Here is a 72,089-nt window from a genome sequence, read left to right as displayed (position 1 = left end):
GGCAGAACTAAGGGGCATATTACCAAGGGGCTTATCGCCGCTTTAGCGGGAATCTTTCCCGCTAAAGCAGCAATGATTTTATTGCCCTATTACCTAGCTGTCGCTAACACCAGTTAGCGGCAGCTAGTAGGAGATAGCGATCATCTTGGGGCCCACTTTGCATGTCAGCGATATTTATCGCTAATGACATGCAAAGTGGGAGTGCCAAGATGTTAGCGACTGGAAACAGTCGCTAACATCGCTATCTCCTATTACCTACTTTTGGAAATATTTGCGCTAAGCGCGAATACCTCCAAAAGCTAACGCCTGCCCAGAGCAGTTCTTAGCCATGTTATCCAATGGTACGTGGATAACATGGCTAAGAGCATTAGCACGGTAATGCATGAATATCGCTGACTTTTCAGCGATATTAATGCATTTCGGCCGATTTTTATCGCTTTTGAGATAAACCTTGATAATAGCAAGGTTTATCTGCGATAAAAATCGGCGGAGATCGGCGATAATAATATTGCCGCTAAGCCAACATTGCGATAATTATCGCTAGTTGTTGGTAATATGCCCCTAAGTCATTATTCAACAATGGGAGACATTCATGCACACAGCTCGCACTTAAGATAGTAAATCCTTTTGGAGAGTTGTAACTAATATGCGATCCTTTGATCTGAAATCAACCAGGACTAGAAGTCACATAATGGTGAGGCATGGGTGACCCACTTTATGCAAATTTATCTTGATTCCAATCATGACCCAAAATATCTGACATGAAGTTAGGCCTGTATCTGTGATGATCTCTCTTCAGGAAATTACCTTGGCCATTCAGCAGAGATTGGGGGGAAAGCACCTGGTCACCACGGCATTCCAATAGATCAAATGAAATGTAATGTGAATTTATGGACCCCCTCTGTTGACCAACGTTTTTAACAGTTTGGCCCCATTTTACTGTCCCCAGGTATGGGATAAGCTCAGTCATTGTGCCAATTTTTAGAAAAGGGGATTGTTCAAAGCCACATTGTTATCACCCTGTCTCATAAATTGATATCCCTGCAAAAATTATTGGAAGGGTTCTTTATAATAGGATATGACAGTGAGCTTACTCATTGCAGCGTTCCCGAATCCAGCCGAGAATTGTTGGGACAATCTCATTTCCATTCCGGATTTAAGGACTTCGATCTGATCCAGTCCAGGTGACTCAACTGTACTTGAACTCTAGGACTGTCGTGCTTGTTACATCCGTCTTGAGAAAGACCCGCTGCGACCTCATTTATCTTGGCTACGCGAAGGGTCGAAACGTCGACATTTCTTCTAATTGGCCCCAATACTCCAGAAACCCAATAGGATTGACAAAGCAACAAATGGGATTCTGTAAAATTGTATTAATGGATGGCCTCTTTTGAAAGTTGAATCTGTATATATGTGTATAAACTGTCTATATTGGAAATCATTTTTGTACATATTGTATGTGTCTCATAAGCACTATTCACTATTGTCACATGTTGCACTTTTTTACTATGATATTGACAGTCACCAATGAATTATTTTGAACGCATCTTGAAAAATATAAAAATACAAATAGTTCTATACAGGCTTTTTCTTTTCATTTATTGCCAGAACCTGTTGTGAATTCCTGTCAGAGGGAGGTGGTAATATCAAACACAGATAGAATCTACAAATTAGTTGTTTCGCTACCCGACAGAACCACTATTCTTACATACAGCCGATATTCTGTATTAGGAAGGGACGCCGTAAACAAGCCCCCTTCGTAATACAGAATCAGTATATATTCTCAAATCCAAACTATGATTCGGTAGCATGTTACCGAATTGCAATTAAGAAGTGATACATACCAAAATGCATTTTTCCAGTCTCAAACAGCCCGATTCTGCTTGATACACCTGGCCCAAAGAGATTAATGCTCATGTTATGTCCCTAAGACCAATATTCCACCTGAGGCTGAGGTACAAGAATCTTACCACCTATCATGCCACTTTGTGGTTATTAACGGGATGTTTCAGGTACGTGCCGTCTTATGAGGTTCTGAAGTGTATAGTTCTAATACGGTGCTTTCAAGGTCTCACAAGAGCTGAGGTCTTGATGCACACAGTTTACTATTTAATCCGTGCCTAAGCCTTTGCTTGTTGCTTTTTATTCAGCATGCTCATCATCAGGCAACATCTCTAGTTTTTAACACAGTGGAACGAAAATGAAGGGAAGAAAAACATTCAGTAAGAAAAAGGAATGCGGTCTGTACCTAAACACCTTTACAGAACCACATACGTGATAAAAATGAGACACACTGGGTAAGGTTGAGGTCAAATGAAAAAAACAATACACTTTCTCTCCAGGCAACTCCACTGACATGCCTCGACAATAAATATAACATAATATAAGGGAAGAAAAAGCAGACAATCCAAATAAAGGAACAAACACAAATTCTAATAGAAACACATGAATTCACAACATCTGAACAAAAATGTATACATCTTTAAATAAGAGGAGGAACAGTATACCATACCAAATGTTAACATTTCCATCCCTTCTCCTCTGCAAGTAGAAAATGATCACACAGGCTTACCTGTATCATCATAGGTAGTAGGTAATAGTTTTCTTTGTAAGGTACTTAGCAAGGATGGAGAAACGTTTTTAGCATTCTTAGCTATCCAGGTGAGTCTCATATTAGTACATTCTTTCCTTCTCAGTACTGTTATTTTAGACACATCTTGTATAAAGAAAAGCTATCTGTGGCTCACCTACTTTATTATTGTCCTATAGTCAATGATTTCTGGAAAGCCATTTGGTCAAAATGTTTAATGATTTTTTCATGTAATATTCCATTATCTATTCAAAATATATTTCAGGGTACTTTATCTGCTGATTTTGACCATCTGCTTTCAAAACCTGTTTTACTTGAACACTGTTTAGCTTACAAGAGAATCCAATGGAGAAAGGGAGATACAAATTTACAGAGGCACAAAGGAAGAGAGAAAACCCAATAGGTCTAATTGATCAACAGATGATGTTAGAATAAAATAGGAGTGGAGACTCAAGTGGAGGTTAGAGTAGGGCAGAGAAAATGTTAGCTATAAAAAAGACAAAAAAGGAGGAAAAGTAGTAGTGGGATAGAAAAAATGCAACCGAAGCCAGTGAAAAGAACAAAAAGGAGAGCAAGACTGATTATTGCAATGTGTGTGAGAGAGGAGTGTGAATGTTGAACTAAGCGATGGAAATAAGGTAGGAGCTTTGGGATGACTCCAGCCAGTGAGGTGGACAGGCCTATACTATGTTGATCATACATAAGATGTAGCAATAATGGCAGGAACCCTTCCCTGAGACGGATCCTACAACATTACATAACCTTGGAGAAGGCTCTGTTGTCTGTGCCTGCGCAAACTGCAACCTGAGGAGTAGGTTGGAAAGCTTGGATGCCTACATTTGCAAAAGTGCCCTAATCTAAGGGGTTTGCTCTCTGCTAAACATTCTCAGATCTTTACTTTCTGCTGCATAGCTCTGCTGTGAGATGCCTGAGACTGCTAGAACTGATATCAAAGCCTTAGTAATATTAGTAATCTGAGCAGTGGAAAAGTTAAAAAGTTGTTCGCTATCTGGCACCCAATTCAGTACACACCAAGCTTCCTGAGGCAGGATGCAGAACAGTGGTGGTTTCTTCGCCAAGGCAGAGGAGCGCCATTCCACTACTTTCAGCAGTGGAAATAAAGCAAAAATAGAATGATAATAACTTGTTGCTTCTATCATTTTATTTGTTCCTGCAGCAGCGCTGTTGTGTGGTGGAGGTGCTCTGCTCTCAGAGCAGGGTGGGAGGGAGGAGGGCTGGGCCCTCTCTGAGGGCACAAAGACTGATTGCCGGTCCTTTCGTGTGGGCCAAATAGTCTTACATACTTTGGGGTCGATTCCGATCCTGGAAAAAGCGCTCCGATTAGCCATACGGAGCGTTTTCCTGTACGAATCGTACCCTGCAATGTCCCCCGTACGTACGACGAAGTACGATTTGTACCAGGAGCTGGACTCCGTAAGAATCATACAGAGACTGTACAAATGAAATCCCCGTACGAGTCACACTCGGAACCCGCTGTACGTGACTTCTGTACGGTTCGTGGCTGGTTCATATGACCCCACAAGTGCGATTTGTGTCGAGTACGCACCGTACGACCCTTTTTCTACGGGAGCTGAAAACAGTCGTAAAAGGAGAGTTCGCCCCGAAACAGGTGCGGTACGGCCCCCCGTGTATGGCGCGTACCCCCCATGATCGCAGGGGTACGGCACGTACCCCTGCGATCATGGGGGGTACGTGCCATATACCCAGCGTACATGGGGTACGCACCTTACGATAAACAACGTTTGCCTGCCTGCCCCCCGTCATCCTTTTTGTCTGACCCTTCTTTTTTGTCTGACTCCTAGGTTTAACTTTCCATGACCGGACACTTGGATTATACTTGTTCCAGTGCCGCGGCTCCTTATGATGCTAGGTTATTGTACCCATGCAGTCTTCTTGAATTAGAGGACTTCACAGATGAATTGAGTACTGTATCTCTTGCCTCAACCACATAAACTGCTAAGCGCTGTTACTCTCAGCTTGTTGCTTATACCACGTATATTTTTAAAGCTCTTTGTGTGCAGTATATCGATCTGATACTGTTTATTTGTATATGGACGATTCTTTTCCGTATTGTGGGATAACTGTGACGATCCATTGATGAATGACCACTGAAAGAGGGTCAATCTAGCGCCTACATTCAGCATAGGCGCTGCCGAGGACTTTGAACAATATCGTGCTACAGAGACCAGATGCACAATATATATCTTTTTGCGTCCCAAAACAGCCCGGTGCATGCGCGAGGGTAGTGCTTCCTGAAATTCAGCTCCGAGCACTCCTGCGCATGCGCTCTGGAATCAGTGTCCGTCTTGTGAGATTTGACTTCCCCTCGCTCGCTTCCTGTCAACGCAGGCGAGCTTTCTCTTACCTTGAGCCACACTGAGATATTTTTAACACGTGAGCAAATGGTCACTATGGATGCCGTTATTGGCTGGACCAGTCCGGTGATCCCGATATTTAAACGCAATAGGTGGACCCGTCGGTGCCTCCACTTCCGCTCGTTTTTGAGCGATGGGTACCGACGGATAGGTGAGTTTAGAGAGATTGTAATGGCTGTCTCCTGGGAGTCATCATGTGTGTGGGCAATGCTGGCAGTTATAAGTTTTCACAATATCTGTGGTAATGTTTTTTGACTGGGGTCTTTCCCGGTTGGCTGCTTTCCTTCCCTTCTACCTATTACGGCATCTGCAGTACTATTCAGGACAATACCTTTAAACTTGGGTCTTTTTTTTCCGTTTGGCAGTATTCCTCTGCTGCTACATTTCACAGCACTTTGTAGTGCTATTCATAACATCAGTTACGGGTTAACACATGGCCGCTACTGGCATTGTTACTACCTCAGTTCCTCTTCCCAGGGGGATTGATCCACCTTAAAACAATCTGGGCTGGCTCAGTGGCGGGGGTAATCTATGGCAGGACAATTAGGATTCCATCACACGTCCATTGGGTTATTTGTGTATAGCCATTGGGCTGCACACAGATGAATTGTGCTCTAACTGTGCCCCTTTTTTCTACACATTAGAGTGGGGCCTCAATTTCCCGAGCGGTCGCCGGGCGAGGTGAGGCTTTCATCCACACAAAGCTGGGTGAGTATCACTAGATGGAAATGCCTCTTTGTGATGAAGCTAATATGCTTATTTGTTATGCGGAGCGTAAATTGTTCCCGCAGGTGTGTTCTGTTTTGATGGTGTCTGTGGGGTTATGTGGACACTTGTGTTTAAATGAATAAATGGTATTTTTTGTTTTCTTGACAGGCAGAAGATTCTTTCCCTGTCTTCAGTGGACATTGGGGTTCCAAGCCCTGGGGAGAAACTTGTCTTCCTCAAGTACATTTCACGATATCGATGTAACAAATGTTCTTCTATATCTGTATACCTTTCACACTGTGTTGCAGTAGCCTATCATCCTTAAGGTACTGATGAAAGCTGGAGTAATACTCCATCTAGCTGAAACTAGTTGACCACTCTGCACAATGCCATAACGTAGTCTCATTTACCTACTACTAGGCGTGTTCTTAATCTTGACACCTACACTAATTTCTATAAGCATCTCCTTTAGTCTAGGTAGTTAATTTTAGCAAGCACTTTTTCTTTAGCACTGCACTTTCTTTACCCTTTTTTGAACTATACTTTGAGCATAACTGTGGCTAAATGTGCCGCTTTCTATTTTCGCACCGTCATTCCATGGTATGGGTGCGACTGCCTAGTCCCATATGATGATATGCCACCACAAGGGTGGTCTGATGGGAATCTTTTAGCCCACTGAGACTCAATACACTTTTTTACACATGTGTCCGTTTGATCCGCGTTCACCCCTCAGGACAGCACACCACTTTCGGACCTGGTCTTCTCTTTCTGTGTTGTTTATCTTGAGTATAGGGGCATGAGTTGACAGGTCGTTAAATTATTTCCCCTTTTGACCCTCTGCACATTTGTTTTTTCAGTACGCACCTTACCCCATGCACGCACGGTGTACGGTGTGTACCCCTTGTATGCTGGGTGTACAGCTCTTACCCCTCATGATCGCAGGGGTACGCGCCGTAACCCTGCGATCTTGGGGGTACGCGTCCTACGGTGTGTATGTGTTTGTGCGCTTTTCCGTACAAATCGCCCTTACCTGACTTGGACCATACGAATCGGGTCCTGATCAATGTTCCCTCTAATTTATTTCCTCTGTGTGCAGCACTGGAGGGTCTCCGTGCGCTGCAACCATGGCTATGTGCGCCAGGAACCAAACCGCGCGTGTCTGCGGCACCAAATGGCACTCAAAACGTTTACTTTAAAAAGTGAAAAGATGATGCATTTTCACACATACAGAGCCACAATAAGGGTCTTAAGGGCAGTTTGCAAATTTATTGTATTGCCTGTATTTTCATTGTGTCTCTGACTGCTGTTGTCTGTCTTCCCCGCTGCCTGTACGTGGTCCATGCCCTGTTTTCTATCCTCTGTTCCCCTCTCTATCCCCATGCTCTCTCTGCACGGTCTTTCCTTCTGTACTCCTCGCTGCCCGTGTCTCTGCCCAGTTTTCCCTTCTGTTTCCCTCGCTGCACCCGGGCCTCTCTGCCCGTTCTGCCTTCTGTTCTTAGCTGCCCCTATATTTCTGTATTATGCCTCTATGTCATTAGTTTTTTGTGCCTGTCTGCCCTCTGTGCCACTCGTTTTTTTGCCCTTCTGCCCTCTGTTCCACTCGTTTTTCTGTGCCTTTCTGTCCTCTGTCCCACTCGTTTTTTGTGCTTTTATGCTCTGTCCCACTCGTTTTTTGTGCCTTTCTGCCCTCTGTCCCAGTCTTTCTGCCCTCTGTCCCAATCGTTTTTTGTGCCTTTATGTCCTCTGTCCCATTCATTTTTGTGACTTTCTGCCCTCTGTCCCACTCGTTTTTTGTGCTCATCTGTCCTCTGTCTGTGTCCCACTCGTTTTTTATGCCTTTATGTCCTCTGTCTGTGTCCCACTCGTTTTCTTGGGCCTTTCTGTATTCTGTCTGTGTGCTGCAGCTATGCGGCCGCGATTCCCAGTTCCTGTGCGGCTCATGCCGCGGCCGCCGGACGTCAGGAGCTAGATAGACTTTCATTTCTGTGCTTGTAGGGATTTAGATTTAGAGTGTTTCAAAGGTCGCGTGCAGATGACATATTAAGAGCAGATATGGGTGCATTATTATCCAGGCTTCCTTAGACGAAACTGAAGGCCGTTGTACAACAATTGCTGCTCAAGTCGACTCACACAGTAAGTTGCCTCAGTGAGGTATCAGCTTTCTTCAAAGTGTACTTCCATTTTTTATTAAAAGTAATACTTTCAGTGCCACCAGAGAACTTAATTCAGCACAGCTCTCGTGCTCGGTATCTGTAACTCTGTGACAGCACCTTCTGAAAACAAATGTGTGCAGGTGGGGTCCTTCTGTTCTGGGCAGTGTTCAGGCTCTGCATTCACATTATGTTATCCAATTATTTCATTTTCCGTGGTCACCTAAAAGCGATCTTGGAAGTTCTGTACTTCGGTTTCATGTTACACCTGGTAGTGATGAAATCCGTACTGAAGTGTGCACGTGCCCTGCTCTCCACATGCGGCCTAAGCAGAATATTGCTAGTAAGACCTGAACGTTTCTGTTTTTTTTAAAAGACAAAACAAAAACCTCTTTTTGAAAAGCAGTAAGTTAACATTCATCTTAGAAAGGGGCAGTAGGTTAGTAACTTTGCAATTCAGAGACTATGCAGCAGCTTGAAAGTCTTTCCAAGGCTTATTAGTGTTTTAAAGGGTGTCATTTCTGATATGGCGCTTTTTCCATGGGCTTATGTGTTTGGTTTTATTTCAGGGGGAAAGATTCACTATCACTGAGAAATGCAGTCTGTCTCCGGTTTGAAGACCTTTTTAGAGTTTCTTGTTGCCCAAGTGGGTGTAATTTCTGATATTTATCGGTTTCCCTAATCTTCATTAGTTGATTTTGCCTGCGAGTCAGTGTCACTTATAGTCTTCGAAATGTCACTCATAATTTCACTCTGCCTGTGTCCCACTTGTGCCGTTATGCCCTCTTGCCTCCTGTTCCGCTCGTTCCCCAGCGCCTGTGGCCTTTTGTTTAAATATTGTTGATAATCAGAGCCCCTTCACGGGCTCCGATTAACAGCAATACTTAAACAAAATGCCACAGTCTGCCCCGCGCTTTACTAACAAAAGCGTAGATTCTTTCCAAACACAGCGCGAGCACACGCTGTGTTTGGAAAGGTTCTACGCTTTTGTTAGTAAAGCGCGGGGCAGACTGTGGCATTTTGTTTAAGTATTGCTGTTAATCGGAGCCCGTGAAAGGGCTCCGATTAACAGCAATATTTAAACAAAAGGCCACAGTTTGCCCCACTCCCACACACCCGCAAGCGTCATAATCCCCATCAACCCCCCGCCTCCTTAACTGCATTCCTCACGCCCGCTCCACCGCAACCACCGAAAAAGTGCTCATGTTTGCGCCGCTCGCGTTTGAAAAGCAGCGAGCGGCGCGACCCTCTAGCGACGTTCTCTGTGCGCGCTCCACGCTAGGTGGTGCGCGCTGACTTGGGGGGAGGTGCGCGCGCGTGCGCGCGGCTTAGAGGGAACGGTGGTCCTGATACCCCGTTCTGGATCGTACTCATCGGGTCATACGGCGTGTGTACGAGTCGTACGGAGACGGCTCCGGATGCGAATCGTACGGACAGTAATTTTACCAGATCGGAATCGGGCCCGTTGTATGTTTGACACGTATGCTACATTACAGCCTGGGTGGAGAACATGCCCAGGATCCCATTCCATGGCTGGGTGTCGAACCAATTGACCAATTGCAACATTGTCATTGGTCTGGGGAGCCTGGATGTGCTTCCTGTTGGCTGGGAGAGATGCGGTAAGAAGACAGAAGAGAGACATGGCCATGACTGAGGAGAGATGCAGCTAGAAGGTACGTTATTTTTCCATCTTTTTTTATGCCCCTCTCACCCACCCCACCAGCCCTGATGCATGCCACCCACCACTGATGCAGAATATATTGCCGGCTGAAGTATACCTCTGCTCACCTGCATGTAAGTTCTGTGTAAAACCAGAGATGTCTTTTCTTACTTAGATCTGATCCTGTAATTTCCCTTCAAACAGAGGGACAGCTCAACTTCTGAGACCTGAACCTTGTAAACCTCTAAAGCCTAGGAAACTGCTATGTTATACCTGCATCTCTAAGGTCTGTGCAGGCTTATGTATAGCTCTGTGGCAAAAGTCTTGAATTAGTCAAATATGTATAACCTTTGGGATATCTTTGCTCTCTAAAGTCTGTATTATCTCTCTAAACCCAAGGTATATCTTTCTTCCTGAGACGAACAGCCTCTAAAATCTAGGTACCACCAGGAATAGTAGACTTCTCTGACACCTGAACCTATATAATCTCTGTAAACCAAAAGACAGTTTGCCTTGTGAGGCTGCAGCTTAGTTGATCTCTGCAGCAACAGTCCGCAAAACAGGTGCAGTCCGAATCAAAGCTCTGCTGTCTGAGGCTTGACCTTACAAGATCCAACAAGATAAGCCTTTTGCATTCTATGTGGTAAGCTCTCATTTTTGTCTTTATCTTTCAGCACTGAGAAAGCATTAGAGGTCCAATCAGCAGAAATATTCTTTCATTCATTCAACTTGCTTCACACCCCTGCTGTCGGAGGACAGAGCCTTTAAAATCTCTGTAAGCCTGAAAATTAGTCCCTCTACCTGATATCTGGGCTTATGCATCTCTATAGCCCTAGGCTTAGCAGAGATCCATAAGGCTCTGGAGTTATCCTGTCCACCTTATTATAAGTGCATTAAGGATATAATGCACTTTTAATTTGGTGGACAGGATCTCGGTCACATTTGTGATGGAGTAAATGCCTGTCAAACTCTAAATCAGACCCAAAGTTCTCAGTATTTTCATGCAGCAAGTTGCTGTCTAAGGCTTTCACACAGTGAGATTTTTGGAACAAGTGTGAGTGTGTTCTAAGATCTGTATATGTTTATCGGTAGTTCTGAGATGATATTTCAGGTACGTTTACTTTGAATGATGGATGAAAATTAAAAAGTTTCCCCTTTTTTATTTTTTTACTTTCATAACCTGGATATCTGGTATCTGTTCTCTGCGTATCTGTCTTGCAGGTGGGAACTGAGAATAATCACACATAATCTTCCCTAAAATAAAAAGGTTTACACCTGCCATATATGAAGCTTTGGTTTGTCATCTGAAATAATTTTTTAAAAGATGGGTCCAATATTCCCAACGATCTATGATCTGTAAACTGATTTAGACACCAAATAATTTAACTGAACAAGGAAGCTCAAAGGCAAATTACATTAATGGCCAGGAGACTCCTATCTTTTTATGGGCAGGATCTGTACCCGAATGTAGAAACTCTGCAGTCATAAAGATACTACTTGTAAGTAACCTGTTGTGAATATGAAAAAGTAATAAACTTACATAAAAGTGTAGATTTCGTTTTGTGAACCAGGCCCATAGTGCACAAAATGCAAGAAGACCACAGATTGCACACCTGAACTAAAAGGAAAGATGTATTCAATTTCAGTTCCCAAATTCATTATAGGCCACATATAAGATAGAATGGGTTCCATTTGTCACATTGGTAGCTCAATGAAGATGGCAGGCTGAGTTAGAAAAAAGTCTTTCCCTCTCAGCCTACATGCATACACCAGTATTACCATGTGTCATGTGCAACCTGCTAAAAGCTGCAAATGCCCAAAACATTGAGAAGGCTTTACTTGTAAGTCTGAAAGATAGACAAATTGCGGGAATATAGAGAAATAACACATCAAAAATAGAAGTCTCCCTATTGAACATCACACTTCAAGTTTTACCTCTTTTTACACTTGCACGGTACAATCAGAAGTTCGAAAAGTATCTTATGATGTATGCATGACAGAAATTACCAGTCTTGTACTAGCTCAAACAAGGCCAAAACCATGCTTGCCCAATAGAAGGCCATGCACTGTCTATAGTAGGAAGGCCATTAATTATAAAAATGAGTATGCTTCACTTCTTGCAAATGTAATATAATACAGTACATGCTTCATATTGCATTAATTTCTTCAAACCTGCCACATTGTTGTATGATGACCACAAGCGTAAATATTTGATAGATATATAGCATTCTATCTTCAATTGAGAATTTGGTACACGAATGGTGTATTAAATCCTGGGAAATTGGCGAGTTAAATATGCCTGAGAAAAATTGTTGGTTTAATTTCACATACATGCAGATGGTTTGCTACAGAATGCACCATTAGTTGAAACCGAAGCCTCATCTAAGGTAGATGTGAAACTGAACTCAGAGAAGCGTAACTGTAAAGGCAATGGGCAGTAGAAAATGTCTTAAGTCTCCATCTTTCATCCACAAATTAACAAATTACAACCATTCAAAGAAAATCAAAGTAGGGAATAGAGTTCAGAGTAAATATAACATACTGGAAGGACATTTGTTAATTAAATAGAAGATTGTTTTGAGTCACTATTTTCTGCCAGGCAAAATATATGCTTCCTAGATGGAATAGTATGCTTCTGTATTTATTTCACCGTTTTATATAGCGCTAAACACCATAAGGTATTTAAGCTCTGTATAGATAACATAAAGAGTGATGCTAAGGTCTTAAATCAAGCATTGAAACAAGGTCATACCTCGAGTAGGGAACAGTATGAACGAGAAGAATAAGTGATGAACAGCAGGAGGAATAAGAAGGAGGATAAAGGGCTATGGCAACTACAAAAGAGTGAGGGAGCCACATAGAGAAGATGGGAGAGAGCAATGAAGAGGCATGTAACAGTGAGGGGAAAAGAGCAGGTCAATGAGGACATGGGAGGAGAAAAGACAGTAGTTAGATTCAGGGAATGGAACACAAGGGTTAGGTAAGATTTGGAAAGAAGGAGAATTATTCTGGGCAAGGGAAGCAGCAGGCTCATAAGTGGATAAGGAGCCCGGGGGGATGAAGAAGTGAGGGGCAGAAAAAGAGATACAAGAAGAGAAAGCTTTCGAGGATAGGTGAGATCTCAAGGTAGAGAGAAAAGAGTATGGGGAAAGAAGAAGAAGGCAGAGGAAAAGAAGAGAACGGGGCTAGAGGAGACAGGGAGGCAGTAAAGGATTGACAGAGATGAGAAGTAAAGGCAGGAGGCAATAAGTAAGTAATTAGATAAACAAATAATATACACACAAAAAAACTGGATGTGGAGCAAAAAGAATGTTTTAACATAGATTTTGATGGCTAGAGGCATGTTTTCTTATACAGATTTTTGGAGAAGGATACCATATAAAGACTTAAGACCAGAGGGGCTAGAATGGAGGCTTGTTGGACTGTACAGTTAATGATAGCCAGTTCTGAGATATGGTCCCCCATCTTTACATTTTTATGAGTGGCGGAACTGAAAACAGTCAAACCACTTTGGGGCAATGCCCTTTATACCAAAGCTGTGTTCCAGCACAGAAATCATTTATTTGTGGTCGATTAACTTGAGTGGTGCTGTCGGAAATACCCAGTATAAGCCATAACACCCAATTTGCAGATTTTGTCCTTGGGAAATCCTTTTGGCTTTAAACAAGGTCAATGGACCTTTTCCACCGTGATGTGAATGGAGACAGAACAAAACATAAATTAAGCATATATCATCGACAATTCGAATTTTAAACATTCGGTCAATGATGAGAGGTTTTGGAAAGCTTCAACACCTTTACTTATCTTAAAAGATTAGTATTGTTTTTGTAGTTTTATTCAAATTAGTAAATTTACTGAAATCAATAAAGTAATTGATTAGTGGTAGCATAAATCAATACACATGTGTACGATAAAGGAAATTGTCACTTAACTAACTAAGCGACTTATCCTATTCTAAACAGAATCTATGAAGAGTTTCTTTCAGAAAAGAGCAAAGGAAGAATAAAATACAGCTTCTCATTAAGAGTTGTTCTGGAAACTCAGACTTGTCCTCCACAGTTGCAGCAACAGCCGCCAATAATAAGATGATCTTTGCAGTAGCACTTGTCCAAAAGAAAAGATTTTTAAGTATGGAAAGTAAGTCACCTTTAGCAGTAGCTGTTGGAAACTGAGCAAACACAATTCTCCAGGAGCAGAGTCGTAAGGAAAGGATGATGGGTCTATCAGCACATCATCCTTGCTTCTCCATAGCTTTGTCTAAACTAATTAGCTAGGAACATTCATTAACCCCTTAGCTGCGGCGGCTATTCCGCTGCAGCGCTAGGGGGAGGGGGGCCACGCGGCGCTCCCGTACTCGTGATGGAACCGCTCCATCACGAGCCTCGGGTGGGCTGTGCTTGCGGTGGAACGGTTCCGTCACAACCCCGCCCACTTAATAGAACGCACCGCGCAGGCGCGGCGATCGGGCCGTGACGGAACCGTTCCGTCACCAGCACAGCCCACCCGAGGCTCATGACGTAGCGGCTCCGTCACGAGCACGGAACGGGTTAATCTAAGGGGAGGAATATTGTAGCAAACATTATTATGCATTGATCCTTTAAATCCAATTATATCCTTTCATCTAATGGTGCGGTGCAGCTTTTGATGTCCCTTCCCTCGATTCCCACAGTAAGCGTTCATGCTGGTACATTAGTATAACAATGTTGCAAAGGTCGTTACATGGAGGAAAGTAGCAGTGACCCATGGAGGTAAGAGCGGTTGGGCAGTGGGGCAGGGTGGGGGGATTTCGACAGATGAGGACGAGGGAAAGTTAATTATTTATTTAATTTTCCCTCATGGTCGTCCACCAAACCCAGACCCACCATCTCACCGCTCTTACCTGCATGGGCCGCAGCAGGAGGAAAGTTCTCATGAGAACCTTTTTACTGAAGCTAAAGTATGCTCTGTGTGTTTCAGTATGAGGACAAAGGCCTGTTTAGAAAAGCGGAGGCAAACTAGCAATGAATTCTGATGAAAAATACATAAATGTCTAAATCATTATTAAAAATAGTAAACACAGCAAGTCTCATTGTATTCAGTAAATGATCTAATATGGAGTGAGGAAGCTGAGTGAATCACATGATAGGAATCAGCAAATTTCTAAGTGAGATGCTGGTGCTAGGCAAATGTTCTAAATACGTGTTTATCAAGTTATGAGCAAATGTCGATATGATAGGCTCTTGAGGCCTAAACTGAAGGTGCATGTTCTTAAGAACAATGGCTTGGTACAAATTATTTTTACAAATATGTTCTATATTCAAAATATTCTAATACATTTCCCCTACATTTTTTTTTAATTATTAATACCTCTTGTGGGTATTGGTTAGACATTAGAAAGATTTCTTTTGAATCATAATGTGAGCACATTTTCTGCGAGCCATTTCTAAGTGAGAGCTTTTCTGCAGCAGTTTTAAACAACACATTCTTAAGGTGCAGATTTAACATTGGTTTGTAAGTTGAATGTCAATTCTAAACTAATTTCTTCCACTGCTGTGAAGTTAACCAGAATGAGGAGGCAGGAGCCACCACCATTCAGCATCAGATAGAAGCATTGAAGATCAGTAATGAGGCTTTATCTTCCCCAAGACCCTTTCTGGATCCAGAAAGATGTTCAGCATTAATTTAGTCTGATAGCCACATTGTGATACATTCTTCTATGGTTTTGCCAAGCCAAGGAAGATTTTATATTGGGAGTTAGTTAGCTAGGAGCTCTTGGGTGATGTTAGGTGTTCCAGGAAAGGGTTTATTTGGTCACATTTTAGAGAGTCTGGTAAAGTACATTTACTAAAGGATGCATTCATGATTTTGCACTAAACTTCTACAAAGTAGAAATAAATTACATTGATGATGTTTGCAGGTATGTGATCATTGTAGTAGGAGATGTGTTTTAGACGGTGAGTAATAGAGGTGAATTCTTCATGACTGACAAACTTGAAAGGATCCTAAGTACTTGATGGCTGTATTCTTGCAATAATTCAATGCTAAAATTGGTGGCAAGTGTCCTGGGTGTAGTAATGCTATTGTGGGAGCCGGGGTAAATCGGATGTGGCCCTGCCTTTCACTGATACGACTCTGCTAGGATATCTTTTAGCATACAGGAGAAAGTTCAGGCTCGAGGCCCAATTGTCTGCCTTATTTGAAGGGGAGCTAAGTAAGATAGCATTCTTACTTTGGATGACTGCAAATGTGTTTTCATAAGTATGCTAGTCACCATCTCAATGAATAATCAGTTCTGGAAATCTGATATAGCACCAGAATCAATTAATATGGCTTAAGTTAAATAATCTTTATCTCATAAAAAGTGCATACGCTGTGAGAATCAACTCACCTAGAAAATGTGTGAGAACATAGACTAGTCTCTCTTGTTCCATTAGTTAGCCATACCACATGTTAGGAGAAGACAGAAACAAGGGCTTCTTAGGTGAGGGCAACATGGTAATGTATGATTGCTTATTATGGTTACTGTGATAAATGCAAATTGCATATTGTATTATAAAATTAACAAATTACATTTGATTAATTTTAATATTGTCAGGTGGAGGTAGCTGTTTTAATGTGAGGAAAAATAATATTTCAGTGATAGTTTGTTTAATGAATTTGCCAATCACGTAAAATATAATTTCATACTTTTTCTATGGCATTCATCAGAAAAAATCCACAGCAGCTGACCTTATATGAAAAATGTGTGCATTGGTGGCTGCAGCTTGTAGTCAATTTACATGGAGCATTATAGTGAGCAAGGCTCTGTTTGAGAGTCTCACATCGCAACAGATGTCATCAAAAGGTCAACAAATGAATGACATTGTGTGTTTTATAGACCCACTTTCCTATGCCCTGAATAACATTCCATTTAACCGAGGAAAGACCTATCTTGGTTGACTTCATAGGGTGCTTTCGACTCTAATTTACCTTTGAATAATTATATTTTTGGCATTATTCTCTCTTTCTTTGAAGTGTTTTATGTTGTGTTGTGTTTTATGATGTGTTTATTGTACCTCTATTTACTGTTACCTGGAACCAGTGCCTAATTTGTGGGAGGTTGCCAGTGGGTCCACCTGCAGGGTTGTAGTTTCAACGGTGGTGTTGACATGTAAAATCTCACCAATAAACTGTCAGTTTAGCCAGTTTCTGTTGGGTTTGGTTGTCAGCGCCTGAAGGACTGGGGTGCAGATCTGACACCAAAAGCACCACATAGAAGCCAGACACCGAAGTTACACACCATATGAATTACTCGTGGTGCTCAGTTCCAGATGTACTTTTCCAGCAAGTAAACTTGGGTCTTAATGGAGATAGAGTTTGTTAGAGCACTGAGTCCTTTTTCCAATTTTCCCTGCAACTGACCTTTTTAGGAGCCTGAGGAATAAAAAGCAGTTAACATCATCCACAAGTTCAATGTACAGTGTAACCACATTTGGCTACACACTCAGGGCCCAAAGTCAGTAAATGAGATTAAGTATGGGTTTAATACAAATTCAATGCCAGACTAATGTACACAAGTCTTAAGAATATAATGTAAAAGTACAAAATCACTACTGGCAGGTCAAATCATCCAACAAAGCTCAGCCTCAACTACATGAAACATACAATAATTCGGCGATAGCAATGCAGACACTACGGAATAACATTTGCTGATCAGTATAAAAATGTTGGCCCTCTTGCCTATTATGTATGAGGAAATCGAAATCTCCTAAACTAAGCCTGAAATAAAAGAACTGCTTGGGGAAAACCTAATCAAATCCAGTAAAGTAAGAAGGTGTCAGCATAATGAAACTTCTGTTAAAGTTCTCAAAAATAGCAGAAAGTCACACAACAGAGATACAGAGTCTAAAAGGAATCTGACTAAAACTGAGGTGTGATCACCAAGTAAGACCACAAAAGAACATTTGAAAATCCTATATCACGTGCCTCATTACTTTGCACCTTCACACAGTAAAACTTGGTCATTACACTTGAAACTCTTTCCTTCTAGTCCGCACATCAGAGCATCCTTGGATTCCTCCCGTTTCCCAATTCTTCACAGACAGTAGTCCTTCCTTTTATTTGTTATGGGTTTTTATCCCTGTCAAAAGTACACCTACTGAACGAGGTGCACTTGTTGATGGTTAAACATTAGGATTTTCAAACGCTTAAAGTCTTTGCTTAAGTTAATGTGGCAACAATTTCAGTACACATTTGAATACATATGCAGTAGCAATATAGATGCAGAGCACTATTTGAATGAATATATGATTATGTAAAAGTTAACATTATTCAAACCACAGAGATGTATATATATATATATATATGCTGAAATAATTTTATAATCATTTCTACCAGTTGATGTATTAGAAAATATACCCTTAATAGTATGTTTTTCCTTTTCATGACCATGTGATGCGTGATGTCACTGTTATGGGTGAGCACCATTGTGGTTACATATGTAAAAAAGCAACAAAAACTTTATTGACTTGCAGCGTGAACAAGGGCTCGATAGCCTGAAACGCGTAGCTGTTGTTCTCTGTGCCAAATAAAATTACTGCACCTGATCCTGTGGTCCGTATCCTTTCTCGCTGGCGTTGCAGGATTGCTTGCTGGAGGTGTTATGGAGTTTTTTTGAATATTGCAGCGAAAGTTGGTTTGCTTCGCCATAAGGACCCCCTCGCTGAAAAGATGCCAGCCGCCATCAAACCTTTTTCATGTGTTCCATGGCGGAAAATTAAAACGGCTGCCCCCTGACTTATCGACATATCGCCGAAGCCGACGTGAAGGTAACGGACAGGAAGTAATTGAGATCCGGCACGGTCAACGCCGGGTCGTTGAACATAGTTGCACAGGAGAAAAAAATGTCAGCAGAAGCTATGAAAATGCACGAAGAAGCAGCCGAGGAAATGTTTAGCAGCTTGTTGGGTGCGGCTAGAAAGAACAAAATGCCAAGTGAAATCTCAAACCATGCAGGCACAATAAACATCAAAACGCTATTTGAAATTCTGTAAATAAATAAAAAAATAGAAATAACAAAATGGTGGGAGCACAAATCGTTAAGCAAATACGCCGAAGTAGGAAGAGTACCTTGGGGGTTACGGATTCTCCTAGCTCCTAGTTTTGACAAACCAAACCCTGCCATGCTGAAAGAGTGGGGTGAAAGCAACTTGTCAGCTTCAATGAACTTAGTACACATTTTAATCAAATATGCGGCCATAGACTGAGATAAAATTCTGGAGGAAATTGAGAGTCTAACAGATGAAATTAACAAAAAAGGAGCCAGTAACGAAATTAAAAGAATGTGTGACGCTATGAATGACATATTGCATAAACACGAGGAAAAGATAAAATTCAGAAAGGCACATAAATTTGCTCGAGATGAAGAAGACTATAACAACGGTCAAATATTTACTTTTGCTCGCAAATATAACGCAAAAAAAGACAAGAATACAGCAATAAAAAAAAAATCCAATGCACCACCAGAAAATGCTTCCACAAGCAGAACAACCAATACGATAAATGTGGAAAGTGAGGACAATGAGGACGAAACCAGTATTGACACAATCTCCCTAACAAGTGGATCAAGCTGTGAATCAGTCCTCTCGAACCAGTTTCCAACAACCAGATTAGATTTAGCAGAGGTACTTGATTTTTTAGTCGAAGAAAGACTCCAAATGTCACAACCAATGTTGACGAGGCAGCAAACAAAAAAAGAAGAAACAAAAGGCGAAAAGAAAGGAGATGCAGATGCAAACACAAATCAGCCAAAAAAGATGAAAAAAAGCAATTGGAGAAACAAATAGTAGAGGATAAAACGATAATTAACTTATCCACGATAACCTTGAGTAAAGCAGAAGAGCAATTATTATCACTTGGCCTCAATTATTGCCCTGTACAAAACTTAAATTATGCGATGATACGAATAGACGTGTTCTGCTTCATCCGCAAACTTAAAGAAATATTTTGCCTCAAAAGATGCCAAAGTCACAATGAAAACGGACAAAGACAATAGTAGGAAAACCATTCCGGCCCCTTTTCAATCTTCCGATGTGGAAATTGTTCTTACAATTCATGACTTGAAAGATACTACAGAACCATCAGATTCTGACATTGATCGAGCCACACAAGCTAGATTGAATAAGATTGATATTTTTCAGAAAGGAGCTGGACTGAGCCCCTTTAAATCAAAATCTAATTTTAAACCTATGATGCATAAAGACTGTATCGACGTATTTCACGAGTGCGTGACAAATGACATTAAGAAGTTGCATCGATCAACCAACAACAAATAGAGGAAGAAAAACTTACACATGACAAGAGAATACGATAAATTGATGAAAAAACTTGCAGAAAATCACAAAATTATTGTCAAAAATTCAGATAAAGGTGGGAACTTGGTCCTTTGGCCAAAAAAGACTACATATTGGAGGCTAACAGACAATTGAGTGACATTAATTGTTATGAAAAGACTAATCAAAAGGAATATGCCAAATCTATTGAAAAACTGCAACAAATGCTGGGTCAATGGCGCAGGGAAGGTTTAATCTCTTTGGAAGAGTATACATTCATGAACATTGAATTTCCTGTGCTACCTTCCCTGTACCTAATTCCTAAAGTACACAAGCTAACAAATCCTATTCCAGGCAGATCTATTATCTCTGCCATCAACAGCATGGGAGAACATGTGGGGCAATATATAGATTATTTACTAAAGGATTTTGTTAAGTTTGCCTAGCTATGTACGTGATGCGAGTGATTTCTTATGCAAAATCCAAAATTTAACGTGGAGTACGAACATGTTATTAATAACATTAGATGGAGAATCACTCTACACCAGTATCAATCACTCGCAAGGACTAGAAGCAATCAAGTATTACTTATCTAGCAGGAGTATTGAATACTACGAACATAACAAAATGATCATTCATTTAATTGACTGGTGCCTGAAAAACTATTTCTTTGCTTTTGGTTCTTATTTATTTAGACAAATAAAAGGAGTAGCAATGGGGTCCTGCTTCTCCCCCAGCCAAGCGTGCTTGACCGTTGGCTGGTGGGAGAAACAGGTCCTATTGACGGAACATAAGCATTGGGTAGATAGCCATGTCTGCTGTTACCTACGTTACATAGACGATATTTTTATTCTGTGGAGAGGTGAGGAGCAGCAAGTTCTTGAGTTTGTAGAAAACATTAACCAAAACTCCCTGAATCTACATTTTACATCCCACATCAATAAGAGCAAAATAGAATTTTTGGATGTAGAAATATATGTAGAAAATTAAACTATCAAATCAACTTTACATAGAAAATCCACCGCTGGGAATGCTACTTTGCATGCTTCCAGCATGCACCCAAGACATCTTATATCAGTATTCCCTATGGTGAGATTTTAAGACTGAAAAGAATTTGCAGCTCACCCCACGATTTTGATATATGCATGGAAGAAATGATCAAGCGCTTCAAGGCACGTGGCTACACTGATGCTATTTTACAAACAGCCATCCTAAAAGCAAAACTACGGTCTAGAGACAGCTTATTTAAAAAGACTGATGTGATTAATGTGGAACTAGAACCTAATAACGAGGGGGCATATTACCAAGCAATAGCGATAATTATCGCTATTGCTTCGTTAGCGTGAAAAATTTACCGCTGAGCTGCGGCGATTTTTACCGCAAATAAACCTTGGTATTACCAAGGTTTATCGCGAATGCGATAAAAATCGCCGCAATGCATAAATATCGCTGAAAAGTCCGCGATATTCATGCATTAGCGAGCTAATGCTCTTAGCCATGTTATCCACCTCCCATTGGATAACATGGCTAAGAATTGCTCAGGGCAGGTGTTAGCTTTTGGAGATATTCGCGCTTAGCGCGAATATCTCCAAAAGTTGGTAATAGGAGATAGCGATGTTAGCGACTGTTTTCAGTCGCTAACATCTTGGCACGCCCACTTTGCATGTCATTAGTGATAAATATCACTGACATGCAAAGTGGGGCCCAAGATGGTCGCTATCTCCTACTAGCTGTCGCTATCTGGTGTTAGCGACAGCTAGGTAATAGTGAGATAATTTTATCTCCGAATTCTTGGCTTTTAAAGCCAAAAAAGCGGAGATAAACCCCCTTGATATAGGCCCCGTGATTTCTGGAGTTACACCTAAAATAAGCAATGTTAACATATGCCCACGTCTCATCACAACTTTTAGTAGTGAAGATAGGAAATTAAGAGCCATCATTAACAAAAATTGGCCAATTGTCCTAATTGACACAACCCTTAATGGTAAACTCCCTGATACTCCCAACATCACTTTTAGTCGAGCCAGAAATATGCGGTCTACCTTGGATAAGGCAGCACCTGAAACAAAACAAAAATTGTCATGGCTGCAAACTAACAGAGGATTTGGGAAATGTACTAGTTGCCGTGCATGTAAATTTGGTCTCAATAAAAGCCACTATTCAACTCCTTTTGGCCTAAATGAAGTACCCATCAGAGGCAATTTCAATTGCAAAACTGAATTTGCGGTATATGTTCTCACGTGCACCTGTGGCTTAAAGTATGTGGGAAGCACAAAGCTACAAGTGCACGTGAGAATACTGCAACATTTAAGAGCTATACTTCATAACGATCAAGCCGACCCGGTGGCCCGCCACTTCAAAGACGTCCATTATAAGGATTTGGACTGTCTTAGATATTATGTGGTGGGAGCTATTCCCAAACGAAAAAGAGGAGGCAATCGTGAGCGCTTACTGCAACAACTGGAAACTAAAATGATTTTAGAACTTGATAGTATGTGGCCAAATGGATTGAATAATATTGAGGAAATGCACAGCTTTATATAATGTACGATTATCAAATTTACAGCTAGTCTACATATACATCTTATTGATTGCTTCACCCACTCGTGTTACATCATCAATTCTCAATAAATAGGTTCCCCAATATTGAAGAGTCACAACGGGTGGATATTGCAATATCTCACATCAATATGGTATTTTAAGCTGAATCAATACTCACATCAATTTATATTTATATCCATATCTACACTATCTTTGCACTATTTTGTGATATCTGTGATATTAGTTAATGTGTGTTTAGTATCAATTTGAACATTTTTGTGTATCTCTTGTCTTGCTATATGAAATATTTGTATACAATATCTTAATGAAATAATTGCTATGTATATATTTGTGTATATATATTTATATATTCCAACTGTTTTCATTTCTTATCTCCCTTTGGCCCAATTCCCTTTCTTTGTTTAAGCACTATTTTTTCTGTTTTGATGAATTTTAGAAGGTGATTTATATGATCTTAACAAACTCGTTACAGGGCTCTGTAATGAAATTTAGTTAGTAATAATGATACTCTTCTTAAATCAAACAGGCATTTACACTTTACATTCAACATGTCTTCTTTGTACTTAAAATTTTGCACAACTTTTTGCACTTTAAAATTCTTGCTGCTGTGCCAAATTTTGCATTTTAAAATGGTCACGTAGAATATAGAATACTCTAGTTACCCATGTATAGAATAATCATGGAGGGTAGGAATGATTTTCAGCAATTATATTTTGAGGACACTTGTCTTGTATCTAGACAGATTTAATGCAATTGTCTGACAAGGTTAATATTGGATTTATCCATGAATAGTAACTTTTTAACCTGAGTACATGTATGAGGTTTGCGCTTTGGCATTTATGCTGAAATAATTTTATAATCATTTTTACCAGTTGATGTATTAGAAAATATACCCTTATTAGTATGTTTTTCCTTTTCATGACCATGTGATGCGTGATGTCACTGTTATGGGCGAGCACCATTGTGATTACATATATAAAAAAAGCAACAAAAACGTTATTGACTTGCAGCGTGAACAAGGGCTTGTGTAGCCTGAAACGCGTAGCTGTTTTTCTCTGTGCCAAACAAAATCACTGCACCTGATCCTGTGGTCCGTCTCCTTTCTCGCTGGCGTTGCAGGATTGCTTGCTGGAGGTGTTGTGGAGTTTCTTTGAAAAAATATATATATATATATTTTTATATATATATATATATATGTTTATATATATATTATATATATCTATATATATATATTTCCATTGAAAACAGACTTTCATTTGTCAAAATCGGGACAGCAGTGAACTCACTCATTTATACCTAACATGTTTCAGCTAATCGCCTTGTTCACAGGTGAGTCTGTGTCTTTTCAATCCAAGTGGTCACCTGGTCGCTCAACAAGTTCCTACCGGTCCCAAAATGTACCACAATGATGGTGTCATGACGTGACATGGTGCAAAATTCATTTGTGCTTAATAGCGTTATTTTCAAAGCATAAATGTCAAGAATATTACTGCCATAGTGCCCTGGTGCACACTGTTAAAAGTATATGATTTGAAAACTGCATAGTTGCTGCCACGCTGTAATTATACTTGCTCAAACTGCGGAATCTTAGAAGCCTCTCTCTTCTCCCTTTCTCGCTCACAGTACCGTAATTCACCTTGGAAATCCACTGGCTGGCACACAGGCGAGCAGGTCATGCCCCCTCCGTAAAATGTTTCAGAAAAACTCAGTTTTTCTGGGGGCCCCCAACCCTGCAGGGCAGGCTCTTGTAACAGGAGCAGAGAATCCTGTAAGCATGGGTTTCACCAGAACAAACAGAGCCCAATTCCTACTTCCATTTAAAATGGACTTTTATTTGTCAAGCGTGACAGCAGTGAAATCACTCATTTATACCTAACACGTTTCAGCTAATCGCCTTGTTCACAGGCGAGTGTGTCTTTTCAATCCAAGCGGTCATGCTTACAGGATTCTCTGCTCCTGTTACAAGGCTCTTTTACGTTCAATCTGTGTAAACATCCCTAAAATAGGCATGTGGGCCCCACTCTTTTGGTTATGCCCCGATCAGCCTTCTTATGAAAGTTACCAATGGTTTGTAATAAAGGCGTCTAAATCTTGGATACCCTTCACTACAAGCACTTGAGATTCTGAAAGCTACTCAAACACTACCCCTTTAGATGAGGTCCATCATCATCTCCTTTTGGCCTCATCAGCATTACTCTAGCCACCAGAGGTGCATTTTCAAAATGAGGGACCAATGTAGTTGAAACGTATCTTCCCATATGTCTGTTCTGTTTGCCAGGATGTTCTTTCCTGTTATGCCCATTAGATGTCTCCTGTAGAATAATGGATTTAGCTTCTTTAAATATCAGGGTCTTGTGAATCTTGTGAAGACTATTACTGGCCTAACTGTTCGGAAAGGACTTCTAGGGCAGGGACCTGAGAACAGACTGAACACTTACTCCTTCCAGAAAGATTAAAAATGTCCAATCCCTAGGGTTTTTCCACATACATTTAACATCTGCTTTGAGTAGGTGATAAATGTATCCACGGGGAGATTGGTGCACTGTGGGTTGAGGAAAATGAGAAGGGGGGAGGGGGTAAGGCAGGGAAAGGGAAGATTTGTTTTCTAGCAGGTGGCCGTATTGTGTGCTCTTTCTGTTCGACGAGCATTGGTAATGCATTGGTTTCACCTATTGTAAATGAACAGCCTGTAGAGCTGCTTTCATCAATCATATCCGGGAGAGGGAAGGAGCTCCCTAGCAGTTAGTATGGGAGGGGAGAGGATGTGGAGAAGCGACCAGAGGTGCTGAATCGAGAGCTGGGAATCCCGTTTTGTGTCTGGCAGTGCCACACAACATCCTGTGATTCTATGCAAATCAATGAATTTTTCCTGGTGATAATTGTTATTTAAATATGCTGCAAGAGTAAAAGGCAAAATGTTATGGAATTATAGTTCCCCCCAAGCGGATGTTAACAGTATTTCAGCGGTGGGAAACTGATAAGAGAAGCAAACAAGGTACAAGCATTAGTAAATGCAGAAACATTTGCCACAGACAATAGAAATAGAGGAAAGGTAGGTGGTGGCTCAGGAACAATGAGAAGCCAGGAAAGAGTGGAGGCGAGACATGTCTCTTTTGGATGTATGACGTTACAATGCATACTTTAACAACGCATACCATTACAACGCAATTTTTACAACGCAGGATCCTTTACAACGAATGCCTTTACAACGCATGACATTACATCGCAGATGCTATTACAACGCATGCCAGTACAACGTAAGTATAGGTAAGTATATAATTTTAAATAAAAATGTAATTAATAAATATTAAATAAATTTAATTTATTTAATAAATTTTTTTATGTATTTGTAAATATATATATATATATATATATATATATATATATATATATATATATATATATATATATATATATATATATATATATATATATATATATATATATATATATATATATCCACAGGATCCTCTCAATCAAGAAAAGGATGACAAGCCACACCATCAGGTACTTGGAAAGTTGTTTATTTGGGCATAAACAAACAACGCGTTTCGAGCTCACAGGCTCTTGGTCACATGACCACCATTTTTTTACTCATCCTTAAATACTGAAAAAAAATCATAGAAAGGGAAGAAAGATCTCCGTGTTTACAAACATCACACGGAGACCTCTTTAAAAGCCATGCATTATTTACAGCAACAACAGAAACTCTGATGAGAATCGATAATAATGCATTTTCCCAATTGTTTGGTTTTTTAAAGAAATAAGTAAGTGAAACATTACATTTCAAGTTAAATGTATCACGTAACACATTGCGCATTAGGGGTATAGTACCCATACTATAAAAAATGAAAGGGCAGGTTGAAAACGAGGGAGGAAGTGAAAGAAACACAGGAATATAATCTGAGATTTGAGAAAAGATAGAGTTATATCTAGAAAGATTTAGGTCGCTTGGGTGTAGTACCCTCGGTATCATCATCTTATGTGTTCCAATCTCAATTTATTCGTGTTTAAATTGGTGAAAAAAGGCTATGGTCTATGTCTAGTCAATACAGAAAATCAGTGAAAATGGACTACTCAAGAATATTTTCCCAAAGTGATCTATCCCGTGCTCATAGTCGTATTCAGTAAATCCATGTGAAGCAGTGGTGCTCATAGCAATATTCTCTATCAGTGGTTTGTCGCTTCATATCAAGACGAGGTCTAACACTCTAGGGGAAGAAAAACAGTGAAAACAGAAAACATTAGTACACTGAAATCATCTGTACGTATTAATTATTAGGACAGCATAGCCTTATCCACGAAGTCAAGATACTCCAAAATTCAACCTGTCAATTTTACAAAATAATGATAGCTATAACCAGCAAAGAACCAAACATTACTGAAAATCAAATTCTATTAATTAAAAAACATATTTGGAGATATATGTCATGAAATCAGAGTCTCTTAAGGGGGAAAATGGGAAGCATGCAGATCAACAGTTCACAAATGTACGTACATCTCTTCGTCAACGTTCATCCCAAAAGGAAAGATACACCCTGCTTGTAAAATGAATTTGGACTCTGCTCTGCGCAAAGCTGTCAAACGGTCCCCTCCTCTGATATGTTTGGGGATTGAATCCAGTGCGAAAAATTTCGCTTTGGTCCAATCTCCATCATGGTACTGGTGGAAGTGTTTGGCCGTACTGTATGCAAAGTCCTTGTTTGTGATGGCACGCCAATGCTCCAAAATTCGCTTTTTTACAGGGAAAGTGGTTGAGCCTATGTACCATTTGCCACAAGGGCAGGTTACAACGTAAATGACATGGTCAGTGGTACACTGGATGTTCTTAGTTATTCTCCATTTCCTTTTTATTCTTTTCAGCTCGACCTCCCTTACGTTGGAGCTGTGACTACAGGCCTTGCACTTCCCACACTTGAAGAACCCTCCTTTCGCTGCCAGCCAAATTTTCTTCTTATCTAAGTGACTCTGCACTATTAGATCTTTAATGGATTTCCCTTTTCTATAGGTGATGGAGGGGTGTGGGTCTAGCCTTTCTTTTAACACCTTATCTTGTAAAAGGATATCCCATCTCCTTCTTACTATCTGGCTAAAAGCTGAGGACTGGGTATTGTAGGTGGTTATCAATCTTATTGGAGCCTTCGGATTTAGGGGACTGGCTCTGGAGTCTTTAAATAATGCTTCGTTTCTTTGGATGAGGGCTACTCTGTCTTCACCTTTTTTCAGCATATTGGCGTGGTAACCTCTCACTTTGAACCTGTCATGCATCATTTTCTTGTGTTTCTGGTATTTTTCTTCAGTGCTGCAGTTCCTCCTGGCGCGTAAGAACTCGCCAAAAGGGATTGCCCACCTAAAGCTGGGAGGGTGGCAACTATTAGAATGGAGCACGGAGTTCCCTGCTGTTGCTTTTCTAAAGATCTCTGTTTCAATCGTATTGTTCTTGATAACCAATTTGATGTCAAGAAAATCGATCGTTTGCTGACTATGCTGCATAGTAAATCTTAGATTCAGGTTGTTCAAATTAAGTGCTTCTACAAATCCAAGTAGGTCATTCTCACTCCCCTCCCACACAAAAAGACATCATCTATGTAGCGGAGCCAGACATTCACGCATTTGGTCCAATGTTCCAGGTCGTCATTCCTGAGCACCTGCTCCTCCCACCAGCCGACCAGAAGGTTGGCGTAGCTGGGGGCAAAGCAGGTGCCCATAGAAGTCCCCTGGATTTGTTTGTATAGAGACCCATTGAACAGGAAGACATTTTCATCTAGGCACAATTCAATCATTTGAAGCAACATTTTGGAATGAGCTTCCAAGTGTCTGCTCCTTGTTTTCAAAAAATATTCACAAGCCTTCAGACCATCTCTGTGTCGAATAGAGGTGTACAAACTTTCAACATCTAGACATACTAGCCAAAAATGTGACTATATATATATATATATATATATATATATATATATATATATATATATATATATATATATATATATATATATATATATATATATATATATATATATATATATATATATATATATATATATATCAACGAGCAAATGTCCCAAGATGAGAGGAGCGTCCGTAGCTGGTGCCGGCGGCAAGGTTCAGGACACCCTCGCGGTAATTACTTTCAGCAATAACTTCTCAAAAGAGAAAAACGCCGCACACTACTTCGTTAGTTGAATTATTGGTTTATTTTCTGTAGGTTCCCCACCTACACGTTTCGGACATGAATCTGTCCCTGATCACGGTAACAAACAATAGTCCATCATTACTGTTTACATTAAATACCTGTAGTCACCACATGGCTGTTAGGATGCATTGTGGGCTCAGTAGTTTATGGATCAGTGTGATTCCAAACAATGCACTGTGAGTTCCCGGATTGCGGCATTTACACGACACAATTAGAGCTCTAAAGTGATTTTAGGGAGTGATTGCCAATGCGCAGAATATTTGTCCAAGGGACTATTGTAATCATGTGGCTGGTTTCGCTCACGATGTATAGCGCAAATTATCACTGCTGGGGGAGTAACAGACTGAGTGTCCATGGTATCATTAGTGGCTGAGTGCCTACGAGTTCCATTGTGTCGTTTCATGCTTTGATCAACAGTAGTCACAGTGCAAAGATAATTAAGACATTTTTCTTTTTATAAATGTCACATGCATTGAATTTAAATTGTCTGTTTTTAGAAACAAAAATTTACTGATTATCATAGGTATATTCCTCAAAAATGTTCAAAAATGTTCTGATTGACAAAATTATAAGTGTACATAAAGTTCCTCATCGGCGTTGAGGTCCCACGGGCTCCTGGTTTTGAATCTTATTATTAGCTTTGATTCAAGCCTTCTCAGTCTGGTTATATGATCACCCCCTCTTTCATTTTCACCAACCATAGCAATTCCAGCATATTTCATATCTTTCCAGGTTTTCCCTGGATGAGTTTTTAGATGTTTAGCTGTTGCGTAGGTTGAGTTATTGTTCTGGATAGCTCTGGTGTGTTCAAGAATTCTCTTTTTAAGTGGACAGATTGTAGAGCCAATGTATTTCTTTCCACAACAACACTGTATTTGATAGACCACAAATTGTGACTCGCATGTTATTTTATCCTTGATCACAAAAGTTCTGCCCCTCGGATCTGTTAAGGTTTTGATGTTTTGACCAATTTTGCACGCTTTACATGTCGTGCATTTACTGAAGCCCAGTTGTCTTTTTTCTAGCCAGCTCTGAGTTTTTATTTTCCTAAAGTGGCTGTTCACTAGTGTGTCTCGAATGGAAGGAGCTTTGCGATATGTGACCAGGGGTTTGTCACCAATTAAAGTACCTATCTCAGTGTCTTTTTTGAGCACATTCCAATATTTTGTTAGAATTTGTCGAATTTTATAACTTTCCTTGGAATAGGTTAAAATTAGTCGTGGTTGGTCTTCTTCCGTGTTGTTCGCTGTGGATTTTTGCCTTGATACCAATGTTTCAGCTCTTGACTTGGCTCTTGCTTTTTGTTCTCCTTTTATTATATCTGCATGTTTGTATCCACGTTTGGAAAAACGATCTTTGGTTTCTTTGAACTTGTTTTCCATTTCATTCTCTTCTGAGCAGTTCCTTTTCATTCTTACAAATTCCCCATAAGGGATACTTTTTTTCAATGAGGTAGGGTGAAAGCTGGTTCCGTGTAGTACACTATTTGTCGACGTTGCTTTCCTGAAGACAGTAGTTTCTAATTTGTTGTTTTTGACATAGATTTTCGTGTCCAGAAACTCTATTTAATTTTTTTGAATATTCGAAGTGAATTGTAGTCCAACTTCATTCTTATTCAGGATGTCAATATACTCTGTGAGTCTTTGTTTCGTGCCTTTCCAAAGGAGGAACAGATCATCTATAAATCTGAGCCATATAACCACGTCCGTGGTATATGGTTCGTTTTCTTCTCTCCAAGCTATGTTTTTCTCCCACCATCCCATGGTGAGATTAGCATAGCTTGGAGAGAAGAAAACTCCCATGGCACAACCGCAAGTCTGTCTGTAGATTTTTTTGTCAAAAGTGAAAACGTTGTTTTCCAAACAGAAGGTCATCATGTCTATTACCATGTTTGTATGACGTAGTTCTGATATGGGTCTCTGGCTGAGGAAGTATTTGGTTGCAATTAGTCCTATATCTCGTTGGATTGAAGTATAGAGCGAGACAACATCGATGGTCGCTAGCCAATACTCTGGTTTCCACTCCACCCCCATGATGATCCTGAGGAAGTCCCCAGTGTCTTTGATATAGGAACTAAGTGTTGGGACTATCGGAGCCAAAAAGTAGTCTACATAGGAAGATACATTTTCGCACAGTGAGCCACAGCTAGATATTATTGGACGTGCTGGTGGTTTAACGAGAGTCTTGTGAATTTTCGGAAGAAAATAAATTGTTGGCATTATTGGATGTGCAACTGTCAGAAAGTTTTTCTCTTCCATGCTTACTAGGCCATTTTCCTGCCATGTTTGTATGCATTTGTGTAGTTTGTTGGTCATATTTGCAGTTGGATTGTGCTGCAAGACTTCATAATTGGTTCCGTTGTTTAGCTGGCGATAGGCTTCTTCCAGGTAGTCCGTTTTATTTTGAATCACGATATTACCCCCTTTGTCCGCAGGTTTTATTTCTATTATTGCGTTGGACTGGAGGCTTTTTAAGGCTATACGTTCCTTTTTTGTTACATTTTCTCTTTTGTCGATGGTGTTGTTCATTGTCTCTAGTTCTGCCACAACCAGATCATGAAAGACATCTATGCGGTTGCCAGGATCTAAAACAGGACAGAATTTTGATTTGTTTTTCAGATTAGTTTTAGGACGTGCTCCTACCACATGACCCATTTGGGAGAGCGTTTGAGTGTTGGTAAGTTCGGTTTGTTCGACTTCGTGCGATAATTCGAAAGCAATCTGTAAACTAGTGGCATCCGCTACTGCAAAGGCTTCAGGTTCATTGTTTAAAGCAGGTTCGATAGCTGGAGTTTTTTGTTCACCCCGTTTGTTTTTTTAAAAGAATTTTTTCAATTTAAGTTTTCGCACATACTTGTATATGTCAATCCGAGTTTCAACTTGGTCCTGATGTTTATCAGGACAGAAAGACAGTCCTCTTCTTAGTAAGGTCTCCTCTGGTTTTGTTAGGTTGTGGTCTGATAAGTTGATTATCAGCTTCGGGTCAGATTTAGATGTTTCTCCTATTTTCTGACTGTCCTGTTGCGGAGAGGATATCTTTGATTTCTTACCTCTCCGGGTTTTCCTCCTTGGGTAGGGTTTGTCATTTGTCCCCTTCCACCTCCTCTCACTGTTGGATTGCTGCGTCCTTTTCCCCTTGTCTTTGGGGTTTGTTGATCTTTGTGGAGCATTTCTAGCTCCTCTACAAAAGTAAGTCTTTTTGATGCCACTCTGGTTTGTTCACCCTCGCTTACTTCTGATTCCGTTTCGCTGACAGTGGTGTCATATTGTACATTTGATGATCCCGCCTGAGGTTGTTGCTTCAGTATATCAAAACGTTTAGCAAACGTAAAGATGGTGCCGTTTGTAAAGTCAGCTTCATCGCGTTTGAATTTACGCTGTTTTCTCTCCTGGATTTAATTATCATGTCTGTCTAGGTTTTTATCCATATTTTTGCGTAGGTTGTTCCAGGGGGGTGTAATAGTAGGGTAAGTGCTGGATAATGTAGGGGTAAAAATTACTATTCTAACTCCAGGGGGGTGTAATAGTAGGGTAAGTGCTGGATAGTGTAGGGGTAAACATTACTATTCTAACTCCAGGGGGGTGTAATAGTAGGGTAAGTGCTGGATAGTGTAGGGGTAAAAATTACTATTCTAACTCCAGGGGGGTGTAATAGTAGGGTTAGTGTAATAGTATGGTAAGTGCTGGATAGTGTAGGGGTAAAAATGACTCATATTTTTTATTTTTAGAATTTTTTTAATTAATATTAAAATTACTTACATTAATTTATTTAATTTATTTAAAGTACTTTTTTTATTAATAATTTTTTTATTTTTTATTATTTTTTAACTTTTTAATATTTAATTAATTAAATAATTTTTATTAATTAAATAAATGTTTTAATAAAATGATATACTTACCTATACTTAAGTTGTAATAGCATGCGTTGTAATAGCATCTGCGATGTAATGTCATGCGTTGTAAAGGCATTTGTTGTAAAGGATCCTGCGTTGTAGTAGTTGCGTTGTAAAAGTAGTCCGTTGTAATAGTTGCGTTGTAACGGTTGTTTCCCGTCTCTTTTAAGTTTATATTAAAAACAGTACAATTCTCCAGCGCTGTGCTGACGAAACCTCAAGAAATACGCAAAATGAGACATGGCTGCTGCTGCAGTCAAAGTCTCATGAATTTTTTACAGCCAGCGTTTCAGGCTGGAAATAATGTGTTTGGTTCTTCCACGCCTAGTAAAACCGGGTGAGGAAAAACCAAACAAATCATAATTAGTTGGAGCGAAATTAACTCTTAAAAGCTTGTGTTAATTTTACTCTCACTAACTTGTAATCAGGGTATCAGTATTTATAAAGCATAACATACACCCATTGGGCCTCATGGCACTGTAAAATAAGGTGCACAGAGTCCAGACATAGAGCTATTTTTGGGATCTTGATATTTACTTTTTTCCAAAAAGAAAGGTGATTGAGTTTGATTTTGGATGGAGAGACAGGGCGTTCCAGAGTTGGATACTTTGAACTCTGAACACTGCAGAGCCATCTGACTGAGTGCTAAGAACAGGGTGAAAACTTACTTCTTCCAAAAAGATTCAAAAGTCAAAGTGACTTATCTTGATCCCAAACTAAGGTTTCCACTTAGGAAGTCATCTTACACTGCCAACTTGCTAGATCTGGATTTAGCTTCCAGTTTAGGGGCCTGTGTCTCAGGAAAGAACACAGTTCATTTAGGCTTCCTGCTGAGTTTAATCTAGGTGATAAAGGTCCGAGAATTTGCTCCCTTCGGTGCTATATCTCAGAAAGATCTGGGTGGGTTGAGGATGCGGAAGACTTCTTAAAGTTGCTTTCCCCTGATATTATGAAGAGGTTCAGCAGGTGGGCCGGGTCTTTTCTCCTATGTTTGTGGGTCTTAAGACAGTACCTTAGGAAGCGTGGGAACACGGTATCCTAAAAAGAGGTTTTTTTCCATGTGTAGGGAACCTTAGCTCTGATGATGATGAGGGACAGGCTTTTCTTCCTAAGGTTAAATGAGTGTAGATCAAATGGCTCGGGTGGACATGATCATGTTAAGCAGATTTCTTATTTCTGTGGTTTGGTGGCCTTGCTTAAGTAGAGATCAGGGTCAAGGTTGCTTTGGGGCTTCTTTCTTGAGTTTGGTTTAAAAATATTTAAAACCAAATCCTCTAATGTTAGCTCAGCTGCTCCACCACACTTTATGACCTTTATAGTTGGGTACATGTTGAACCTGCCCCCTTTTACAGGGTTATCCCCAAACATTTTGCCTTCCTCCTGTATTTTTCTGACCTGTTTCTGTTGGTTTTATGACTCAGGGCACTTTACCACTGCTGTTCAGTGCTAAAGGGCCTGTGCTCGCATCTGTAAACTTGGCTCGATTGGTCTATACCTGTTTGGCATATTTAATTTACCCGTAAGTCCCTTGTACAGTTGTACCCCTTGTACCCAGGGCCTGTAAATTAAATGCTACTAGTGGACCTGCAGTGCTGCTTGCGCCACCCACAGAAGTAGCCTCTCAAACCTGTCTCAGGCCTCTGCCTCTGCAGGGCCTGCGTGAATAGTTTACTACCACAGTGACATGTCACTTAAATTGATTCTAACACAAAAACTCTTCGGGTCTGTGCTAGCATTAGGACAGTTTCAGAAATGAAGAATTAGTGTCTCACAAAAAAAGCCGTAAAGGGTTGCAGCTCGTGTACCATGACGGGGTACCGACAGAGAGAGCGGACCCCCTTCCCTGAGCTGTTGCCAGGTTGAGGTGTGGCTACTTATCCAAAGTCTTAGATAAGCTCCAGTAATACCAAAAAAACAAAGGATAACTGGTTTTGTGTCATTTTTCTGTCTTTTTACTTTGCACTAGCAGCAGCTTTGTTTGTTATCTTCTGGTCCAGAAGAAAGCCTCAATACGTATCCAGATCACTCAGGCTGAAACATGTTGACCATTTTTGATATCTAGCAGTTTGAATCTATACTGCTTACTGCACTGCTTTTTAATCCTACCAGTGCGAGCAAGTGAATAAAGAGTTGTTGCCCCCCACTAGGTAGTTTTAATCTCACCATTTCAGTTCCCTTATCTATCTTTTTGCGCTGCGTCCTCACTACACCAGAAACTCAGATATGAGATTTTACCTTCCTTAATAGTATATTATCATCCAAAAAGCATCCCAGAGCTCCTTCCTCACAGTGAGGGAGTTGCAGCCCTCAGTGGGACTAGGTTTTTCAACTGGAAGGAGAAGCCCATATGATTAAGCATGCCACCTATGGTGGGTGAGGGCATTCGTCCTAAAAGGGATTGCTCCCCTTTTGGGGCTTTTTTTGTGAGACACTAATCCTTCATTTCTGAAACTGTCTTCATGCTAGCACAGACCTGAGGAGTGTTTGTGTTATAATTGTATTGTAAAAGGGGATACTCTCCTCGCAGGTCTTTAAACTATCTCCCTTGAACCCTCTCCTCCTCCTTCTTGTGCTATTATTTACATTTTTTGCCAAGTCTGAAACTTCCCATTTACTACATATAGGTCACCCCTAAGGTAGGCCCTAGGTAGCCCCATGGGTAGGGTGTAGGTATAAGGTAGGACATATGCCTTTGTCGTGTAGCATGTCCTGGTAGTGACTAACAGCCTATTTGGGTTCTCAGTGCTGTGAGGCTGCCCCTCTCCTAGGTTTGTATTGGGAATTTCCTGATATGTGTTTCAGTGCTAATTTCTGATATGAGAGGGGAAGCGTGGCCATGTTTGGTATGTTTGGTACGGGCTTCCCACAACGCGGCGTATCGTTCTTCTGGACCATACGCCGCGTTGTGTGAAGCCCGTACTGATTGATACTACAACTAAGGGATAGTTAGAAAGAAGGATCACACAAGGAGTCTGCTCTGACCTGATTACTCACCCGCAAGCTGGTACGAGAGACAATAGCTTAGCGAGGTTTCTCTAGAATGGTGAGTCCAACTCCGGTGCTGTGACGAGTTGTCTAGCCCTGAAAACTTTCCATTAATTGGAGGCAATGAAACATGTTGGCATGTGAAATGGGAATGCATGGATAGCAACCTGTACACATTTTTAATTTGACAGTTCACCCCTAGTGAATGATAAAAGTTATCGTGTGAAAGGTGTGCCTGTCAATTTTAATTACATATCGTCACCACTTTAGAGTGTACCTAGTTATCACTCTATTGCACCTATTCAGTTTGTTTTGTTTGGACACTGTTTTAGAACACAATTTTTGTTCTTTTTTGAGATAAGGTGACTACCAATGATGAGAACAGTGGGCTTATCTTGTGAGTACCTGCCAGTTACCCCTTGGTGGTTCACCCGTGAGGGGTCACTTTATCTCTTTCACATTTTTTTCACCTAGATATGTTGTGTGCTTACTGAAGAAACTGGTTGGTGTACTGAATAGTGTGTTAAAATCAGTCACCGCTTTTTTCCTTCTGGATGACTGTCAGTGGAAATAGAGGTTTTAAATAATAGGCAAGAGAGAGTTGCAAATGACCATAAGAAACAAGAAGGTTTTTGCTTTAGAAATAATAAAAGATAGGGTGATGTTTACACCAGGCTGAGGAGGAAGCCAATAGCGTTGGATACACTACACGTTTTTGCCTTAGGGAACGGGTTTTGTTGTTTTTTGTGATTTACGAGTGGAGGGCCAACCATTTTCTAGGCTACTTTATTGAAGATATAGCCTTGGTTGATGCCTTGAAAATTCAAAGATCAGTGGCAGCTCCTCTGCTAAGGCAGAGGAGCGTCGCCCCACTGCGTTGCAGCAATAAAGGAAAGGAAAATAAAAGATAATACCGTGACGTTATTATCATTTTATTTGTTCTTGCTGCTGCAGCATGGGGGCAGGCTGCTCTGCTCGCAGGGCAGGGGAGGAATTGTGCGCACACTGAAGTGCGCATGATACTTTAGCTGGCCTTTTTGGGCTGGCCAAACAGTCATGTGCACTTAGCATGTTATCCACCCAGGCTGCTTTAAAGTAAGTGTATTTTTCTTTTTTTACACCCCCCTTACCCCCTCACCCCCCACGCCCCCACCCCCGATTCATGCCAGACACCACTCCCAAAGACTCCCAGGTGTTTTGGGATATATTTGCTCATGGTTGCACCAAAACCCATAATCCTATAGAATTCTCGCTGCAACCATCGCAGGGGGTAGAACACTTTACGGAGATGTATGCCTCAAGTATACTAGGGACAACAGTGGAAACATCAGCAACACAAGACCTGGATGCCCATACTAACTAGGTGCCTAACCACTTTACATTTGAGGACATAGTCAGGGCCATTCAGTCCCTGAAACCGGGGACGGCATCTGGTCCAGAAAAAGTTCCAGGTGACTTGTACCAGTCAAATCCAGCTATATCGGGTTCCTACATAAATGCATTAACCAATGTGATTATGGCAGGACAGGAAAGTCTAGAATCATGCCGTGATACCGAGGTAATTCCACTGTTCAAAAGAGGGGATAGAACAGTCCCAAACAACTACCGTCCCACAGGCCCAAACTACAATATCCAGAAAGTGTTCTGACAAATCCTTGATAAACTCCTTGACTGAATTGATGAGGCCAGCATAATATCCCCTCTTCATGCCGGGGTTCGGTCCAAGGTGAACGCTGTTGACTCAAACTCCAAGCCTCAAAATATCTGCGGCTCTCTAGGGACCATTTGCACATGTCATTTGTGGACCTCAGAGCGGCTTTTGGCTAAGTTCCCTGGCAGAAACTGTGGTCCACTCTTGCCTCAATGTGAAACAATTCTGCTTTATTAGATGTTCTCATTAGAATGTACGAGAAGAATTGTGTGCAAGTAAGGTGGGGGCAGGGAGGTGAACTGACCAATCAAATACCAGTTCAGCGAGGGGTGCATCTGGGATGTGTTCTCACTCAACCTTATTTTCTTTACATGTTAATGACATGGTTGACTATCTCAGCACTTGTATCCACGATTCCCCCAGGGTGGGTGGACGTTCCATCCTAGCACTGCTATTTACTGACGAAACCCTTTTGATATCTTGTACTCCCTCTGAGCTCCAAAATCTGCCTAACAAATTTGGCGACTTCTGTGATCTTCGAAGGCCTAGAGGTGAAAACCACAAAACCCAAGATCGTGGCGTTCAATTCCCATAGATCGAGTAGAGGATGGTTCTTAATGAATGGGTCAATCCTGGAAATAGTCAACAACTTTAAATATGTGTGAGTTAGAATCTATAATACCTGCAAATGGAACTCTCACATCCAAAAACGTGAACAGATTCTGCTCCACAGCGCATCGGCAATAACAAAGAGATATAAAGCAACGAGCTCCCAAATCAGTCCTTCCAGCCATTGAAGGGTTCAGGGCAAAGACACAGGCTGCTGCCCTGTATGGGGCAGACATTTGGGTAGCTGGTAATACTAGTGGCCTGACTGCCAAAGAAAACCGTTTCATGAGATTCCTATTTAGTCTACCCTAGACCACCCCCATGATATCGATATTATGTGCTCAATAAGATTGGGGTAGAAGCATCCCTGAAACCCCTCCTTTATTGGGTAGGCTGTGGTCTACACCTTAGCTACTGCAATACAGGCTTGAGGCAGAAGAACTCATGAGCTCTGGTAAAGCACACCTTATTCCCTGGTCCTCTTGTGTTAAATCTCTTTTTAATAAACTAGGCTTAAGTGTTCACTGGAGTAACACCTCACTAATTAATAACAGCAGTAAGGCTGCAGTAAAAGCCACCTACTGGAACAGTAAAATTAATGCTCACCACTACAATGTCAAAATGAGGGGCTGGTGGTATATTTTTCATCTATTAAACCTGCACCTGCACCAGAACCTTACATGTGTGTAATACAACCATCGCAGGCATGTAATTTGTTTATAAAATTTAGGATTGGTACACTGTTGATCAGCAGATTTACCTGGAATTGGAAATCCAACCACACAAACTCTTCACAATATGTATTATGTAATTATGCGGTTGAGGATGTTGAACACGTATTACTGTTCTGTACCGCATATGTTAGATCTAAGCAAACTTGGATTAAGTCACTCTGTTTTACCTTAGGTGGAGGCACTACGACGTGGATTACAGAATACTATGATCTGAGACCAATCCCCTTATAGTCTTTGATCTCAGTCGCTATTTATATGAAGTCTGGATGTTAAGGAAGAGGCCGGCTCTTACATTGTGATTCCTGCAACTTTTCCAACTTGAACTGTCATATCCTATTTTTGCTGACTAATTTTTCGTACGTTGCTATGTTCAAAATGGTAGAGCTTTTTACTCCAAAATCATTCCACTATGCACTTTACCTCACTATTTTCTTGTCTTGGACTATTTTGGCTTACTTCTAACCTAGACTGTAATTTTAGTATTTTTATATGTGTTCTATTTAGCTGTTTTTAATGTACTTTTTGATGATTTATTTTAACGAATATTTAAATATAATAACAGGCTTGTGATGTTGGATAGGTTCTATGGACTGGTTCCCAAAATAAACTTTGATGATTGATACTACAAAGTGTAGACTTACATGTGCATCCCCCTGAAAATAGGGGTAAATCCATATTTCTATACTATTTGTAACTTTGCACACATAGGTGGGGGTCTTCATCAGCAGAGCAGAGACCTCCTAAGGTAAAGTCTATTAAACTTTAAATAACAATATTAAAAATATTTTAATGGTAAATGTTAGACTCAGCGGTCTCTAGTTAGCAGAGATATACACTTCTGACAAATAGGGACTCACTTCCTCTAGTCAGGGCAAGGGGATCACACACTTAGATAACTCCTGCTCACCCCCTCGGTAGCTTGGCAAAGCAGATAGGCTTATCTCAGAGGCAGTGCGTTAAGCATTTATGACCACATACAGTATTAAAGTGAATACACAACACAGTAGTATTATAAAAATACGGATGTTTATATAAGGCTTAGCACAAGACCAAATAACGACAAAAATATACCACAATCTTAATAAATACTCTTGGAAGGAAAAATAATAGTTCAAGCGTAGTTTCTCCTTAGCACAAAAGTCTTTAGCAACAAAAGCAACTCTTCTTCTTCAGATCACAGTTCTTGGCAACAATGTAACCCACACGGGAGTCACACGACGTCGAGGTAAAGTTAATCCAAAGGTTCGGCGTTGACCGCGAGAAGCGCTATGTCGAGCCCGGAGTCACACGGACCCCCAACAACACAGTACCTTAGGAAAATGAAGCACACAATGATCAGCGGCGTCGAGCAATCCGGTGTCACGTCTTCGGTGTCGATCAGGCCTCAGCAGTCGTCGATGTCGATGATGGTGTTGCAAGAGTGAGCAGCGCTCACGGCGTCGAGAGGGCTCAAAGTCGATGCGATCAGCAGCGGTGCAGACACGAGGTCACTTGGAGCTGGAGCCGAACTCACTACTCACTGGCGTTGCTACTGGCGTCGATCGGGTCCAGCGGCCGGCGTCGAGGAAGTGGGACACTGGAGCCGTTACTCACGATGTCGAGCTGGATTCGCCGGCGTCCGTCGGCGTCGAGATTGCTGGATTCTTTCAGAGGTTCTGGACCTTCAGGTTCCAGCAACAAGCACTTTCAGCAAACGGTGAAGTCCTTTAGCACTGTGACTTCAACGGGAGGCTGGCACTCTTCCAGCCCTTGGAATTTCCTTGGCAGAGTTCGAGAGTACACACTCAGTTCCTCTCTCCTGGTTCCTCGGCAAAAATAAAGAAGCAACTGCAGGATTCCCCCTGGCAAAACAGCACACTGGCAGAAGGGGTCGTCAAGTCCTTGGATCAGCAGGCTTCTTGTCCTTGGTTCAGGGTTCCTTGTCAGAATTGATCTAAAGTCTTGGTTCAGGGGTCCTTCTCTTATACCCCTTTTTTGCTTTGATCCCTTTGTCCATGCAGGGGAACTCCCCCTCATTCCGGGTCTGAGGTGGAGGTAGCCAGGTGGTGACACCTGGTCGATTCACAGTGCAAGGCTGGGTCCTCAGATGCCCAGCAGCAGGTGGAGCCAGTATTGTCACTGGCAGAAGCAGAGCTATCCGTCGCTCAGCAGGAGGTGGAGCCAGCATTGTATCTGGCAGGGCCGGCTATCAAGAGCTACTCTTCCCCTACTCTCAATGCAGATGCACCTTCCATCCCTCACTGACTAATTCAGAACTCTGGAGCCACCCAGCTCCTGTCACACACACACCAAACCAGCAGAAACCAGAAATGGTTAGACAAGAAAATAGTCACTTTCTAAAAGTGCTATTTTCAAACCCAGAGTCCAAAAACCATCCATCCAAACGGATGCGTTATCAAACTCCGAGTTCAGGGATACCAAACTCGACATTGCACCATGCTCCCCGAGCCAGCTAGGATCATACCATTAATAATCCTGGCGGCCCATTCTAACTAAAGTAGAGCAGGCGACCTTACGATAGTGAAGTACGAATATGGCGGTAGTTTACTATTAGGACATGCCAACTTGGTCTTGTCCAACCTTATACTTACAATGCACCCTGCCCTCGGGCCTACCATAGGGGTGACTAATATGAAGTTAAGGGAAGGTTTGGGGGACTGGCAAGTAGGCGTACTTGTGCAGCCCGCGTGACAGTACAAGACTGCACGTAGGTCTCGCAATGACAGACCTGTAGACATACTTTTACTAGGCCGCTCGTGTGGGTGTCACAACACGTGCTGCAAGCCCACTAGCGGCATTTGTATTTACAAGCCCCGGCACTCTGTGTGCACTAGACTAGGGACTGACAGTAAACCAAATAAGCCAAACATGGAATCCAATCAATACAGTAATTTAACATAGGGAGCACTTGCACCGCGGCACTGATCAGCAGTGGCACAGTGCCCAGGGCGATATACCAGCAAAAACATCGTAAACATAGGAGGCAGACAGAAAAAATGGAGGAGAGACTCAACCCAATGATGTCAGGTCTAACAGCAAATATTAAAGTAAAATAACTTTATGTATGTGTTTACTTGTATAGAAGAAATAAAAAATTATACTATTCAATTGCCTTAAAGGTATAAATTCTCTCCAGTGCACACATTACTTATGAATTCAAAGGTTGTTCTCCTCGCTTTCTTTAAATAGGATATCATAAGGACACTGCATATATTTCCAGATGTCACTGTCACCTTTTTTATAAGTATTCATATAGATATGTGAGTGATGCCCATATTGTCAACAATATGTGCTTCTTTGCTTTCATATCAATGCATTACGTTACCAGGACCAGAGTGAGGATTGCGGTGTATTACAAGCGCCTTGAGACCTCACAGTGATAAGCTGCGCTCTATAAAACATTTGACATGACATGACATGGTATGGTATGATTGTGCAACATTACCGTGTAATACAATTGCAGAATAGTCTTCGGTCCAGTCAGGTTCATTTGTAAAACCTTTTTCTCAACCCTGGGTAGGTGTGGCCTCGAGCAGCAAGGCTTAAACAAAGGAATTAGTGCAAAGCATTCAGAATCACCAAACAATGGAATAAGAAAGTCACACAACAAGAAAGAATTTCAATACCGAATTTTGAGAAAACAAGATGAGCAAAATTCACTGGAGTGTTCCGGCTATTTAGATATTTAAGCAAAATGTAAATTTTAGCATTTTAGTCCAAGGAACAAATAAGCATTGGCAACCGTAAAGTGTTGAAACTTTTTAAAAGTTTGAAAGAGTTGTGTTTGGCTACTCCAGCTAGAGTGGGGTGACCAAATCTTACAGGGAGAATGTCAGGGGTCCAATAAGGAGTATTTGGGTCATTACCTGGCCACTAAAGCAGTCTCAAGGACAGTTCCATACTTTACATCAAGACTGCCATAAAAGATGCTCTGGGTGCTGTGTGGTCAATGGGGGTGTCCTAGTGGTTTTTCCTCATTCCACAGGTTAGATAGAATGACATTTGTCCACAGGGGTCTGTAACCCTTGAAGTCCTCTTTGAGCCCGTAGTAAGCCATCTTTAGCTGGACAACCAGCACAGCGGCTCCAGCTTTATGCTTTGGTGAAGGGCGAGGTCCCTCTTGAGCAACCAATCTGGACTCAGACAACACTCGCAGAACGAGCATACTTGAAGGCAAATTTTAGCCATCAAGGATCGTTTTCATGTGGCGCCCAGTGACTGTCAGCGACGATATACAGAAAGTGGCACAGGCTTGCCAGAATGAGCTTCTTCATGTTGCAGGGGGTCAGTTGACTAACCCTTGGAGTCATTTCTTTGGTCTAGGGCTTAGGAGTGACTTTTCGGGAGACACAGGCAGCTCCTCCCTTTGCTAGCCCAAGGTGCAGTTGGATCAGTCCAGCAGACTGTGCAGCTTCTCATGCCAGGTTCAGGGGTCAGCAGTACAGTCCTTCTTCAGTTCTTTCATCAGTTATGATTTGATATGAGCTGAGGGTCAGGGTGCCAGGGGTGCCAGAAAGTACCCTGGGAGGATGATGCGGTCGTTAGCCAATGGATTGCCAGGATCCCCCGTTTGATTACTGCCAGCTATATATGGCATCTAGCGATCCCAGGGTGCACTATTCTGATCAGACTCAAGATGTCTGAACCCTTACTTGGATGTTAGGAGGTTGGTAGCCCACCCCAGAGGTGTGGCTATCACTGTGCAACATGTCCATGTGAAAACCAGTTTAGGCACTGGCCTCCTCTCTCTGTTCCCTCAGGAGTGTGATCATCGTTTGCCCACCAAAGACTGCTTTGCCTTTAAAGTGAACCTTTTGGGCTAATGCCCTGAGTGGTTTGATGCAAAGGGGGAGGTATCAGCTTTTCCCATAGCAGGCTTCTATTGTTCCTGAGTCTAGGAGTCATTCACACTACCCTCATGAGGGCAAAAGGCTTTCTGGTGGCCACCAACTGTGCAAGGCCACTGGACAAACTGGGCAGCAGATTGGCAGCTTTCTAAAAGTTTCTTTTCCTTAAAAGTGACATTAAATGTGACTTGGGCATCAGGTTGGGTTTGATGCCATGATTAATTTGATACCTTGAAGACCCATATTAGTAGCCCCATTCGGAAGTTAGCCAGGCTGAGAGGTAACTACATCAGGAAGTGTTGCTGTCAGAACATATTAAAAGCATATGTCCAACACATAACATACAGCTCCCTGCCTGAGGGCTCCAGAGGCCCTCCTTACGGGGGTACTTACATATATTGCAAGGGAAGTGGGGGCTTTTCCATTGGTTTAAACCGTGAAGCCAAATTACAGGTTTAAAACTACTCCTCCAGGATGCAGTGGTAGACTGGGAGACATTTTGTACTTTGTCCTCTACATGGTTGCACAATCAGTGTTAAAGGTCTGGGAGGGACACTCTGTCTTACATACCCTCAATTCCATTGGCACCATATACTTATTTTGCTTTTTTAAGTAAGTCTACTGATGCCAGTTGTGGGGTAGCCAATTCAAAATACATTTTGTAAGGGGTTCAAACCTGGCACAGCAGCCTGTTTTGCAGGCTACAGTGCACTCTCAGAGTTGAAAAACCAGCAGCATCAGTCCAAAACTTTGGGGTGATCATACAAAAAGTGGCATTTCCTTAAACCAGTACCTGCAAATAAACATAGTGTGTCACTTAAACGCAGCCATGCTCAAACATGTCTACTAACAATCTCTGGAACTCAGTATGAGCAGGGACAAAACACAGGTTTGAGATTAAGGGTCTTATTTTTAGAGTTTGATGGATGAGCAAATCTGTCATAAACATGATAGATATTCTGTCTGCCTTATCACAAGTTATCCTTTGGCACTTGTAATATGGCAGACAGGACATCCGTCACCCTAACGATAGAATTTACATCCGCCAAAATCTAAATCACACCCTAAATTTTCAATTAGATGAATTTTGAACAGCATAGGGAAAGTGTTATGCTAAACATGGAAGCCAAAAAGTACAGGGGACCAAATGTAATTTGTCTTTATTCGTCTTTAAGGTTATATCTCCTCCCTCTCTATTTTTACTTTCTCTTTATGTTAATCTTGCAGCTTCTTTATCATACTTGCTTTCTCCCTTTGCCGCTATTTTCCGATAAGCCTCTTCCATTTTTCTCCATCTTCTCCATTCTCCTCTCTTAGAGGTCAATTAGGATGGCGGACTGATCGCCAGCGCCATGCAGGCGGTGGCGATCCGTCCGCCATCCTTGGCCGTCCGCCACCTATTTTCCCCCCGCCATATTACAATGGCGGCGGGGAATGTGGCAGAGGGGAAGTCCGTCTGCCCCTTTTTTGGCCGCGGTCGCAACAAAAGGTCTAATATGGTGGCTGTGTCTATCAGACACCGCCAGCCAAATTAGGATGGCCGGACGCAGATGCCTTTCCTTGGCGGTAATGCCGCGACGGAAAAGCATACAGACTTTGCTTTGGGGACCAGCTGCGGGCCCCCAGGGTGAAGGGGGGGTGGGGGTGCACATGGGAGGTACCTATGGTACCCCCTGCATTTGCATGCACAAAGCGGCAGGCACCGCGCAGTGCCTGCAGCTTTGTGCATGCAAATGTAAAGCTTGCATTTTTAAGTTTACGGCGGGTGCTGCTTAAAGCAGCACCCGCCGCAATGATAAATATACGGGATGTGACCACCAGAGTGGCGGTCACATCCTAATAGCAATGGAGGAAACGCCACTGCCCCTGCGGCCATCATAATCTACCTTTTGCTTTGGGTGTAAGCCACCTGATGAAAATGAGTGACCACCACTGGCACAAATTAAGCACTGGACAATGTGCTTGACGTTCAAAACACTTTCACAAGATCACCCACTTTTACAGCCTATAGATCATTCACTCTACACCACAGCAGGCAGGCTAATTAGTTCCACATAGATAAAAAAACACACCACGTTCTCAGAGAACTACCACCGAGCTGACCACCATCCACCATGTTGAGCACATATTTCTACCTCACAATAGACATACTTGAGTGAAAGGTGCTGGTTTGGTTGGTTTTTCAGGAATCCTCAGACTCAAGTATATATATATCAGGGATTACTTAAACAAAAAGAGGTACAGGTGAGTTGCAATTGTAAGACTTAGAATCAGGGATGGGAGCTATTAAGATACTTAGATTTCCAGGCTCAAAATGTTTCAGATCTGGACCGAATCCATCCATTTGCAAGCTTTCAAGGCAAAGGTATCTTGGGGTGTACTCTCAAGATAACTGTGGCTTTACCACCAATTTGTCTTACCTATGTCTGCCAGGAATTAACAAAGTTAATCGAGGCAGGTGTACGTCCATTTGAGTGTGCAGAGATCTTCCCCATCACCTCTCAGTACCTGTAAATTCCACTCAAGGATTGGAAGTTAGGTGTGCCAAAACATTGTTTGGTTTAGAAATTAACTAATGCCCACAAACATGGCTGTTTGTAGACATGCACCAACATTTCTCCTTCTCCATTCCACCCTGGAAAGGAACAGAGATGTACTCCAGTTAAAGGCTGGTACAAATCCATTTCCAGGATAGGAAGAGAAGTGGATCACTCCCAGATTTGCTGGGGTGTGGTTTCTCCATGGGGAAAAGTATTTTAGCCATGGAGCAACACGGAAAATGAAACAGACGGAATATGTTCACGATGGTAGAGTAACACGATTTTCCTAGAAATATGCATACAAACCTGCATCTGATGCTGCTTTACACGCTTATTCTGGAAAAGTTCGTTAATTTCAGAAAGTGGTATATCTACACTCGCTAGTAGTGCATATTTACAAATTTCCATTTGAATCAGGTATTTTTTATTAAACTAAACCAAGGCAAAAGTGTCTGCCAAGATAAGAACACTGAGACCTTTAGTCTTAACTCTATTGTATTATTTAAGTTGGTCTTAAATTAGCAAACTTTTCTTGCGAATGCAAAACCACTTTTGCAATTCACAAAAGTAATTTGTTTACTTCTAAAACGATTTACTCGCCAGTGGTGGGCATTCCAAACTGGTAATGCTCAACGAGTTTGTGAACATCCATAGATGTATATAGTAATGGATATTCACAAAACATTTTTTGATCTCTTCTTATCTGGAAAATAGTCACCAGAAGGAGTAAATCTATTTCAAGGTGGGAAGAAGAAGAAAACACTCCCAAAAAGATGAGGCTGCAAAAAGAAGGGGTTTCTCTCTGGAGAATTATATCTTCGTAATGGTAGAAATAGAATGAGAGTATGTTAGTATTCCCCTACCCCCAACCTGCTAACATCAATGCGGCCCTCGGTCACATCACAGACCAAACTTTGTGGCCCCTGGGGAAATGTTTGTGAGTACCCATGATATAAACTGATATGTGTCACATACAAGTTAATTGCATTTTAGTCTGTTTGTCACCTTAGAGATATTTGAGCATAATAAGACAGGATCTTAATTTCATGCATTTATGTTTTGATGTGATTTTTTTTTTAAAGAGACCTCACTCCTAACAGAGAATGACTGATGATCAATGCCAAGACAGACAGATTTAATATATTTTTATATCCCATGAATCAAGTGAAGTAAGTTTATATTTAGTATAATTCACTTGTGAAAGGCTTTGTAGACTTGAGACAGAGAGACTTATTAGCCTGCAGAAAAAATGGCAGTACTTGCTTGCACTTTGCGTTATTGAAAGTTGAAAGGCTGAAATACTGAAACCCTCAGAGCGGTGAGTTTTAACTGAGAGTAAGCTTGTCTATGTACTTCATGTTACATGGCAATCCTGTAGTCAAAGAAGGTGGTCCAATAAACAAGAGCTTATGCTTACAACTGCTCTATCCCAAACACGTATTTGATCTAGACCAAGATGGAATTTTAATTCTACTCGGAGGAAATGGAGAAATTTGGTGACTCAACGTTACTCATATAACGCTGAGTTCCTGTGAAATACTGGGTAGTTGCCATGTGGCTGAATTTTTTTTCAGTTCAAACAACATGAAGACAACTGGAACAGCGCGAGGCTCCAAAATGGCAATGGCAAATAGGAGCGAGATTTTGATTCCTCTAGTGTGATTTCTGGTCACTAGGAGGGCTTCCGGTAAGATTTTCTAACACAGGCGATGCGAGCAGTCACGGTCAGAGGGCAGTTTGTCAAGTAGGTTTTCTCATCGAGAAGCAGCCAAATCAACTCCAAAATAGGTTTTCGAGCAGCTATTCTACCCGAACGGATGGTCAAATAGATTTTTTAAAGTGAAATCTGTGACGTGTTTCTGGCACTAAATCGCAGCCGGGCATGCTTTTTTCCATCCATTGACGGAACTCCGCAGAATCTTGCTGAGTTCATATGTAATTCCACATAATTCTCCAGAGTGAAATTCTGCGATTTTCACACAGGCCTAATTTGATCCACATTGTCTATGGTAGACAATTTTAAGCAGCCTGGTGTTTCTATACCTGGGTTCACAGGGCCGAAAATTCTCGAGCCTGGTAATGCTGGATCTAGAAATGCAGTACTACTTTCTCTCAGCTTAGATCTGCATCTAATGAAACCACGGGTAAGGGTTGTGGGAAAAGGTACAGGCGAGCACCCACTTCCCATCTTCCTGTGCCAATGAATGAGCAGACAACACTCCTCTCACCCCTAGTAATGCTTAGATCTGCTTAGCCCCTCCACAGAAGGAGGAATGGCATGAAGAAAATGAAATGTTAGCACCAGTTCTGCATGTTATTCCACATTGAAGGTGGTATGACGTGATGCCTGCTAGCGGTGCTGTGAAACCAGCCAGAATTGGAGATTCAACCCCCTGCTGTCCATGTACCAAATATTGGGTACCTTTAAAGAGAATCTTACTCTTAACGCACCAGCTTTCATCCATAAATGTTACAGACAAGAAACCTTCCCTTCAAACATGCAGATTTGAGGAGCTAAGGGGTCAGATTAAAATAGTGATGTTGATGATATGATGGTACAACAAAGTGAATGCTTAAAAACGCTGGTGTACAAGATCACTCTAGGTCATAAACAGTGTGTCTGTCCCACTGAGGACATTTTCCCTCAATTTGCAGGTGAGGTAATATCTTGGTCATTTTCACTATGTCTGCGAACACTGGACATTAACAGTTTCACACAGGGGCCTAGCTGCCATTGCTGCAGCAGGACCAGAGCCCTGTTGGGCCCACTGAACCCTGATTATTGCTGTATTTTATAATTCAAACAGAGACCAGTGGGGTGCAGTTCCTTTGGGGTGCAGTTCCTTTTTTCTCCGCTAGGGACCATGCCACACTGGCTACGCCACTGGACTCACATAAAAAACACAGCAAAGATATGCAAACTGGTTTCATGGCGATAAGATTTGACTTCCTCTATCTGATGTTGCAATATGGCACAGAATTCAAGACTGCCAGGTAACAATCTACAATGTATACAGGTGACCCGGTGAGTTAACAGAATGAGCAATGCTTGAGAGGCTGCATCAAAGACAGAGCCAGGCCTGTACTGAATGAAGGTGCACTACCTGGGTAAGGTGTGGCTTTGGAAAGCATGTAAGGAATGCGGGGCGGTGTGTGTGCCAGGCCCCGGCGGGAGGGCCTATTGCGGAAGGTTGCGTGTGACTCCTTTCCTTTTCCCATCCTTTCCAACATGAAAATGCATGTGTACAGTAAACACATGGGGCCCTCAGGTCATGGGCCTACTGCAGACTCATGCATTAGTCAATGGCAAAAATACAGAGAAAGGGTGGCATTATAGATGAGCATTCAAGGCTAATCAGTGTTAAATAGTATGCAGTTATAGATGAATATATACTTAATGTCAAATAGATAATTTATGTAAATGCTATGATATTTTTTAGATGCATCCTGCTCCAGACAGAGAGAGAATATCGATGCATTTTAATACACTTCAACACACATTGTTCCTGTGTGAATATAATGTTACAGCTTGTGGAAAGGGATGATTCCAATCGTTCTTGCTTAGGATTAGGCACCCACAGCACACTTTGTCTAAAGAGGGTTTGACTTCTGTAAATACGTTCTCTTGTAAATAACAGACGGCTCATTAATACCTTAACTGCTGAGTTTTACCACTGTCACTAGTGCTGAGTCCTTTTTGGGCTATTTGGGGTAGTTTGCAGTTAGGTCTCGATAACTTTTCATCCTCATAAGGTATCCACAGCATAATTGCAATGTTTTTTTCCAACACCCTGAGGAACTAAAGGTTTGTGGGTTCCCCTGGAGGGGTCTGAGAAAATGGGCAAAATATAGGCACAAGTTGAGGTTTTGGGGAAAAAAAGTAAAAAGCGCTCTGGATAAAAGTGTCTGTTTTTTTCTCCTAAAAATAGCATCCACAAATGTTTCGCTGTGCTAAAGTCACCACCTTGTCAGCTTTCTGATACATGGAGAGCTGAATAAAAAAAACTAGTTTTTTACCACAGTTTTTCAAAGAGGTAGCCCATTTTTCCTACTTTTTGTGCTCTCAAACTCCTTCCAGTTTGTGGTGGAAACCAGTAAGAAACCCATGAGTGACCCAGAAAAGCTATAGATTTCTAAAATGAAGACAACAGTCTGAATACAGGGGTCACATGTCTAGATCCCTCAAGGGTTTCCCAAAGAAACTAACTGTTGAAATAAAGAAATATTGAAACTGAGTAGGAAAAAATGGCCATTTGTGACAACGTTTTCTCACAATGGCTGATTTACAAAAGCAATTTACCACTACGTCTTCTAGACCCTTTGCGTTGTGCCATCTGGAGAAAAGAAGGCCACTGCCAGGTTTGTTAAAGACAAGTTGTGTGGGAAGCAACTTTCAAGATGCTCTATGAAAAAGTACAGTTATGGCACAGCATCGATATGGACGCACATCAAAAGCAATCACAAGCGTGCATATCTTACAAAGCTGAAGGAGAAAGCAACATGTTCTGCTGATGCAGAAGCATCACCATCTACATCCAACCAACCTTCTGCGAATATCACCATGGATATAACCCAGATCTCTTGACTGGGGGGAATGTTTGATTCATTCAGCATTTCATCCATCAACTGTTCACACAGCACTTTATACCCTTTGTGGGATGGGTATGCCCAGACACCATTCCCTTGCTTGCTGTGCCACTGGATTCAAGCTAGCCTGGCTGATTAGGGGTGTTACCCTGAAACTGGTCCCATGATGCTTGTTTCCAGTCAGGGAGGAACCAGCTTGGCAGTTCAGGTTTGACTGTTCCCATGAGGAACAGGGCCAAAACAGATTTCCATATGGCTGGGTCCAAACTGGAGTGGCGTAGTGAGCAAAAGAAAACAATGGATTTAATCCAGATCTCTTGAGTGGAAGAGAATGTTTGATTCATTCAGCAGTCATCCATCAATTGTTGCTGCAGCACTTTTTTGCCCTAAGTGAGATGGCTGTGCCCAGACGGGGTCCCTTGCGCGTTGTGCCACTGATTCAAGCTAGCCTTGTAGATGAGGGATGTTCCCCAAAAACCGGTCGCAGGATGCTTGTTTCTGGTCCTGAGAGGACCTGGCTTGGCTGAGCGGGCTGGACTGTTCCCATGAGGAACAGGGTCAAGACTGATTTGCATATGGCTCGGTCTAAACTGGGTTGGGGTAGTGGGCAAAAGATTGATGGATTCATCCAAGATCTCTTGAATGGGTGAATGTTTGATTCATTCAACATTCCATCCATCAATTGTTGCCAAGCAGTTTTCACCCTTATTGGAATGGGTATGACCAGACACCATTCGCTTGCTTGATGTGCCACAGGATTCAAGCTAGCCTGGCTAAGGAGGGGTTTTACCCCGAAGCTGGTCACAAGATGCTTGTTTCCAGTCCAGGGAGGACCTGGCTTTACAATTTGGGCTGGACTGCTTCCACAAGGAACAGGGTCAAGACTGATTTGGATATGGCTGGGTCCAAACTTGTGTGGCATAGTGAGCAAACAAAGGATTGATTTAACCCAGATCTCTTGACCTGGGATGTACGTTTGATTCATTCTGTATTCCAACAATCAATTGTTGCCACGGCACTGTTCACCCTAAGTAGAACGGGCATGCCCACACATGGGTCCTTTCTTCGCTATGCCAATGATTCAGTCTAGCATTGCTGATGAGAGTTGTTACCCCAAAGCTGGTCACAGGATGCTTGTTTCCATTCCAAAGAGGACCCGGCTTGTCAGTTTGGGCTGGACTCTTCCCATAAGGAACAGGGTCAAGACTGATTTGCATATGGCTGGGTCCAAACTGGGTTGGGGTAGTGAGCAAAAGAATGATGGATTTAGCCCAGCTCTCTTGACTGGGGGTGAATGTTTGATTAATTCAGCATTTCGTTCATCAATTGTTGCCAGAGCACTTTTCGTCCTAAATGGGATGGGTATGCCAAGACATGGGTCGCTTGCTCGCTGTGCCACTGACTCAAGCTAGACTTGCTGATGAGGGTTGTTACCCCACAATGGTCCCAGGATGCTTGTTTCCGGTCCAGGGAAGACCCTGTTTGGCCAAACGGGCTGGACTGTTGCCATGAAGCCAGGGTCAAGATTATTTTGCTTATGGCTGGGTCTAAACAGGGTTTGGGTAGTGAGCAAACGAATGATGTATTTAACCCAGATGTTTTGACTAGGTGTGAATGTTTGATTCATTCGGCATTCCATCTATCAATTGCTGCCACAGCACTTTTCACCCTAAGTGGGCTAGATATGTCCTGACAGCATTTCCTTGCTTTCTGTGCCACTGGATTCAAGCTAGCCTGGCTAATGAGGGGATCTATCCTGAAATCGGTCCCAGAATTTTTTTTCCATTCCAGGTTGCCAGTTCGGGCTCAACTGTTCCCATTAGGAACAGGGTCAAGACTGAGTTGCATATGGCTGGGACCAAATTGGGGTGGCACAGTGAGCAAAAGAATGATGGCTTCAACGCAGCTCTCTTAACTGGGGGTGAATATTAGATTAATTCAGCATTCCGTTCATCAATTGTTGCCGCAGAACTTTTCGGCCTAAATGGGATGGGTATGCCAAGACATGGGTCCCTTGCTCGCTGTGCCACTGACTCGAGCTAAAAACTGGTTCCAGCGTGCTTGTTTCCGGTACAGGAAGGACCCAGTTTTGCTGATCGGGATGGACTGTTCCCATGACGGACAGGGTCAAGACTAAGTTGCATATGGCTGGGTCTAAAAACTAGGTTGGGTTAGTGGGCAAAAGAATGATGGATTTAACCCAGATCTCTTGAATGAGGGTGAATGTTTGATTCATTCAGCATTCCGTCCATCAATTGTTGCCGCAGTACTTTTTGTTCTCAGTGGGATGGCTATGCCCAGATGTGGGTCCCTTGCCTGCTATGCCACTGTTTCAAGCTAGCTTTGCTGATGAGGGTTGTTACCCCAAAACAGTCCCAGGATTCTTGTTTCGGTTCCAGGGAGGACCCGGTTTGGCTGATCGGGCTGGACTATTGCCAAGAAGCCAGGGTCAAGATTGATTTGCATATGGCTGGGTCTAAACTGGGTAGTGAGCAAATGAATTATGTATTTAACCCAGATGTCTTGACTAAGGATGAATGTTTGATTCATTCAGCATTCCATCCATCAATTGTTGCCACAGCACTTTTCAACCTAAGTGGGCTGAGTATGTCCTGACACCATTCCATTGCTTGCTGTGTCACCGTATTCAAGCTAGCCTGGCTAATGAGGGGTTTTATCCAGAAATTGGTCCCAGGAAGGATGTTTCCGTTCCAGGTTGGCAGTTCGGGCTCAACGTTTCCCATGTGGAACAAGATCAAGACTGATTTGTATATGGCTGGGGCCAAACTGGGGTGGCACAGTGAGCAAAAGAAGGATGGATTTAACTCAGCTCTCTTGACTATGGGTGAATGTTTGATTTATTCAGCATTCCATCCATCAATTGTTGCCGCAACACCTTCCACTGTAATAGGGATGGGTATGCCCAGACTTCGGTCCCTTGTTTGCTGTGCCACTGGATTCAAACTAACTTGGCTGATGAGGGGTGTTACCCCAAAACCGGTCCTAGGATGCTTGTTTCTGGTCCAGGGAGGACCCAGCTTGGCAGTTCAGGCTGTACTCCTCCCATAAGGAACACAGTTAAGACTAATTTGCATATGGCTGGTTCCAAACTGGAGTGCCGTGGTGAGGAAAACATTGATGGATTTAACCCAGATCTCTTGACTGGGGGTGAATGTTTGATTCATTCAGCATTCCGTCCATCAATTGTTGCCGCAGCACTTTTTGCCCAAAGTGGGATGGCTATGCCCAGACGAGGGTCACTTGCACGCTGTACCACTGACTCAAGCTAGCCTTGCTGATGAGTGTTGTTATCTCAAAACCGGTTCCCAAATGTTGTTTCCGGCCCAGGAAGGACCCGGTTTGGCTGATCGGGATGGACTGTTCCCATGAAGGACAGGGTCAAGACTAATTTGCATATGACTAGGTCCAAACTGTGTTGGGGTAGTGAGCAAAAGAATGATGGATTTAACCCAGATGTCTTGAATGGGGTGAATGTTGGATTCATTCAGCATTCCATCCATCAATTGCTCCCACAGCACTCTTCACCTTAAGTGGGGTGGGTATGTTCTGACACCATTCCCTTGCTTGCTTTGCCACTGGATTCAAGATAGCCTGACTAATGAGGGGTTTTACCCTGAAATCGGTCCCAGGATGCATGATTCCATTCTAGGGCGGACCCAGCCTGGAAGTTCGGGCTGGACTGTTCTCACGAGGAACAGGGTCAACACTCATTTGCATATGGCTGGGTCCAAACTGCAGTGGCATAGTGATCAAAAGAATTATGGATTTAACCAAGCTCTCCCGACTGGGGGTGAATGTTTGATTCATTCAGCATTCCGTCCATCAATTGTTGCTGCAGCACCTATCACCCTAAGTGGGATGGGTATGCCCAGACTTCGGTCACTTGCTTGCTGTGACACTGGATTCAAGCTAGCCTGGCTGATGAGGGGTGTTACCCCAAAACGGGTCCTAGGATGCTTGTTTCCAGTCCAGGAAGGACCCGGCTTGGCAGTTCGGGCTGGACTTCTCCCATAAGGAACAGGGTTAAGGCTAATTTGCATATGGCTGGATCAAAACTGGGGTGCTGTGGTGAGCAAAAGAATGATGGATGTAACCCAGATCTCTTGACTAGGGGTGAATGTTTGATTCATTCAGCATTTTATCCATCAATTGTTGCCTCAGCACTCTTGAAGTGTAGGCATTAAAGACGATATTGATTTATCATCTTCAAGGAAATTGAACATGAGCTGTGTTGCTGTGTTTTTACAGGAGAATAGTTTGGATAAGTCAAATTTGAAAGGTATTCTTACCTTCCTTGGTTAGAACTCCAACTCTATTGTCCTTTAGTAAATTTCCATATTCCTCATCAGATGCTTGAAGGTTATTTTTGAACAGTTCCTTGTATTGGAAATTCAGCCATATATTTACATTTCCAATACTTCCTAGTGAATTACGTGACTGTTAATGGCAAGGGTCTTGAAAACAGGTTCTCCTTTTACGGGGGTTAGCTGTAGGAGGTCACTAAACATAATTAACCCCTTGCATGCTGCCGCAATTTTGCGCCTGTGCGGCAAAATCGCGAGTGGGCGAGTTTATGATGGGCCCCAGCCGTCATCAGCACAAGAGTGCTGTAGTGCATGACGGATGGGGGCCGTCATCAGCATTCAAGGGGTTAAATACTTTCCTCTGAAGAGAACATCATACTCTGTTCTTAAAATGTGTTGAATTCGTTGGTGAATAAGAGCAAGCATTACATTTGAGACCATGCTTACTTCATCAATGATTAAATGCTTAATTTTCCTCAAAACTCTTGCCACCTCATAACATGCTTCACCAAATAACTTCGTGTCCTCCAGTTTATTGTCATGTTTCACAGGTAGCATTAGTAGTCAATGTAGAGTAATTTCTTTACTATTGTGTGCAGCTAATCACAATTGGTGCTGTCACTACTCATGAAAAATTTGATTCTGCTGTCCTTTGTTGGTAAGCAGTCAGCACTTTAATTTAAAAGTTTTTGCCAGCTTGACCACTAATTTAAAAAAAAGTTTGGTTTAAAGGAAGAGCAACTGTATTCTTTCTTGCAATAGAGAAATCCATGTTCTACTTTCTCTTTTACTTCTATGTAAATGTATTTCTGTTCAATGTTGAGTTGTTCAACTAATTGTTCGGTCTCTTCAGTTTATTGTCTTGCTTGTTCCATTGCAGTTTCCATCTCATTCATTGCAGCTTCATTTGGAATAATAGGTGCTCCAAGAGGAACTTGACTATGTTGTGCCGAATTTTGACTGCTTTGAGAACTTTCCCTAGCTACCTCTGCAACAATTGCTTCGTCTTGTTGAATCTCATCACTTAACATTTTGAGATACTTTTGGAAGACTGAATACTGAGTACTGTCTTTCACAGCATTAAAGGAATTTTCATAGCAATCATAGCCTTCAAGTACTTCAGATTCTGCATGCCAAGGTTTGAAAAGTTGAAGAAGTGCCAAATAGAAAAACTCACTTTTCTCTTGAGTCTGGCATCTTTCCTGTGGTTACTGAGATGTCCTTTTCCATGTTTCAGTAAACAATCATCACATCTGAGAATAGCAAATGTGCCTTCTACTGTGTTTTCTTTTGTGTTGCTTCCGTATCAGTAGTTCTGAAGAATTTCCTATAGGCACATTTTCCATGTGTACACTTCTTCATGGGGAGTATGTATTGTTTTTAGTATGTCTGTACTTTTTGGGGCAAACTCTGCTAGATTTTGAATTTCTTGAAAATACTTTATGTCTCTATTTAATGAACTTGCAAGTCCTAAACTAACCAAATTATTCCCCTAGACTTAGAGTACAAACTTGCCGAGCTCAATCTATGTGAGCATTCATAAGAACCAATCTCCCTATGCAACAAACTTTTTAAACTGAAGCTGTACACTTTTTTATTAGACTTTTTTCTGCCCTAATCTCCTGCCACATCTCTTTTATCTCAGCCATCTCCGATTTTGTAATGTATGAACTGACATATTGAGCAACAGCAATAGAGTTCTCTGCAACAAATTGTCTATCCATATTTGCATTTCACATTTTCAGAATGACTGTGTTGTAATCATTAATGTATTTGGAAGCCTCTATACTTATCAGATTGTATGCCTTTTTTTGGTGACTTTCGTGTTACTGAATGTCTCACAGCAGACGAAAATCTATACACTCTTCCTTGTGAAATAACTTGTCATGGGAATCCAAAATGAGATCTTATATACATTTAAGTTCTCTATCTTCTACTTCAGCATTTCTCACATCTATGTGTTTGAAACCACAGAACTTGTTGTCTCCGGCCTTTGTCAGTAGTGTATTTCGGGATGGCACACATCCCATACAGTTCTATGAAAGAGAGCACACACTCATCACTCTCTGTTCCAATTTTTGTAGCAGCCTTTGTCCATAACAGAATGTGAATACGAGTAGGACCTCTTGCTTGGTACTCTTTACGTAAAAATAGTCAGCTACTTCACCAAGTGGAGGATTTTTTTTACTTACAGATGAAAGACAGCATGGTTTTTAATCTGTGACTAAAATATCTGCAAACATTAGCAGGATCCAAAGAACAAAGTTCTAATACAGTCTTACATTAATGTCCTCAATATTTGAATTTGCCTCTCTCAAAAATGTAAGCAGATCATCACATGTTTATTCAGCACAAGTAAGTGTAACAAAGTAAGTGTGTGCTTCTAGGCTTCTCAACATGCCTTTGAGTTCTCAATGACAACTATACCAATACTCATTTGTTCCCAGTGGCATGCCATAAAACTCATTAAGTTGTATTCCAAGTTTTAATCTATTTCTTGAACTTTATCAACAAATTCCCTTGCAGACTAATTTTGAAGACTTGCTCCTGTCTTCAATATATGATTCACAGCATAAGAAAGTCCAGACAAATCACTTTCAAACAGAAGATGAAATATATATGGATAGCACTTACAAAATCTTGGATCCTCTGAGTATAATTGCGTTGAGCGAAATACAGCTGCTTCTTTTGAAATATTTCAATAGCATCACAAATGGATTCTGTTGAATGCAGAGAGTTGATGTATAGTGTTCATAAATTTCTTCTTATCTAGATTGATACAGTTTTTCAATATGTCCTCATGATGTTAAGGTATCATCTTGTATGCAATTTTCATTTTCAGCAACTTCAACATTCCTATAGTAAATATTGGTTTCAACATGATACAATATTGCTTTTTTAACTTTATTAACATCTATTCTTGTTCTTGTATTTCTCTACCTACTCCTACATCTTCAATTTTTTCTTGAAATCTAAAGGTGAATAAACAGCTCTTCCTTTTAGTCCCCTCTGGAGTTCAGTGGAAAGTAATATCCCTGTCTTTGGCTCCATACGTACTAGTGATTGAAAAGGATTTGTGTGTTGTACAAGAATTGATTCATAAACATTCAAAGCTTTAAGGATTCACACAAAAGGATCTAAGAAACTATACTGCATATGGTGCGTCGACCAACAGAGAGCCAGAACCTTTTGCCTGTCTTTCTTATGAAAGAAACTTTCACAACAGACAATTACATAAATATATGTGGTCTGCACACAAACATAAGGGCAGTCCGTTTGTTCAATGATAGTTCACACTAGTCTGTGTTTCTTCAATCTTTATTTTCTTATTTACATTTCAGCAGTAGCCAACGCGTTTCATCCTTTTGAAAGGACTTCTTCAGGGCTCTACACTCTATGTATGTATTCCACTGAGCGTTCCTTCTTCTTTGTGTCCGCTGTGGAAATTGATCCCTCCTTTAAAAATAATACAATTCGGTAATATCATTTGGGGAATCTGTCACTTTCTTTTTCGACAGATTTCTTTTACATGCCCTGTTTAGCTCTCCCCAAATGCGTAACACAAACGTCAAAGTACATAGACGGACCTTAGTCCAATAAATCATGCGTTGTCTTCAACCCATAAAGTTTCAAACAGACGTGCATCTGACGGACAACTTCTCAACCGGTAAGTGGTCACTGTAGACCTCTTGCTGCAGTGGTATGCAGGGGCGCGTTCCGGCTTCTCTAAGCGTGTGACAAAGCGTGATTTAGTGGACTAAGGTCTGTCTATGTACTTTGAAGTTCGTGTGACGCCCATTCAATAAACATCTATTCATCTCTCCTAAACATAAAGCATGAGATTTTACATAGTAAAATCTTCTAACCAAAGTTAGTAATTTTGATTGGTGAACAGCTAACTTCCTGAGATGATGAAAGGTGCTTATGCAAACCTTCCTTGAAAGACATGCCAGAGAATTTCCCAGTAAATTCAAATATTTCCTAACTTTGCCTGGATCTATTCCTTGCTAAATTAAAATGTTACTTCAGCGAATAGATGGATGGGTGATAGTTGTGCAGAGTTGTGAAACAGTAAAGTCAGTGAAAAACTCAGTAGCTCAAAGGATAAGGTGACAGCCATCCACCATCAACCAGATGGTATAGAAAAATCCTATACCATTGAGAACAAAACACAAATATATCCGGAGCTTGGTTCTTCAACAGTTAAAGTCCTTAATAAATCAAGGCTGAAATGATCTTCTTATTCTTCATTTATTTCACAGCACTTCTCCAAACACAATCCTAGCCGCCGACACGTGTTTCGTCTTTTGTGGTATAAGCCACTGACTTCCTCAGGGCTAGAATATCAAAATAAATACAATAAATAAACTACTTTCAGAGCTTATGGTTCTCTTTAAGATTCTATGTTCTTTATGACCTTTAAAACCCCTCGCAACTGACGGTGATTGGTGGAGTATCGTCTTTTGACCTTCACACGGATTAAACATCATTTTGAATCAGCACTATAGTATCTCTTTCTTTATCATTTGAATTTTGGGTTCTAATGGTGTTTTGCTCTTCTTTTTCAATGCACCTTAGCATTAGATTTTGAATTGGTGCACTGACTTATAATGTCTGTGTTTCATATTTGTCCTTTTGCCTATAGAGTTGTTTATTGATTGTATTTATTATGATATTCTAGCTCTGAGGAAGTCTGTGGCTTATACCACAAAAGACAAAACACGTGTTTGCGGCTAGGACATTTGGAGAAGTGCTGTGAAATAAATGAAGAATAAGATCATCTCAACCTTGATTTATTAGGGACTTTAACTGTTGAAGAACCAAGCTCAGGATATATTTGTGTTTTGTTTAAAATAAAATGTTCTTTTTCAGACTTCCGCATGGAAGGCCACATACAACATTTTGTAAGAAATCAATTGATTCCTGATTAATACTACAGATACTACTACAATCCCATTTGCATACTGGGGCCTATCTATGCTTTCCTTGCACCTCTTCAGCTATTACTTCCTCCTCATTCCTAGAAACCATCTTCTCTTTTGCAACAGGACTACCATCATTTACTTCATAACAACGACCACATAAATCAACATCATGCACTAGTGAATTCTCTTTCAAATAGCTTTCTCCTTGAAATACCATTGTGTACTAGACTCATGCTTCCATTCTCCTTTAAACATTTAGCAAAAATGTGTTCTATTACTAAGACTTTTTCTAGCACTTCTATTCTTCACACACAGCACTGTTTTGTCTAGTGTCCTCATTCTATTCAATATTAATATTAATGCATTTCTCTTGAGAGGAAATGATTTCTCTACAACACTTTCAATATGTTGCTTTTGTTTAAATTCATCACATCTCCTCTTATATGTTTCTCATTCTTTTCTGCAAATTTTGTATTATTCTAATCCGAAACATTTTACCTCTTAACTCCTTAAACTCTTTCTGTCTCCATGCCAAACTCTCTGATTTCTTAGAACATATCCTACTTTGTGAAACACAAACTCCTTTCCTTTTTCCACTTGATGTGCAAATTCCATTTTTAGATAAGACTGTACTCTCAATAAGAATTTATGACATATTTTCTGAGAAACTGCTTACTACTATTACCTGCTTCTCTTTTTGTCTCTGCATATTTTCCGCCTTATTTTGTCTGTCCGTCTCACTATGAAGTTGTTAATACTGTTTCCTCTGTTTCTTTCTGTTTTGCATTTTGTCAGGCATTGTAGATCTTCATTTTCAAAAGTGTATATCTGGAAAAGTAATAAACAATACATTAAAGCCAAGATTAAAATGTGTAATTATTAATTCTCTAAGTAGCTAGTATATTTACAAAACAATAGAACATATTTACAGAGATTGTGAGAGTCTCCTTGCGGGTATTTAAATGGGTTTCAAGAGTATCTGTAGAGATGTGTGAGAGGATGCAGGAGTATCCCTATAGGTATATAAATGGTTGTCACATTGTCCCTATAGCTAAATGAGAGGTTTTGACAGTCCATCAATGGATATGGCAGAGCCTGTGTATGGGTATGTAAATGGACATAAAGGTTTCTGCATGGGTATATCAGAGTGTGTGAGAGTCTGTGTATGGATATGTGAATGGTTATGACAATGTCTCTATTGCTATGTGATAGGTGTGTGGAAGTCTATTTATGGGTATGTGATCGGGTGTATGAATTTCTGTATAGATATGTGAATGAGTATAAGGGTGTCTACATGGTATGTGAGAGGATGTAAGAGTCTCTATATGTATCTGTGAGAGGCAGTGACAGTCTATAAAAAGGTATGTGAATAGGTATCAGACTTTATGCATTTGCGGATAGAACAAAAAGGGGCCTGAATAGGTATATGACAACTATGATAGTCTAAGTATGAGTATGTAAAAGAGCATCACAGTCTCTCTATAAGGTGTGTGATAGGATGTCAGAGTATCTGTATCAGTACCAAGATGCGAATAACAGTTTCTGTGCAGATATGTGACAGAGTATAAGAGAGTCTATATGAGTATGTCAATGGATGTTACACTATCTGCATACGTTTGAGAATGGAAATAAAAGAGTTGTCAAATGGATATGTGAATGGGTGTGAGAGACTCTCTATGGGCAAAGATTTGGTATAAGGGTGCCTGTATGGATATGTAACACGGTCTGAGAGTATATATATGGTATGAGAGAGGGTGTGAGAGTCTATAAATGGGTATCTAAATGGATATAATGGTGTCTACAAGGGTATATGGGAGTGTGTTAGGGTCTGTGTTGGTGTTTGAAAGGTTATCGCACTCTCTGTGTGGGTATGTGAAAGGGCGTCTATCTATGGGTATGTGGCAGAGTATGAAAGTCTCTCTATGGGTATATAAGAGGATGTCTAAGTCACTGTATTAGTATGTGAATGGGTATCTCAGTATCTGTATGGGTAAGTAAGTGGGTATAAGAGTCTCTCTATGAGTATATGAATGGGTGTCACAGTCTAAATAAGTATATCAATCAGAATAAAGGAGGTCTGCATGAATATGTGAAATTGTGTCAGAGTCTGAGAATAGGTATGTGAATGAGTATAAGGGGGTGTGTGTGAATATGTGAGAAAGTGTGAGAGTATCTCTGTAGGATTTTAAATAGTTATGACAGTGTCTAAATAAATACATGAGAGGGCCTGACAGTCTATGGATGGATATATGAGAGGGTGTGAGAGCTTTTGAATAGGTATGTAAATGGATATAAGTGTCTCTACATGGGTATAGGAGAGTATGTAGCAGGCATGCAAATGTCTGTATGGATTTCTGAATGAGTATAAGGGTGTGTGTGTGTGAATATGTGAGAAAGTGTGAGAGTATCTCTGTAGGTTTTTAAATAGTTGTGACAGTGTCTAAATAAATACATAAGAGGGCCTGACAATCTATCGATGGATATATGCGAGGATGTGAGAGCCTTTGAATAGGTATTGAATGGATATAAGTGTCTCTACATGGGTATTGGAGAGTATGTAGCAGGCATGCAAATGTCTGTATGGATTTCTGAATGAGTATAAGGGTGTCAATATGAATATTTGAGAGGGTGTAGGAAAGGATGGGTATGTGAGAGGGTGTAACAATCTATGCAAGGGTATGTGAATAGATGGGAGATGGTATGCATATGTGGATAGGAAAAATAAAGTCTCTATACATATGTGACAAACTATGACAGTATGCATATGAGTATGTAATAGTGTCTGAAAATCTCTCTATGGATATGTGTCAGGATGTCAGCGTCTATGTTTCAGTATGTTAATGCCTATAAAGTGTCTGTATGGATATCTAAGAGGGTGTAAGAGTGTTTGTATGAGTATGGTAATAAATGTGTAAGTGTGAGAGACTGCATGGGTATGTGAATGGGTGTCACACTGTCTGCATAAGTATGCAAAAGAGAATAAGCGAGGTCTGAATGAGTATGTTAAAGGGTGTCAGAGTATGAGTATATGTATGTGAATGTGTTTAACAGTGTATTTTCGAATTTATGAGAGGCTGGAAGAGTATTTCTATAGGTATATGAATAGTTGTGACAGTGCCTGTATAGATAACCGAGAGGTTCCGACTGTCTATGAATGGATATTCGAGTGTGTGAGAGCCTCTGTATAGGTATGTGAATGGATATGAGTTTCTACATGTGCATATGAGAGTGTGTAGCAGGGTATGTAAATCTGTGTATGGATATCTGAACAGTATAAGGGTATCTACATTAGTATGTGAGAGGAAGTAAGAGTTTCTATATGGGTATGTGAGAGTGTGATAGTCTCTGGAAGGGAGATGAATAGGTGTGAGACTGTCATATTTATATATATAGCACCGCGCACAGAGCCAGAACAAGTGAGCATCTTGTTGAAACTGAATCAGGTTTCCCTTAGCTCACTGGTACCCTGAGGTGGCCCGGCACAATATTAAAACAAGGTGCAGATACCACAGATCTGACTTAACACTACAAGGGTGGTGAGTACGCTTATCTATTAGGAGCCAGAATGTGCTCTTAAGAACACACCTCGGTCCTGACGAAAACCTCTAGAGCATCCACGAGGCTGAAACATGTTGACCCATACCAGCGCGGTAGATTAGTAACTGGATCTACACACGCACCCCTACCATTTTTAATTTCCCACCTCACAACTTTTCCAATAAATACTTGTGATAATAGTGGTGTAGGGAATTTTAACTCTTGAACAGAGCATGAACATGCCCTCTCTTTTTCATTGCTGGCCACTACCGACAAACCAGTTGGTCGTCCTCCAGGCAGAGGTCAGCATATTCACGAAGGAAAAGACCCAATGATGATGCTGTAACAGTACACCTAGGCGGAGAACCAAGATATACAACCTGTGTACATATATGAGAGTTTTTATGACGGTTCCCACACGAACAAAACCCTGGTTATACAGGACAAGTGGTCCATTCTCCCCTCTCTCTGATTGTTGTACTGACCATTGGAAGCCAAATGGATCACAGCTTATCTTTCTCCCCTCATTGATTAATACATATTTAATATGTGGACAGGAAAAAAGAAGGTCTCAATATGTATGAGATAAGCTGTGACAGTCTACATATGAGAATTTAACAGGGTGTGGCAATCTCTCCATGGGTATGTGAGGCAATGTCAGAGTCTGTGTATCAGCATGTGAATGGCTATAAAGTGTCTTGATGGATATCAGAGAGGGTGTAAGAGTGTTTGTGTGAGTATGACAATAGATGGTATACTGTCTGTACAAGTATGCTAATGGAATAACATATTTCTCAATGGGAATGTGTAAGGGTGTGAAAACCGGTGTATAGGTATGTAAATGGATATAAGGGTCTCTACATGAGTGTGTGAGAGTCTCTGTATGGGTATGTGAATGGCTGCTGTCACACTGTCTGGCTATGTGAGAGGGTTTGAAAGTTTATATAGTTGTATGTGACAGGGTGTTTGAACCTATGTATGGATATGTCATTGGGTATATTGGGTATCCTTGTGGGTATGTGAGAGGATGTAAGAGTCTCTATGGGTATTTGAGAGACTGTGACAGTCTGTTTAAGGGTATGTCAATGGACATAAGGATGTCTACTTGAGTATGTGCAGGAATGTGAGAGTCTATGTATGGGTATGTGAGGGGGGGTCAGAGTCTCTGTTAACACTGGGCAAAGCACTACGCTACACTCGCGTAGTTTGCAAAGTTTGTGCTACGCCGCACAACGCAATTGCACGTAGCACAGTGCAAACATGCGTAATGTAATGTAACAGTCATTTTATGCTTGCTCGTGGTCCTCAACATCAAGTTGGGGACCGCGAGCAAGAAAAATGACATCCCGGCTAGACTTTTTCCCCGTTCCCGATCAGCAACATCCAGTTGCCAATCGCGAGCGTGGAAAATAAACCTCCCGGCAAGATTATCAATGCGGGGAGGTCTGGTTTCTCATTGCGAGTGGTTGTGTATGCTCGCCACCGCTCGCGATGAGAAACCACCAGTCCGTGTTGAGAAAGCTGCCGCTCGTGTAGAAATCTACTCGAGCTGCAGAAAAAGACCGCTAGGACTGTGCAAGATGCAGTTTGCACTGATTGCACAGTGCGGACAAGCATACGGCACTGTGCAATCAGTGCTAACAGCATTTTGCACAGTGCACTACACAGTTCGCGTAGCTACGCGTAGCCCACATAGTGCAAAGTGCACTTCGCATAGCTACACGTAGCGCTACTTAGCGAACTACGCCCAGGATTAGTCTCTGTGTCAGTATGAGAATAGGTATAACAGTGTCTTTATAAGCATGTGAATGAGAATAAAGGAGGTCTGAATTAGTATGAGAAAGGATGTACTAATCAGCGTATTTCTTACTATCTCAATGTATGTATCACTGTACCTTTTGATCTGTTACTATATGCATATTTATATCATTTTGTGTAATATTTCACTAAACCTTGCTGCCTTGCCAAAAGCATCAGTGTGAGCCAGCTCATCTTAATCTACATATCTGTGTATATCTTAATGCATAACTGTATACATAATCAAATACCTTAATATCTCACTGCATACATTAGCATTTCACTCTGTGTGTCACTCCTTACATTGATGAATACCTCTGTTTTATTTATTTTCATCTTCTACTCACTTTGATAATTCCCTTTTACTTTCCTCAAACATCCTGCTCACTTTCATCTACCGTACTAACACTCACTCCTCCTTTTTCAACTTTTGTTATTTATGTTACAGCTTAATATACATACCTATTAAATGTGTTTGTTGGTGAGTATTTTTCTTTCTCAATATCAGGTTGTTAAACTTGTCTCAATTAAGCACAGAAAAAACAAGCAGGTGAATGGTAAACGAATCTCATACAAGGTAATTAGTAATTCAACTTTGCTATCAAGTTTACAGAGACTACAAACAAATAGAAACTGTGCTTTTAGTTTAATTCACTTCCTTACTAATAATACAGCTCTTCTGAATGGTTACATTTCTTAACCCTTTGTTTAACTCCTCTAAAGAGAGCCCAATTTGGTAGCTAGTTTGGGTGGGAACCACAGATTTACAAAGGGATCCGAGGGTCTCAACGCTGCCCCCTGTTCAACCTCGAAGAGAATCAGCAGATCCACTTGGCAAACTGTGATGGTTTTCAAAGCTATTCCTAAATACTACCACTTAAACACCACCTCCTCCAAATCCCCAAATTTAGACCCAAAACAATCTTATTAACTATTTCTTTTATAAACAATGTCTCTTCACATTGAGATTCTATTTTTTTCTTCTTCCCTTCCCCCTATAGTACTGTAGCTCTATTTCCATAGTGACCCACAATATAACATTCTCTATTAGCAGCAGGTTAGAAGTTCACAACTGTCTCTACAACAGCATGCTAACTTCCAAGGCACATTTTACAGGTGTGGTTGAGTGTATACAATTACAAACATATTCCTCATAACCAATTACACATGTTCTTATTTTTAATTTATTGCACAACCTAGTTTTAAGCACTACCTTATTCATACCATCCAATCAAAAGACATGCTTTATTTGCTGGAGTAATTTTAACTGACTTTATTTTGTAAACAGCCTCATTCAGCTGCAGATTTCTGCTGTTTGCCACACCTCTCTCTTCCATAATGGTTAGAATGTGGATTGTGGGTCATTGCTTTGTGTTCTGGATAAGAGAATTTACCAGAAACAGAGGAAATGACAGGGGCCTAGGTTTGCATAGTGTGGATATTAATTGGCTTGGCCAGAGAGGGTTAACGTGGTATCAACTGCTTTCATTGGTTGAAAGCATTATGGAGAACCAACATACAGACCTCAATTCAATTCAATTCAATTAATCTTTATTTCGATTTAGCAAACAATAAAAGATACACATTAACAAATTTCACATTGCAATAAAAGTACTTCATAACGTAATCTTTCAAAAAGGTACCGCTAGACCTCTGCATACATTTTAAAATTCTATTTGTAATCTAAGACCTTTGTTAATCCTTAACCCCTTCGCTGCGGCGGCTATTCTGCTGCATCGCTAAGGGGGTGGGGCGGCCGCGCGGCGGCTTCATACTAGTGACGGAACCGCTCCGTCACGGCTCGCGGGCGAGCTGTGCTTGTGACGGAACGGTTCCGTCACGAACCCGCCCGCTCATTAAAGCGTCAGCGAAGGCGCGAAATCAGCGCCGCGCAGGCGCGGCGAGCAGGCCGTGATGGAACTGTTCCGTCACAAGCACAGCTCACCCGTGGCTTGTGACGGAGCGGTTCCGTCACAAGCATGGGAGGGGTTAAAAGATGAATATCATTCAAACTCTTTAAAAAAAATAAACATTTAAGTATAGAAACATTAAAACATTTAGGAGTTACAACAAATTCCATTATAAAATACAGACCCAATGAGTGTGCACTGTGTTTGCAATGACCTGTGCACAGTGGGCCCGATTCACAGAACTAACTTAAGACAAAATCCGAAACTTACTACCATTTTGGTATTCACAGAAGGCACTTACTCATTTTGGTATTCACAGAAGGCACTTACTCATTTCGGTATTCACAGAAGTTAGGAGTCCTAACTTTAGGACTCCTAAATGCCTTCTGTGAATACCGAAAGTCTTAAAGTTAGGATTTTTCTCAGTTTAGGAGTAGTAAAGTTAGGTCTCTGTAACGACCGGATTCTCGGACCAGATAGAATCAGCTCATCAGAGCACCACCAACCCAGCCGGAACGTAATCACCTCCCTCCTTAGGACCTATTTACAACAGGTATCTATGTCTCCTACCCAAGGATGGGGAATTAGCAATGTACATGCCTAAGTTTTCTACAATATCACACTCATACCAGTTAGTCTCGCGGCAACTCAGGCCCAGACCATTCTACCCGGGGCAGTTCTGATTATATACCATTACACACTGGCCACAACCAGTGCTCACTCAAGCCATTTTTATCTAACAAGCCACAATCCTGTGGGTATAAACACCAGTGTCCCCCCTGGTGCTCGCTTAACAAGCCACAATCCTGTGGGTATAAACACCAGTGTCCCCCCTGGTGCTCGCTTAACAAGCCACAATCCTGTGGGTATAACGCCGCATCCCAACGACGATCACTTTCCTATGAATACCATTAGCTCTCCATATTGGGGAATCTCTTGCTATTTACTAAGGGTGGAATACTACGATATTATGAGTCACAACGATAACCGAATTAGATGATATGCGACTTATCCTCTACTTCAAGGGCTCCTCTCTCCCTCATTATTCGGTCACTGCTTACCTGATCGGGAGTTGCGTCCGTTCGCGTAATAGTAACTGACTAGAAGAACAGGTTACCTTTTCATATAAGAATAAGAGGCACATGCCGGTTCACTAAGAACTGGGGTGCTTTATTTATCATAACAATAATATCAATATAACACTATACTATAACATATAACCTGCAAAGGAAAATGAAAGGTTAGAATGTGCACGCTACAAAGAAAGGGTCGACGTCACCTTGTTAATATGAAGTCTTGACTCAGCAGTCTTCTGGGTTCCCTTCTCGTGTGTGCCTTGGCTCGTCTTTAAGGTCACACCTCTGCAGTCACGGATACACGTCTGCACCACTATGCTCTGTCTCCTTCGCCTCCCTCCAAGTCACTGGAACCTTCCTCTCGACAGCTGCTTTCTCTCTGGCTGTTCTGCACTACTCCTCTCTTCTCTCAATCACGGACCATCTTCACTTCTCGGCTTCAATCTTATAACTCAGTTTCAGCCACTCTGGTATTCGTTCTCTTAACTAACTGCTTCACTCTGAATGCTCTGATCTTAAAGGTCAAAGCTCGCCAGCTGCTCCAGCTAAAATAACTTCAATCTTTCTAAGAGAGTATCAGCTTCTCGATCTGTCTCGGACTTTAAAATGGTGACTGTCTGCCCTGAAATAATTAATGGCATTGATGATTGCTGGCCCTCTTTCCATTGAACCGGTGGTGATGCTACTGGGATATACCAAAAATGTACCCAAATCAGACCGCAAATTTGTTGATATAGCACTGCTACTTGCTAAAAGGAGGATTGCTTGCAGATGGGGGAGGGGCAGGGCACCAAAATTTAAGGAATGGCTGGACGATCTCACGTATTGCCAGGACCAGCATGGCGTTTATGCAGAATTGTTACCTGCCCGCTGTAAACCCAGTGACTTTTGGTCCCCCTTACAGGTATACTGGATGTCTCAAACGACTCACAGCGACTCCTCTGGTGATGACGAGCCGATACCGGGCCTGTGAGCATTTATAGACGCTTTACACCACACCCACCATACTGTATTTCACACGATAGAACGGGCCTTGACCCGCTGTACTCCGCTCCTACTTATCCTCCAACTGACGGCCCACTGGGATGTTAAGCTGGGCCACGCTCACTTGACACACATATGACACTCTACTATAACGGGTAACATAGCTGGGAGACCGGTTGGGGCGGGGACGACCATGGGCCGGTGGTGCCGGAGACAGCTCTCCTCCCTGCCTGCTGAGATACTGGGATACGGGGGTGTGATGGTCTCCCCCGCTACTCACCCCACTGTATGGATGGAGGGGGTGGTTCAGGTGGAGTGACCTCTTATTTCAGGACGTTAAGGTGATCTATTTACACTGTTCCAGCCCGTGTACCGATGATGTTTGTCCGCTGAATGTACCGTGAATGATACTGTATTGGATTATCGATGCTGTTATTGTCATGACTTTGTGTTGCACAACGCTAATTAAAAAGGTTTAAAAAAAAAAATAATTAATGGCATTGATGCTAACGGCTAGCTGCCGCCTACAGACTGACTCATTCACTGCCTCATACTTTCACTAATATGGAAGCTTGTCTCTTCATGGAAAGTTACGGCCAGTAACCTGCCGCCCACCAAATTCTTGTACCTCCCCGTACCAAGGACACGTTCCCAGCCGGCCGGCCTGATGTTGTGTCTTCGGAATGGAGAAAAATACAGTCTTTCGATAAGGGCCAGCCTGAGCCGGTTCTCTCCACCTCGTAACTAAAACATTACATTTGACCTAGAAGCATCTCAAGCTGCCGGGGCAGAAAGAAAGATGGAGTCTCTCCCGTTTGAGGCCTACAAGGCCCGAAATAAGCATAACTCCATCGAAGGTATACTAAAACTCTTACAAAAGGATGGATTATCACTAATACTAATGAATCTATCCCCTAATATAAGTTTATAAGCCCTGATCTAAGGAAAAGGGTACGGAATTATATCGACACGCCTTGTGAATAGGCTCTATTTACGGTTCTAATCCTTCCACTAGAATGATGGTAGACTGAAGTCACCTCCAATCACCTTCCCTCAAGGAGGGGCCGAAAAAGTCAGTCAGAACAGTCTCCTAACTTTAGGACTCCAGAATGCCTTCTGCGAATACCGAAAGTCTTAAAGTTAGGATTTTTCTCAGTTTAGGAGTAGTAAAGTTAGGACTCCTAACTTTAGGACTTCTAAATCCTTCTACGAATACCAAAAGTCTTAAAGTTAGGATTTTTCTCAGTATGCAGCAGTGCTTACACTACTCACAGGAGGACAACAAACCAGCACTACAGGAACCAGAAGGCAGTGCGACTGCCAAAGCCCACTGTGGTGGGTCCCAAGAGGTTTTTCAGGTGCTGTGAGTGAAACAACTGATATTGACATTTGCCCATGATTAAGTTTCTTTTTTTCCATCATATTCATTTGTGGCAAAAATCAGATGAAACCGGAACCGAACCTCCAGCTTTGTAACGGCAGATGCATTTCGGGTAAAATGCTCCCTTATTCATTGGAGCATAGGTAACAACGAGACTGTTCATCTTTACTCTTAAAGTCTTTTGTTCCGCCTCAGTGGGCGTCGCCCCCATGGGCTCTTCATTCTTGTAGTTTATTCAAAATTATGCAAAGCTGCGTGAAAGCAGCGATGCGTCACTTCTCACTTCTCAGTGCGCACTCCTTGCAACATACCTGATGTGTCATATTTACTGTATGACGCATCATGCAGCAAGGAGTTACAGATAAGTCAGTATTTCTGATGTATTTGTATGGCACAAACAGGACGCATTGCTGGAGTGTATCACAAAAGTGACGCAACTCCAGCAATGCGTCCTTTCACATGAGGCAAGCCCGATGTGAAAGGTCCTGCGTCAGCCTTACTCCTGCTTTGAGGCAGGCGTAAGATTTTGACGCAACAGCGTCCTAGAATTGGCGCAGTGAAATCTCATTGATTTCACTGCATCACTTCTACAAGGCTTTTTGCTGGGGAACGCCCCCCTGCATACATTATACCTGATGCAGGTAAATTGTAGCACAGGGGTTAACAAAGTGACGCATCTGCTAAGATGTGTCACTCTGTTAATAGTGCGCAACAGAAGGCATGTTTTACGCCACTGATGCATCACAAAAAGAGATGCATCAGAAGCGCAAAACTGACGCGAGGCCTAAAATCTTTTGTTCCGCCTCAGTGGGCGTAGCTGGTATGGACTCTTGGTTCTTGTAGTTTATTCAAAAGGAAGCTCTAATGAGCGCATCTCGTCCCTGCTGCTTACGACAATATGTATGAAATACCACAGTGGGTTGATGTACAATCCCAAATTCATCTCACTGCTCACTTGTGTCAAAAAACAAGGACTACTTCCCGTCACTGGCAGCAACTCCTTTCATGCCACCGTAGGCCCGCTGTTATGCAGTGGGGTTCTTCCGCGGCTAGGCCAGCCGCAACTAATATATATATATATATATATATATATATATATATATATACATATATATATATATATATATTCACTGAAAAAACCATAGGATTCAAACCAGTTATAGTTAGGAATTAGCATTTAAAAAACCTATTAAATTCACTGAAAAAACCATAGGTTTCACACCAGTTACAGTTAGCTGGAAATTTTACTGACATAAAACCATTGAAATTCCCATGTTATAGTAAGTTGGACTCACTATAACTTGCGCACCTGCAATGCACTGCTGATGACGTCACATATTACATCACTCATGACATGGTCAGTGACATCACTCATGACATCACTGATGACACCATCCAGTGAATGTGTGTCTTTCTGTAAAATAAATATGTTTAATATATGTATTTGTAAAGGTCGATGGAAGAATACATTTTTAAATAAGTGTCTAAATGGATGTTTTTAAAAAAAAAATTGATTGGTTAACTGGCTTATTAAGTGTATCTTAGTGAATACATATATATTAGCGAGTAATGTTTAAATATTTAAATATATGTATCAGTGTTTCACTTTGTGTATAAGTGGCTGCATGGGTTGGTGAGTAGCTACATGTGTGTGTGTATGGGTTAATAGATGTTTTTTTAGTATCAGTATGAGTGTAGGTATGGTTTGGTGGGGGTATTACTTAGCACATAGATGCATTAATGACTGACTCACTGTTTGTATGT

The sequence above is a fragment of the Lissotriton vulgaris genome, chromosome 3_1, assembly GCF_964263255.1.
Source record: "Lissotriton vulgaris chromosome 3_1, aLisVul1.2, whole genome shotgun sequence".
In the NCBI taxonomy this organism is placed as follows: Eukaryota; Metazoa; Chordata; class Amphibia; order Caudata; family Salamandridae; genus Lissotriton; species Lissotriton vulgaris.
The sequence above is the reverse complement of the archived record's forward strand: the minus strand, read 5'-3'. Positions refer to the sequence as shown.